This window comes from Dioscorea cayenensis, chromosome 9 (assembly GCF_009730915.1).
Source record: "Dioscorea cayenensis subsp. rotundata cultivar TDr96_F1 chromosome 9, TDr96_F1_v2_PseudoChromosome.rev07_lg8_w22 25.fasta, whole genome shotgun sequence".
Classification (NCBI taxonomy): Eukaryota; Viridiplantae; Streptophyta; class Magnoliopsida; order Dioscoreales; family Dioscoreaceae; genus Dioscorea; species Dioscorea cayenensis.
In genome coordinates, this window is record NC_052479.1 from 2,692,219 (window position 1) to 2,753,166 (window position 60,948).

Here is a 60,948-nt window from a genome sequence, read left to right on the forward strand (position 1 = left end):
TTCAAAATGCTTTGTCTCTCCTACTTTGTCTCCAATCTCCAAACACTCATCTTCTCATCTCTCTCTTTCTCTCTCTCTTTTTTTCTCTCTCTCTCTCCATAATCCCCTGAATGGCGTTGGCACCATCACAATCGCAATATTGGCGCTGCAACACCAGCAACAATAAACCCTAATCCTAACCTTCCCGATCCATCTCCATCCTCAAGAGAGGACTGTTGGAGTGAGAGGGAGACCTCGGTTCTCATTAACTTCTGGGAAGGCCGTTTCCTCAACTTTTCCCATGGCAACCTTAAGCAAAAACACTGACAAGATGTCGCCGATGCCATGAGTTCGCATGACAACTATACCACGACCTCGAGAACTGACGTCCAGTGCAAGAACCGGATCGATACCCTAAAAAAGAAGTACAAAATCGAGATATCCAAAATCTCGAACTCATCTACGTATAGATCTCCATAACCCTTCTTCAATCGCCTCGATATGCTCCTCCATTCTACCCACAAGCCGATCCAGGTGAAGTCATTCCGTAAAAAGACCCCACCATCACCACCACTCCGCAGCCTCCACCGTCTCCCAATAACTTGAGATCTCTATAACCTTTCTCGCTCTCCATCTTCGATCGAACAATTTTTGAAGATATTCAAGAAGAGGGATTAACTAGAAATGCAGAGCCGGGGATCCAGTCATCGCTTGCCGGGGCTTGAACTGCGATCGCCAATCTCCTCTTTATGCTCGCCACCATGGCCTCTGTCTATGTATTGGTTTTTTTTGTTGATTTGGTTTTTTTTTTATTTAGGGTTTTTAGAAATTGATTGATTTGGTGGTGTAGATATGGTACCTGGCTTCGAAGAAGGCAGCGTGCGGGTTTGTGAGAGAAAATGGGATGGATGTGGTGGTGATCAACCTTGAGACTGTGATGGGGCCGATCATCATTCCGTCAGGAATCAATGCTACCATGGCTATGTTCAGTCGATTCCTTCAGTTTAAAAGTTTGATTTATTTATTCTTCTTGTGATTTTGGTGTCATTGTGATGATATGATAATTATTTTAAGCATATGGGCTTTAAATCTCTTCTATTCTTCAAAGTTTGTTTTGTTTTTTGTTTTTCTTTAGAATTGAAGTGTGATGGTGATGAGATGATAATTATTATTATTATTTTTAAAATTCTGGTAAATCTCTTTGTTCTTTTTTTCTTTTTAAGTGTGATGGTGATGAGATGCTATTTTTCCCTTTTTTTAAAGGTTATGCGATGTCTCTTCTGTTCTTGATTTTTTTCCCCTCTGCATTTAAGTGATGATGAGATGATAATATTTTTTAGGTCTATCGACTATGCTTTATATCTTATCAAAGAGCTCGATAGAAGAACCGGGAAGGTATTTAGACTGTTCGTTATATTCATTTTGGTTTCGTTTGTTGGAAAATCTAGGGTTCCAGATCTAAAATTTATTGGAATTGTTTACATTTTTTTATGGAACTATTTTTGAAGTTCAATTCAGAGCTATTCTTTAATGTACGACTGTGTGTGTGTGTGTTGTTGGGGGAATAGGAATACTCGACCTTATTGTATAATTTATGATTTAAGTTTTTAAGCTTGGGTGGTTCATCCAAATATAATTGATTTGGTTAATTCACATTTATTTCATAGGTGTAAGATTATGGAGAAAATACTATAAAGAAGGGTACTATTTTCCTTCTTTATGTACTTTCAAATTCTGAGTCGAAGTTCGAAAAATATCCACTTCAAAACAAATTTTGTATATATATATATATACATATATAATCTTTTTAACAAATCTTTTACCCAGGATTGACACATAGCACCACCATTGGCCTTTGAAATTTAAAATATTATATTATTATATAAAAACAATTCATATAATTAGATTAAATTGATAACGTAAACTATAATAATTAGAAAAATTAATTTGAATTTTTAAATGCTAAGAATGCCCCATGGTAAGAAAAGGAAACTAAATAAATGAATATATATATATATATATATATATATTATTACCCAGATATATTAATAGTTTGTTTAGTCTTTTGTTAATTTTATTTTTCATACAATATTTGTAGATATAGAGAATAATCAATATCTTTACTTTTAAGCTTCCAAAACACATGATAATTAAAAACAATATAATGTGTAGCGCTCTTTCACATCTTTTTAAAATACAACTAAAGTATTGTAATAATAAAGCTAAAAACAAAAAATATTGTAATTAGATTAAATTTATAACATAAATTATAATAATTAGTTAAATTAATTTGAATGTTAAAATGCTAAGAATGTCCAATAGAAAGAAGAGAAAACTAAATAAATTAATATATATATATATATACATACATATTATAAAAATATAATATATAAATGAAACATATAGAGCATGTTAACTATGATATAAATAATTATTTCCATATTGATAATTTAGTTTTTTTTATCATTACATAATTCATGGTTATGAATCTTATTTTATTATTATTTGATTGCCTATTAATAAAGATAGAAGCTTAAGCTTGATACATTTGTCTTCAAATGACATGATATGAAATGTCTCTATGATCCCAATGTGGCCTTTGCATAGACTAGCTTAAATTTTTTTTTTTAGGTTGGTTCTAGAGAATGGTATTTTTTTTCATTAAAAAATAGGGAAGGGCAATGAACATGCCACACAATTTAGAGTTAATTCATGTTAATTGTATATTTGTTTGTCATCACATGCTCTGATTGGTTTTTTCCCCTTTATTTATTGCTCTTTTCCATGTGCACCATGCTCTTTTCTCAATGCAAGTAAGGACTTGCATTGAAATCAATGGCTTTAGACTAGCTTTCATGCATGCGGTATCACAATCACTGATTCACATGCAAATACATTGAACAAAATTTTCCCAAGAATTTCAATGTCAATACATTATACACTGATAAAGTTTAATAAATGTGTTAAGGTGTCATTAATATAGGTTTAAAAAGTCAAACCCTATTTGAATCATTTGACATAAATTTAAACCTGTGATAAAACAATTTTATTTTTTTATTTTAAAAAATCTTTATAGCTGTTGAAATCTTTCTTTATTATATAGAATGAAAGAATCCACATGCAACGAACTTTAACAATAATAGAAAGACAGGTATGTATAGATTCTTAGTTACTTATAAATGTTGCATTTATAATATCTAATGTTATCTTTTGATTTTTTTTAAATATATAGTTCAAACACGAACAACAAACTATTTATATATATATGTGTGTGTGTATATATATATATATAATTTAGTTAGTTTTATTTTTTTTAAAATAAAATCTGAGTTTATATTTGGATATTTTATATGAGTTTATATTTGGAATTTTTTTAAGGAATAAATTGTTAATTTTTTTAAAACAAGTAGTTGGAAAGTAAACATATCATTTTTAATATGTAGAAACCTAAAAAAAATCTTCTATTTTATTATTCTTAGTTTTTTCATTTATATTTGTTTATAATATTATGATAATTGAATTTATTTGCGAGCAAAATTTTTAACAAATGAAAAATCAAGAACATGTCGTTGTTACCGTGTAATTTACAGTAATGTTGAAGGAAATAATTGAAAAATTAAAGTTACCACCATTAAGTTATGAATGTGAGAAAAGTGGCCCAGATCATGGACCAACTTTTGTAGCAAAGGTTAAATTTGAAGATAGACTTGAAAAATATGAGCAATCTGGATTTAAGACGTATTTAAAGAAAGAAGCGGAAAATGAAGCAGCTTTGCGGGTTATAAGGCATCTACAGAATATTTATTATATTTCATTAGATGGACTTAAATATGAAATAGAGTATTTGAAAGATGCTAATGAGAACTGGGACAATGTATTTCCTTTTTCCTATACATGGATTCATCTCTTATAAAACAATATTCAGATATTTGACAATGAACTGTTGAGGCGCACATTAAAAATAACCAAACTGCAATAGCAATAATTGAACAACTTCTAAGTTTTGGTCTAAACATCATCATGGAAAATATCTTCCCTTCTAAGAAAACTCAAGAATAATTTACTCAAATGTATATCTTATAATTCAATCAACATATATATATATATATATATATATATACATTTTTTTTCAAATTTCTCCATGAAACTCTATTTCAATGTGCCATTAAAATAAAAAAATATCGACGACATATCTAGCGGTTAGTACTATATTGCTTGCAATGAATGGCTAAAAACACTTGAAGAATGGGAAAGAAATTTTTATTGTAAAAAACATGGGAAAAAATACCACAAATTACTTAATATCCTCCTTCGAAATGCATATTTTTTATCTTTATTCACTATTTTAATTTATATACATACTCTAACACACTTATTTATAAATCTACAGAATACATCTTCCATTAGTTATTTAGGATGACACTAGACAAATGAAAATAACTGTTTTTTACAGGCAAGCTGAAATTCTTGCTCACATATATTTTTTTCATTACCATTTTCTTAAATAATCTCCAAGTCAAAAGTATGCCAATTAAAAAATGAGATTTATTTTTACTATAGACCTCTCAGAGAAAACAATACAAGAAAAACCCCTTAACTATAGGGTTTATGATTCTAAACAACTAAAAATAGAAGATGATGTTTTAACTTCAACATCACAACATCAAATTCCACTAGACTTTACCCTGGATATCCTTTAAAAAATAATTTAAGAGCAAATGAGTGACTAAAAAGACTAATGAACAAATAATCCCCCAAATTTTTTTAATATTAATGAGAAAATAACATTACATTGTATTTGTTTGCAAGGACAAATAAAAGATGTGTTTTTAGTTATAAATATAAAAATGAGAAAATCAATTTCAAAAATAGTTTTCTATGTGTGTGCATTATATTGTATTATATTATTAACAAACTTTATAATATTTAATCACTACTACTTATGTAAAAACTTTGTGTGTGTTTATTTTAAAATAAAATTTATATTAAATTTTATTATTATTAGACCATGCCTATCTTTAATTTATTTAATTTATAAAAAAATTATTTATATATTTACAAAACCAACTATTTATTTATTTACATATACCCGCAGCGTAAGCGCTGGCCGCCCTACTAGTTATCATTAATTAAATTTAGAATATCTTAGTAGGTATATGTATATATATATATATATATATATATATATTAAAAGATATAGTATTGTTTTGCATCATCATTATATCCAAATTTATACATAAAGTGAATTTAATAACTCTAAAAATTATATAATATAAACAAAAATATTTAGAAATTATATAAATTTATAAAAATTAAATAAAATTAAAATCTATAGCAACTTTGTTACAATTTTGTTGCAACTTTGTAATGTCATAATTCCATTGCAAGTTTCTGTTGCAATGGAATCATTCCGTTGCAAAATTGTAATGCCTTATACGTTGCTAATATGTTGCAAAGTCATCGAAAAATTTCTCCCACGCACTTCACTCCATATTTTTGTAATGGAAATTTATGCCATTGCCAATTTGTTTCAAACCTATCACAAAATAGGTTGTAAATCCATTTCAAAATCAATCCCACTTTTTTTGCAACAGATTTTTTGTCTCCTAGCAAGATTCATTGCAAATTTTCAATGTCGTTGCAAAGCTATTCAAATTATGTTGCAAAAGTGCTACGGAATTCATCAGTTGTAAATATCCGTTGCAAAAATGTAATTTTTTTATACTGTCTTGGTTTATCTTTATCTCTCTAACAGTAGCCCATGTAGGATCTTGCAATCTTTTAATATAATAAACTTGAGTCAGTTGAGATACCTAAACAAATGGTTCATTTGTATGTAATTTTCATGTTGTGTTGACACTAACAATCCCATGACGATATTTTCTATAACCAATACCTTCCCGAGAAGTATCATACCAATCACATCTAAATAATTTAACTTTATTCCCTCCTATATAACGAATATATCCAATATTACTCCATAATATGACAGTTCTCCATCATTTCCTTCTCCTTTAATCATAGCACCACAATTTTGAGTTTTTTTTTATCTCGATCTCTTGTGTGGAATCGAAACCCATTGATATTGTAACCTGGATATTAAATTACTCTTCGTTCAGGATCTCGTGCCAAAGCAAGCATATTTATGTCTGTTTCTTCATCATTTTCATTATATGCGTTCAATTTTAGTAAATTTTCATTCTATGGAAGCAGGGAACAAAATATTACAGTAAAATAATTAACTTACTCGTTTCTAAAACCATGAAGAGAATTCACATTTGTGAATCTCATCAATATTTCTAACTCTTTTTTTTATGGGATGTTCTTATGTTCACTATAAAAATCATAAAAAGATTTCAAAATCAATTTGATTAATAACATATTATAAATATTCATACAAAAATGAAGTTACATTACCTAATAAATGATTGAAAATCTTCACAATTTTTGAGGATGTAAGTAATGGCCACATTTAATAAATCATTACTTAACTTTTGCACATTTGCTTTTCCAAAAGATTGCGTAAGCGCACAAAAAATTTGTACGGATGAGGTATTTCTTAATAATGAATGGTCATCATGATTTCGTTCTAGATGATTAATTTTTTTTCAACACCATGCAAGTATCGAGAACAAAATGTCAAGCATTGCTCTGCTATATATCCTTCAGTAATGGATCCCTCTGGTCATGATTTTTTACGAACATACCCCTTAAGTTGTGCATATGTCTAGCAAAAAACACTAGTTATAAATCTTACAGAATTCGATTATAAAAATTTGAGTGATGAGAATTTATTTGGATATATACCTTTCAACAGAATACATCCATCGATAATTCATAGGGCCACCAACTTTAACCTCCCAAGCTAAGAAAGGATTGTCAGGTGTTCTTGAAGATATTACTTCCATTAGCTGTGCGAGATTTATTACCTGGAGTTGTTTATGATCCTTTAACGGAATTAAGCATATTTTTCAAAGTTTGTGCTCCAAAATTTTAAAAGTAAAAGATTTGGATCAGTTACAAGAAAATATCTGGATAAATTTGCTGAGTAACCATCAGTAAAGTTGATTTGTTGCAACTATTGACATGAACCTCTTTTCTCATCATTCAATAACATTTATCAAGAAGTGGGCAATGCTATCTTGTCGTTAACTTCTTTTGGATGTAATGATTGTCTGTACCCATTTCTTGCAAGTCTAACCATGTCTTTAATTTATCCTTTGTTTTACTGTCAAAATTCATATGTGTACCTATAATGTTATCAAAAATGTTATTTCAATATGCATCACATCCAAATTATGACTCAACTTTTGCTTATGCCAATAGGGTAAAATAAAGAAAATACTGTGTTTTTTTTTTCCCCAATTATGCTCAATTCCTTGCCCAGGAAGTTTTTGCCTCTTCTCTACTTTCCCAAACACTAGACGGAGATGATTTGGAACATCATCACCATTTAACTAGTCTAGTGGAGCTCCCTTTCCTTTTTTTACCATCATTATGATGTTTGTTCACACCATTTATAATTTATAGGTAAAAATCGGCAATGACCCATGTAACAAGTTTTAGAACCATTCCTTAATTGATAATAGCATGTTTTTTTATTGCAACAAGGACATGCTAGCTTTCCTTGAGTACTCCAACTAGAAACATAGCCATATACAAGAAAGTCATTTATAGTGCACATTAGTGACGCTTTCATTTGAAAATTTTCTTTCATTGAAGCATCATATGTAATTGCCCCAAGCTCCCACAAATCGTTCAATTCATTAGTCATTGGTTTCATATAAACATCAATGTCATGTCCAGACCCTTTAGGCCATGGTATTAGTAAAGTTACAAATGAAAATGACTCTTTCATGCACATCCATGGTGAAGATAATAAGGAAACAAAAATAACTGGTCAAATGCTATATGAAATGTTCATGTTTCGACAGGGATTGAATTCATCTACAACTGAACCAAGGTTTGCATTTCGAGGCTCCAAAGCAAATTCATTATAAATGTCATCAAAACTCCTCCAAGACTAAGCGTCTGCTGGATGACGCAGGACCCATCATTTATGCGCTTTTCACTATGTCATCTCATATCTTTAGCCATTTTTGAAGATATAATTTTTTTTTTGTAATCTTGGCGTTATTGGAAAAATACCTTAATACTTTATTGCCAATTCTTTTTTCTTTGGGTGCACCACCTTTTTCTAGTTTCCATCTTGAAAGACCACAAACTTGACACTGGACTGCATATGAATGTTCCTTGTAGTAGATAATACAATCATTCTGGCATGCATCTATTTTCTTATAATGTAGACCAAGATCACTTACCATTTTCATTGCTTCGTAGGTTGAGTTTGGCATTGTTTTACACATGGGAAATGCATTCGTAAGCAAGGTTAGCAACTTATCTAATGAATTATTGCTCCAAGAATTCATGCACTTGATATGCATTAATTTCACCACAAAAGAAAAGATGGAATACTTATCAAAACCAGGAAATAAAGGTTGTTTAGCATCATCTAATAATTTAAAATTTATTTTTTTGCATCTTCGTTTGGCTCTTGGGTTCATTACTTCTTTGTTCTATTCCATCTGCCACATGGGGATAGACTTCATGTATCATATCAATCATATCATCAACTTTTTTCCATTTCTACTTCACAAGGCACTCTATCACTATCTTCATCTCCACTATCATCTTTACCATGTAAATACCAAAAAGTATAACTCTGCATGATTCCTCTCTAAAATAAATAGATGTGCACTTATTTTTTAGTCAATCAATATCTATTGCAACAGTCCACACAAGGACAATTAATTTTCGTGTCTTCATCTTTCACATGATGAAATCAAGGAAATTTTCCACCCCATTATAATATTCTATACATGATATGGTAGAAAGACTCATCCAAGACTCATCAATAAGCATGTTGATTTCTACAAAATTCAAAAACATACACTTTTTAGCATATGATTAACCTATAACATATTTGGGTGGTGTATTTTTAATGCATTGAGAATAGGAATTAAAAGAAATACATGTAAATGTTAATGCTCTATATAAATAACAAATTTGTTATTGTTATAATAGCATCATTCACAAATTAAAATAATATGGAAGTCTAAACAATGAATACATAGCGTTTGTTCAAATTAAAGAAGCCATAAAACAAACTAACCTTAAAAGAGATGAATTTCTACAAGTTCCAATCAAGTGAAGTGCTTAACAATCAATAGCTAACAATTGTGTTGTATCCCTGCACTAGAGAAACAAGTATGGATATTCAAGCCGGCTGAAATGTGAAAGACTATACTAAAAGAAACAAGTATTCTCTATAACTATATTGTTGTAATGGTTGTATTTGAGGTTGTTTTTTTAAGAAAAGAAAAAAAATTGTTGTTATTGATGTTTTATAATGAAATATAATAATTGCTTTCTAATTGAAGTTAAATTTATGTACTTAATTATTTATTTGAAGTTATTATGATTCTTAATATTTTTGTGCTATAAAAATGACAAAAAAAAAATTGGAAAACAAACCTTAGTGATTTAATGGAGTGCTCTAAATTATTTGAACTTTTGTGCTACATCTTTAGATTAATAACATCACTCACAACCACTTACATGTTTGAATTAGTCCTATCTTTAAAAATAACTTCACTATATTATTTATAAACACAATCATCATGATAACTATTAAAGTGTTCTAAATTATCTAAATTTCAATGTTTAGGACACAACTACTAATTTGGAGGTGATTTATTATCCAAATTTATAACTCTGTTTTTATTAATTAAATTTTAAAAATTTAATTAGTCAATTTGAAAGTGATTTATTGCAGTGGACCGTAATGGGCCAATCGTTGAGTACTCCACTGCCAAAAAAGCCCATAGGCCTTAACAACAACTCTTGAGGAATCAAATACTTAAACATATAATAATAATAATAATAATAATAATAATAATAATAATAATAATAATAATAATAATAATAATAATTGTTCACAGTTCTCCCGATAATAATTACGTTCGGCCAGAGCCAAACAAGTATGCTCGTAAATTATTAAATTTACACATTCACGAAACTAGTATGTCGAATGATTCCAGACCAAAAAAACATGCAGAAGGATGACAAAAGCACTAGCAAACAAATCCAACAGTAACCTCCCTATGAGAGCAGTAAGGCCATAAATTCCTCATAACAATGTAATTAGTAGGTTAAACAAAACAAACCCAACAAGTCAACAATTAAATCATCTTTTAACCTAGTTCACAATCCATTCTAACAATAGGAGTTGTGCTCCATATTATGCTCGCAACTAGACCTATTAGAATGTGATAAATGTCAGGAAACTAGAGTATATTTGAATCATTTTACTAGAGGGAAAGACATAACAATAATTGCATGTTTTAGTTTGTTTGTATGGAGGCACTATAAGAAAAAAATACAAGAACCATAACAAAACTGTTTGTGCTTGCTCATTTAAAAAAAAAAAAAATCAAGAATCAAAATAAAATAATGATGAAACTGCTAGTAGCAGTACAACAATTATTCATGGACTAAGTCATAGAAGTAGATGCAAATGCTTCCAAAAATCCTATAACATCTTCCGAAACATTCTTGAATTGTAGTTCTAGTGCAATTTTTAATATTAGAGATAGGAATCACAAATAATAATTCGAGAATGCTTCAGAACCATTTAGAAAATCTTACCTTTATAGACCATATTCATTGATTATAATTAATAGAAAATAGAAGCATATGGTGATCTAAATTCCATATAATGCAAATTGTATATCAAAAATGGTGAAGTAACTGCTACTAAATTCATTATGTTTAGTCAGTGAAGATTCAAAATAGCTTTTGTAGATTAAAGAACATTCTTCAAATGAATAATAAATCAAATCACCACAAGAAACAACAAAATAATTCTATAAAGAAACCATGAAAAGCTTTGAACAATTAAAATAAGCTGATGATAAAGAAATAAATGGAATATAAAGAAACAGTGACTGAAAACAATCATCAAGTAACGAAAAAGCAAATTGAGAAGAAAAACATGATCAGCATGTAAACAAGGTATGCCAGTTAATTGTCAAAAAGGACAAGGACAAGGACATGGATAGAATCAAAGTATAAATAGACTTTAAAGTATTATAAACACATAGTTTAAACACAAACAAACATAACATCACCAACAAAATTATATAGAAGGAATATTTTCCAGTTTACTAGCATCAAAATATGAATTTCCATAATATTGTTCATAGGGAAAATTGTACAATTATGAAAGCAGTATAGTACATAAGATCAATGTGTAATTATGTCCAACTCCCAGTTCACTATGTCTTGAGATCAAATTACTGAAGCAAGTTGACTGGGTTGCTCAAAATAGCTAATGTGACAATAGTATATTGATAATTAGACATAGTTTTCTTCCCTATAAATAAAGGAAACGACTATGAATCTTCCAAATAAACAAAGTACTCAACATTTCAAATTGGTTTAAAGTTAGTAACCAATTTGACATATGAATAGCAATGGTAAGGTTGTCTATCTAATCAAGCATATTTAATGGTTGTGATCCTATTACGCACCTATATTTATGCACATTTCATTACCCATAAACATATGGCCAAGGGACTATCTAGTCCACCATTTTTGAATAATTATTCCACTAATCCATCCATCCCAACACATGCCAAACAGATTGCAGTCTTAAATTGATTCCAATACACAACCTAAAACTCAATTCACAACACAAAATCACCAAATGACATACTTAAAATAACATCTATTTTACATAACAAATCACAACAAGGCAGTTATTTCACAGGACATAAATATTGCTTCATAAATTCCCTTCATTAAGAAGACTCTTTCTCATACTGAAATAATATTTAAGGGTATGCCTTCATTGCAACTTTTTTTTTATCATTAATATCTTTTTTTATGTAATCGCTAAATTGTTATAACCCTTCTCTTCATCAGTTTTCTCTTTGCCAAAATTTTTTATTAGTGGCAAGGTAACATAAAGCAATGACGTAACCACATACAACTAGGGATGGAATATGCATTTTAACCTTAATTAACTAGCCATTTTAGCTAGGTGGTTTCTTAAGTAGCTTTGGTAGCTCAGTGAAACTGTGTATAAATATATGAGTTTGAAGTTTTGTTGAGTCTAATTGCGTATTTTACGCTGCAACTAAAGTTGCTAATGCATGCATAAATGTCGTCATTTGTAAAACTAACTTTAAATCACTAACTCTTAAAAGTTTTACATGATATTTTTGACACTTCTATACATAATTAAATAGTATCATGAAACAAGATATTGGAAATTAGATTCTTCAAAAACACTATTTTCCTCTTTTTAAAGAACAAATACCACTCAAAGGCCCTAGTAAACAAATCATTCTTCATATTAAGATATTTTTCTACTGTATATTGAGATAAACTAGATTCTTCTTCTCTTTTATAATAGACATAAACAATATAGCACTGCACAACTTGAATTAAAAAGAGTACCAATCATCCATCCACTATATTTCGATAAACAGACCAACATAAATGTACATATGTATACATATAAACTAGAATAAAAAATAAAAAAGGATAAATGTTCGTGTCTAGTCTAAAATAGTTATATAGAAAGCCTGCTAAATAAAAGCAACATTAGAAGCATATCAACAATTATTTTTTAAAACTAGTGATTTTCAAAATTTAAACTAAAAAAACAGAGCAATACTCTCAAATTACCAATGATTTTCAAAATTTAAACTAAAAAAACAGAGCAATACCCTCAAATTACCAGTGATTTTCAAATTTTAAACTAAAGAAAAAAGGCAATACCCTCAAATTTTCTGAGGCTTTCAAGCTTAGCAGTAGTCAAGCAATTAGCACCTTCAAGAGCAGCAACAACACTAAAAGACCAGCACTGACGGCGAGGGAAAAAAAGAAATCAGAATTAAAGAAAACCCCAAAATCTAATTCAAGGTTTTCTTCTCCCTCAAAATAGAGATTGAAGTAAAACTTAATAAACATCTCAAAAAGAGAAAATCCAGAAAGCCTACATGGAGTTTCGGATCATGGGATTCATATTGGAAACGAGGCTTGGGACTATGGAGAGAGATTGAGATGAAGAATGAGGACAAAGATGAGTTGGAAATCTATTGCCTAGGGAACTGTAAAGATGAGGATGAGATGACGAGATGCGGTCAGGGCTTTCTTTGCAATAGAGCGAGCTGAAAGTGAGTGTGGTGGCAAGATGTGGTGGTGGTGGTGGTGGTGGTGGTGGCGGTGAGATGTAGACGAGATGGCGAGATGCTTTCTTTGCCCTAGAGAACGAAATTGAAGAGGAGATGAGGAAATGGCTAAAATTGGGAATTAGAAATAATGGCTAAGTGAGTAACTGTTGGAGTTAATTATTTTGTTTCAAAGTTCATCAATTATATTATATATTTAATTCCTTTTTATGCCCATTTGCTTGATGAATGTTAATAGAAGAAAGATTTGTTGTTTTCTCATAAAATGTATAATTATTAATATAACTTCATGGAAATTTTATTTGTTGTATATATTCACAAATGTAAAAATATATGTTTGTTTATATATTTTAACGTTGAAAATTAATTTATAAATCTTATGATTGTTTTTTATTTTTAACTTCAAAATATGATTGAATAGAAAATGATAAAAATATCATTTTATAGGATGTATAAGTAATTTTATTTTGCAAGGTATGCAAAATAAAAATTACAACGGTCTCTACTTTAACATGTTTTTTTATATAATTAACTATTTAATTATATAACAAAAGGTATCATTGCAAATATCATTAAAGGTCATTTTAATAATTATAGTCAAGTTCTTTAAGCTGGTCACTCCCATATATTTTTTCATGGTAACCTCTTAATTTTAATTTATTTTTTATAAATTACGTAAAATAGTATAGTATTTTTAATATATTATAGAAAGTGTTTGTCCTTTAATATTTTCAAAATATATAACATTCTCTAAATAAAATTGAAATTAGTTTTTTTTATTTCTTTAACAATACTGTTGATTTTATCTTGAATTTTTTTTATTGCAATAGTAACATTTATTAATTAAATTAAACTAATTCATAAGTAACTATAATGTTTATTAACATATTCAAATTATAAAAATAAAATTTAATTCTCAATAATTATTAATTAATCTTTTTTTTAAATATTGTCGTTGATAATATTTATAAATAAAAACTAAATCATTTTTCACTCATATGTCCCTAAAGAAAAAAATACCCAAAAACCAATTAATTTATATTTTAATAAAATTTGTGAGTAGATTTTTAAGAATGAAGTATTTGCAACAAAATGCAATTTGAATGAGAATGATTTAGGTGAAGTTAAATAGATATAGTTAGTGTAGTTCACCATTGACATTGTGACAAGTGTCCCCAAAATATATAAAAATATAATCACTTTCCTATAATGCCCTTACTCTTTTCTAAAAATTACTCACTCATGCTATATGTCAAATATCTAATGGTGAACTATACTAACTACATCTATCTAACTTCACCAAAGTCATTGTCATTTGGATGTGAAAGCCTGTAATTTTTCACACAGCTCATAGTTTTTGCGACGACACTTGTTTTGGTAGCAAACACTCACAGTTTGTTAGATAAAAATATATGTTGGCCACAAAAGTTCAGTGTTTACAATAAGTATTTGTATTGGCCGCAAACAATTATAATTATTACGATGTTATTTCAGTTGGTAACAAAAGTTAATAGTTTTTGCGATAGGTGCATTTGGTTGTCTCAAAATCCATAGTTTTAGCAATGGGCATATGTGTTGGTCACAAAAGCTTATAGTTTTTATGACAGATATGTGTTCTGGTAGCAAATAGTAATGGTTTTTGCAAGGGGTGTATGTGTTGATGCAAAAGCTTATAGTTGTTGTGACGGGTATTTGAATTGATTGCAAAAGATTATTGTTTTGAGACAAGGATTTTTTTATGGTCGCAAAAAACTTGTTTTGTGACACCCTTTTAAGCAGTTGCAAAAACATTTGTCGCAAAAGCATGTTTTTCTTGTAGTGCCAGAGGTAAAATAACATATGTTGCCTTTCCCTCATAGCACTATACACACCACTTCAATTTTTGAACTCATACATGTAGATACTTGGGGACCCTATCATACTAAAACTCACCAAGGTTTTAGATTCTTTCTCATAATTGTGGATGATTACAGTAGGGCAACTTGGACTTTTCTTTGGAAGACTAAGAGAGATGCTTCTTTTACTTTAAAAAAAATTTGTTCAAATGATGGAAACATAGTTTCAAGTAAGGATTAAGAAAATTGGATTGGTAGTACTTTTAAACTAGGAGGTTCAAAGGATCTGAAAATTTTCTTTGCGAAAAAAGGTATTCTACATTAGACTTCTTGCAGTTATTCTCCACAACAAAATGGAACTATGGAGAGGAAACACAAGCATCTTTTAGAAATAGCTAGAGCCCTATTATTTCAATCCAATCTTCCAATTAAATACTAGGGAGAGTGTGTGCTCACTGCTACTTCATTAATAGATTTCCTTCTAGGATTTTAAAACACAAAACTCTTTTTAAGATCTTATTTGGAACCTCACTAGATTATTCACACCTTAGAGTTTTCGGTTGTTTATGCTTTGTGTCAAACAATGATAAATTTAGAGATAAATTTTATTCTAGAGAAAAGCCTTGTATTTTCCTTGGTCATCCTTTTTGCAAAAAGAGGTATAAAGTTCTCTTTCTTGACGCTCAAGAATAGTTGTTTCTAGGAATGTAATTTTCTATGAAACAATTTATCCTTTTATTAAATTACTAGCAATGAAGCTTCCTTTCCCTCCTATTCTCCATTTTCATTGTAGTATACTGCTTTCACATAAACTTTTTTCAATTCAGATACTTGTCATACTACTGAACAAAGCTCTAGTTTTTGTTATTCTTTGACAAATCCTGCATCAATTACTCCTATTTAATCATCTTTGCTAAACAATCCACCTGCCAAAAAATCCACCATAAATCACAATGCTCTGTCCTACTTGAGTGATATATATGCAATGCTGCTAGAATCACTACTTCACAAAATTCTTCACCTTGTTCTTTTGAATGTGAACACAAAATTACTAATTGATGCCCCCTTTCTAAGCAGATTTGCTTTTCATCCCTTTTACACCAAAATCCAAATATGCTTGCTTTATTTTTAACTACAACTGAGCCATAATCTTATAAAGAGGCAGCTTCAAATCCTGCATGGAGAAATGCTACATCACAGGAATTTAAGACTCTTGAAATAAACCATATATGAAACTTGGTAACATTGCCCAAAGGTAAAAAAACCATCAGTTGTAAATAGGTTTACAAGATTAAACATAAATCAAATGGCATGGAGAGATTTAAGCTAGATTAGTAGTAAGAGATTTTTACTCAGAATTATGGAGTTGATTATGCATAATTTTTTTCTCCAGTTGTTAAAATGACAACATTGAGGAGTCTAATGGCAGTACTCAGTGAAGAAATAATGACAATTATTCCAATTGGAGGATGTAAATAATGCTTTTTTACATGGTGACCTACATGAAGAGGTTTACATGAAAAGACCACCAGGCCTTGTTACCGAGAAACAGAATCTAGTCTGTAGGTTGAGAAAGTACCTATATGGCCTCAAGCAAGCTTCATGGTAGTAGTATTCAAATCGTCTGAAGCTTTAAAATCCAAAGGATATCAAAATTCCAAGAATGACTATTCTCTTTTCTGTAAGAGGACTCATGGTAAAAATGTATTCCTAGAAGTCTATGTAGATGATATAGATGTAATGTAGGTTTTGAAAGAATATCTTAATCAACAGATGAAGATTAAAGACCTTGGTCTGTTACATTACTTTTTGTGCATTAAGGCAGTCCATCATAAAGAAGGTCTTATTTTGACTCAAAGGAAATTTACTTCATATCTCCTCAGTGAATTTAATTGTGAGTCTTCTTCACTTATTTCCAGTCCTTTAGTGCCAGGATTAAAGCTACAACCTGTTATGGATGAACTTTTGCCTGATCCATCAGTCTATAGAAAGTTGATTGGGAAATTGAATTACCTTACAAATACTAGGCCTAATTTATCTTTTTAAATGCAAACACCTTAGTTAGTTTATGGCTTCTCCTTGTTTAGCCCATCTTAATGCAGCTTTGTATGTTCTTAAATACTTGAAAACCAAACCAAATCAGGGTATATTGATGAGTTCAGCTTCAACATTCTAGTTACAAGTATTTTGTGACTCTGATTGGGCTTCATGCACACAAAAAGGTCAGTCTGTTAGTGGCTTCTACCTAATTCTTGAACAATCTCCTCTATTATGGAAATAAAAAAAAAAGCAAAGCATAGTGGCCTTTTCTTCTGTTGAAGCTGAATACTATTCAATGAGACGTATCTATGCTGAGCTCTCATGGCTAACATGGTTGTTCAATGAACTCGCAGTACCTTATGTTACTCCAATCCCTTTAAAATGTGACAATTAGGCAGCTATTCATACATCTAGAAGCCCTATCTTCCATGAGCGAGCTACACATCAAGTTAGATTGTTACTATGTTTGAGAATAGCTTCAAGCTTGGTTGATTTTATTGCATCATGTTCCTTCATTGGTTCAATTAGTAAATATTCTTACTAAGCCCTTATCCGGGCCTTATCATCAAAGACTCCTTTCTAACTTGGAAGTGTGTTGATCATAAACACTCTCCAATTTCCGTGTCGAGGGAGGCGGGGGAGCTCAAGCTTATGGAAAATATAAAAGAGGAGAAGATTTCAGTTACTCTTCACTGAATTGAAGTTGAGAAAGAGGGAGTTGTTTTCCCCTAGTTTATAATTTCATTACAGGATCACATGTTACTAAATCAGCTACATTGATGTCACGCCGGACAGATTAGTTATAACAAGCTGGACAAAGCCTTTGGATGAGCTGAATTAGCTATGACATGTCAACAAAGTTAGTTACAAGTGTTAGCTGGCATTGTTTTCCCTCCTTTGTACAAACTTAGAGTATATAAATAGCTCACTCTCATTATAATTGTGATCAATTTGAATGAAGATCTCTTTTCTCCTTCTCCAAACCTTCTTATCCTCCTCCTCCTCCTCCTCCTCTTCTTCTTCTTCTTCTTCTTCTTCTTCTTCTTCTTCTTCTTCTTCTTCTTCTTTTCATCTTCATTGGTTTTTGATTGCTGATTGCTTCAAGGTTTGCAACGTGTTTCTTTGAGTTGTAGATCCAGCAGCAAAATAGAGCTTCTTCTCTTCATCCAGCTATAGTTCTGATGAGAGTTTGTGAGTATTTTCATCTTTTCTCTGGTGTTCAACATACGTCCTTTAATTTAAAGGTTAATTTCTAAATTTGACATTATCAATCTGTTTATATGAATTACTTTTCACTAGTATCACTTTAAATGCATAATGTTAGAGGATATAGAGAAATAGATAAAATGAAAAAAAAAAGTTACATATTTATAAAAATTATTAAACTTTTAATTATAATTGCTTTGTTAACAATTTTTTTGGCAAAGATGACAAGTGCCAAATCAAAAGACAGATAGGTACGATAGTGCATAAGTTACGGTGGCTTGAATGACTTTCTAAGGATAAACTCCCCTGCCATGTAACATTGGAAGGGAGGATGAGAGGTATTCTTTACACAAAACTCCCACAAGAGATCTAGTGCAATGCGAGTTGAAAGGCTCAAACTCAAGATCTCTCAATTATACTACAAGATAATAGTCCCGCTAGTCTTTGTTTACAATTCTTGGTTCATGAAACAAGTAAAGCAGAAATTTATATTTATAATAGGATTGAGAAAGTATTTTATTTCTTAATAAAACTAATTCTTTTGAAAAATAAACTCATAAATTCTCGTGCGTGTCACGTGATGTAAGGCAGACTGGTAGTTGCGTCCGCAAAAGAACCACGTGAATTATCAAATCAAAGGGCGGCCTTGTACAACCATATCTTACCCGTCAGGTACAATTTAGTAAACCAATTACCAACCTCAAAACGAAAAATTTTAAAACCCCAACAAATCAAGACCATACATTTCATCCTCATCTACCTCATAAACCTCATCCGCGAAGCACTTTAAATCACCTAAACCGGCTAAATTAAATTATTAGTTTTTAAAAGGATACTATATATTCTCACCCATAATGTTAATAATATACTAACAAAGTCCGAATCTCGAGGCAATATGAGAAACAATGGGACGTACATAAAAGGAAATCGGGGTGAGAATAGAACTCGTTTCTAAACCCAAGCATTCGTCTCCAAAAATAGAATTTTTTCCCCGTTTGCTTTATATTCTGAGATCTCATCGCGTTCTCCGCCGTCGCGTTCGAATCTGAATCAAACCCTTGCTAGGTATCGATCTCTACCCTCTCTCGATCTTGAATCCTTTGTTTCTTCTCAGTTCTTCTAGGGATTTGATCTCGATCCATGTGTTTTTGTTGTGGATATTGGTTGGATTGATGGTTTTATTTGTTGATTGAATGGTGTTTGGTCTGAAATTTGGTTTTGGATTTTTGTGGTGATTTTTAGAGATTTAGATAGAGATGGGTACCTCTGGATTTTCATGGAAGTTGGAAGATCACCCAAAGTTTCCGAAGGGGAAGACGATAGGTTTGGTGGTTTTGGATGGATGGGGTGAGGCTAATCCGGATAAGTACAATTGCATTCATGTTGCTGAGACTCCGACCATGGACTCGCTTAAGACGGTATAAGTTTCTTCTTGCTTATGAACTTGTTTTATTGTTTGTATTTGTTTTGTTGATTTGTAGGATTAATTGGTTTGTTATTACTGTCAAAGATTGATTTTTGTAACTGATTCGATGAACTTAAGCTTTATGTAAGTTGTCTCTTTTTGCTTCATATCAATCAGAAGCTTCTTTGTGCTATATTATGGAAATGTTTTGGGTTTTTTCTTTGATCTTTTTTTTTTTTAAATAAAAACTATGCACTTCTTTTGCCCATGTTTTGTGCAATTCCATAAATGACAGTATTTGGTGTCCATATGACCTGAACAAATATATTTAATGAAAATGTTTTGAGAAATATCAAGAATATTATGCTATATTCAGAATCTATGAGATGCAATTTAATAAACATCTGGCACACTGCAAAATGAGAAAAGAAAAATGTGAGTGCGAATGAGATGCAAACCTGTTGACTCCTGAGTCTTGCTAGCTTTGTTACCACATGGTAACCCTACTGATAATATGTGTTCAGTTACTTGATTCATGTGCTTACTGGTTCTCATACGTTTGGTGATGACCTGCAAACAAGATCTTGGAACATGATATACTTAGCAATTACCCTGTTTCAGAGGGATGGCGATAGGTGACCTTACATCAAGGACCAAACACACTAACAAGTGTAACATAGTGGGCTTGCATGTAGTTGAATGGTTGGAATGCCATGATCAAGGTTATGGTTCTTCTGATTTTGATTGGAATAATCCCACCTTTTGATTTCTTTTATTTGGAAAGGTACTATGTGCTAATCACCTTGTATCTTGAATAAGTAAGTGACTGTACTGATATTTCATACTTTCAGTTTCTTGAGATCAAAGCAATTCACGCTAAGATGAACTGGATTCCATGGAAGTAGCTATTCTTTGCAATTGGTGCATTAAATTTATTTACCTGATTGCTACCAAGTTAATTGTGTTATCCATCATATATATGGCTTATTGGACTTGTATGTATTTTGCCCTGTTGATAATTGATGGCTTCCCACCTATTTATTTATTTCTCGAAACCAATCTGATTTTTTACTATTTGCTTTTACATGGGAAAATTCATTAACGCTTGAATATTGTTTTCCATAGGGTGCTCCAGACAGATGGAGGTTAGTAAGAGCGCATGGAAAAGCAGTAGGATTACCCACTGAAGATGATATGGGTAACAGTGAAGTAGGTCATAATGCACTTGGAGCTGGACGAATCTTTGCTCAGGGGTTGGTTATATCGGTTTTTACATTTTTTTTTAATGATACTTATGAATGCAAGAATATTGGGCTTAACTTTTTCATATTTTAATCTCTTTATGATTTCTAGGTGTTATCCTGATGGTGAAAACTTTTTTCATGCTCTTGCTTTTTTTGAAAGAGGAGGCATTGTTTATGCTATTTATTAATCTTGGTTGTTTCCCAACTATTTCATCGGCGACCTCTAGGGATTTCAGTTGTTTAGTAGATGCTAATTTCTAGTTGAGTTGCATGGTATGTTTTATGGTTTTGAATGAAAAATGAATTGTGTTTCTAGAGGTCAAAGTCTCCGTGCAGTTCTTATTTGGTGACATTATTGTAAGAGGTGATGTCATAACATATGGATAGAGACCTTGGGCTTTTGAAGTTTGCATGCTAGTGTGTCAAACTAGGACATATTATGAGAGAGACATCCTTGGAGCATTTTTCTGTTTTTAGTTAATATGTTGTTTGGCATAATTTATTGGGCACATATTAGTTACTCACTCATTTGGAATGCAAAATTGGTGCCAGCATATAATTTAGTGACATTGATCTGTACCACAATTCTGGTTGGCCTTTGAAAACATGACATCTCAACTTTTAGTTCACAATGATTTTCTTACAGTAGGTATAAGTGCTGCCAATTTGCTTCTGTATTGCACTTGAGGGAAAGCCTTATGACCTACGATATGCACTTGATTTTTTGCATATATAGTTCCTTCCTATACAATCAGCACTCAAACATAAAATTAAGCTTGACATAACAATTGTTTTTAGCATATCAGTTTCTAATCAGATCTGAAAAGGGGAAGAGTAGAATTGTCTTTGATTGTCACATTCAAATTCATTATTTACACTGTCCACTGTCCAGCCTAATCTTTATTTCTTAAAACATGGAAATGGTGATTGTTTGTATCTCACCATAACATGTTTTAGAATGTATACTATTCTATGTTATGGCCTATTAATCCAATATTAAGAATTTTGCAAAATACCAAATTATTGATCCAATTATATTGCATGTGCCATTGTATATCCCATGCTGTCTTATGGGTGACTACTAAATTATTGTAGGGCTAAACTGGTTGATCTTGCACTTGCATCGGGGAAAATATATGAAGGTGAAGGTTTCGAGTACATCAAAGAATGTTTCAATGAAGGTACTTTACATCTCATTGGACTATTAAGTGATGGAGGTGTTCACTCTCGGCTTGATCAGTTGCAGGTATAGGTGACATTTCCAGCAATATTTTGTTACCTTTTCAGTTAAATTTTCCATTATTGACACTCTGTTCTACAGTTGCTACTGAAAGGTGTTAGTGAGCGTGGTGCCAAAAGGATTCGTGTGCATGTTCTTACAGATGGTCGTGATGTTTTGGATGGCTCCAGTGTTGGCTTTGTTGAAACACTTGAAAATGATCTTGCAAATCTACGAGCGAAAGGTGTTGATGCACAGATTGCATCTGGTGGGGGTCGGATGTATGTCACCATGGACAGATACGAGGTACTTGTGAAGTTCTTTAGCTTCTCATGATAATAAGCTTTTCATTGATGGAAATGATTTTATTTCTGCTTGTCTATTATACACTGATATTTCTCTTATTATAGCTTATCATTAATTATTCTATGATCATATATTATAAAAAGTAAGTTGGGTTTGCTTGGTCTGATATGTCAGTTTTTTGGCATTGAATTTCTGTCAAGTATCAATTATCATTAAATGAAACATCCATTTGTATTGTTTGTCATTTAGCCAAATTCTACTATAAGGAATTTCATTAGGAATTTGACTTGGCAACAAGTCTCACTGTATATTTGAATTTTGGTAAACGCTGCAATATATCTCTGCTACTCTCAGGGTTACAAATCCTTCCAGAATCGAAAAAGGCAGTACTTTGTTTGCTTATTTCAATGTATTCATCATTAGGTGCCAATTTGGCATACTTGATTTGACTTGTTTATCGTCTATTATATTTCCTAGTTAGTTATTTTGAATTTTTTTTGGCAAGTAGTTGATACAATATTTTATTCCTAAAAGCAACTGATTTATGTATTTATGCAGAATGACTGGGGTGTTGTGAAACGTGGCTGGGATGCTCAAGTTCTTGGTGAAGCACCATACAAGTTCAGAAATGCAGTTGAAGCTGTGAAGAAGCTGAGGGAGGATCCCAAAAACAATGACCAGTACCTGCCGCCTTTTGTTATAGTCGATGAAGGTGGCAAAGCAGTAGGGCCTATAGTGGACGGTGATGCTGTTGTAACATTCAACTTCAGGGCTGATCGCATGGTTATGATTGCTAAGGCTTTGGAATATGAAGACTTTAACATTTTTGACCGTGTACGGTTTCCTAAAATTCGCTATGCTGGAATGCTTCAATATGATGGTGAATTGAAGCTTCCGAGCAAGTATCTTGTATCACCTCCAGAGATAGATAGAACATCTGGTGAATACTTGGTTCACAATGGTGTTCGGACTTTTGCTTGCAGGTATTTTTATGACTTTATTATCTCTTAGAGGAATATTTTTTTGTTAGGATATGATTTTTTTTCTTCATATTGTTGCATACCTTGTAAACTGCTAAAAATAGGGATCTGGGAAGGAGATCTAGTGTTTTACGTCAATACTAAATACTAAGAATATAACAAGAGACTTTAGCGTATGTCTTCTGGCTGTAAATCTATAGGTGGTCCATCTTGCATTTAAACGTGCTACCAAATTATGGTTGTATCCAAATCGACCATATTAAAATACTGAATGCATCATTATTTTGGTGATGAGATTGTGTGGCGATCTCACGCAAGGATCCTCCATTTGCCTTCTAACGCATTTGAATTGAAGCCTGAACATTTGGAACATCAGGCTAGTACTTGTCCTACTAATCCACATGTTGCTGTTGAAGGCATCATCTTTGAATTGAAATGCATTTTGTTTAACATAAGCAAGGAAATAACATTCATGAAGTCAGCCATTGAAGTCCAATTTTTCTTTTGGTTTGAACAGTGAGACAGTCAAATTTGGGCATGTTACCTTTTTCTGGAATGGCAACCGATCTGGTTATTTTAATTCATCCTTGGAGGAATACGTTGAAATTCCTAGTGACAGTGGAATCACATTCAATGTGGAACCTAAGATGAAAGCTCTAGAGATTGCTGAAAAGGCAAGGGATGCAATTCTTAGTCGCAAGTTTGACCAGGTACATTTCTTTTTCTTGGCTTTTAGGAGTAAGCTTGCATTTTTATGTCTCTTATCTCAGTATTGTATGAATGTAGGTTCGTGTTAACCTTCCTAATGGAGACATGGTGGGACATACAGGTGACATTAATGCCACTGTAGTGGCTTGCAAGGCTGCTGATGAAGCTGTCAAGGTAACATTTGGGATTTGAGGAGCTATCTGGTTGTGGGCTTTTGAGGATAGTCTTCTGAAGTTCTAATGGCTCTTGATTTTTTATATTCTTCTTTTTGAGATATATATATATATATATATATATATAGCATCAATTTATTTGAGTTTTTCTCATGGATTTCCTTTTGCCACTGATATCAGGAAAGCTAGGTTTTGAATATATTAACTCTATGGTGGTTTAGAATGCTGATAAAATCTGGGTGTCACTCGGTCATTTCTTCTTCTTCTTTTTTTTTTTCCTTTCTTTTTTTCTCTTCTTTTATTTTTGAGGTTTAGACCTTCGGAAAGAATTATAATGATCATGTCTAACTTGAAATGTTTCAGTTTGTTGATGGGATTTTCTAAATAATGTTATCTGTACTCTGATAGGTAGGCTTGAATGGGTCTATAAAATATTATTTTACAAAGGCTAAACATGAATTATTCTGTGCTTGTGATCCTCACAGTTCATGAGATGGATATGATTAGTTAAATCCCAATACTTAGGGGTGCAATCGAGCCGAGCCAAGCAGATCTTTGAAGTGTTCAAGCTGGCTTGGTAGAATTGGCTGTAGGCTCGAGCTTGGCTTGAGCTCAATTCAATCTCGAAATTCTAAGCTTTTAGCTTGATTTGAGCTTGGTTCAAAAAATATTTGTTTAAGCCTAGAATATTTATGGGACATATATCTAGATATAATAAAGGAGCTCGAGTAGGCTCGTTTAGCATAGTTGTGAGCAGGCTAATAAACATGCTCGCGAGCCTTAAACAATCTGAATAGTATGATGGGTGAGCTCAGCTCGTCTGCTTAGCAAATGAGCTTTTTTTCAAACTGAGCTCCGAGTAGCTCACAAATGGCTTGGTTCATTTGCAGCCCTACGTGTAACTAGTTTAACATTATGCGATTTGCTTATTTTCCTACATGATTTCCTTTCCTATGCTGATACCTGGTTGGGTTGTTGTGCTCTATGTTGATTTCTTATGTTTGTTTTAACAGATTAATGAATCTAGGAAGAACATTTAGTGATGGACATTTGTTGTGAGATTTTCATTAATTTGCTAGCTCTCATTGTTAGTTATACCTTTTCATGTTAAATCTATTTTTACTCCAAAATTGCCAACAAATATAGTGACGAGGTATTGCTTGTTTACTGCTTTGAGTTTGTTGTATTGGATGAGATGCTTTTCAGGTCATTGCATTCAAAGCATTCCTTATCTTTATGTTTTTGGATGTATAGATAATTCTGGATGCCATAGAGCAAGTTGGTGGAATATACGTTGTAACCGCTGACCATGGAAACGCTGAGGACATGGTGAAAAGGAACAAGTCTGGCCAGCCACTACTTGACAAAAATGGGAATATTCAAGTTCTCACTTCTCATACTCTTCAACCGGTATGTTTCATCAGACTATGGTTGTTGGATTGAGAGTTTTGGCCGTTAATCAGTACTCAGTAGCCATTTATGTTTCATTGAACATTATGATTTTTTCATGATTTATTCATACTGGGATTATGCTATTACATTTTTAGATGAGTAATTTCCGTTAGGACTGGCTATTTATTCATCTTTTGAAAGATAAAGCAAGTTTCTTCGTGTTTTTGATGCTTAGATTGCTAAAATTTCTGTCGGGCACACACTATGGTCATGTTTTACTACTGACATTCTTTTCCTGCATCAATCAGGCATATTAAACAAGTCTGACACTTCATTTTAGTGCATCATATTTTCCTATTGACATGAATCTCTCCTCCCTGATCTGCATTCTTAGCACCAAAATTGCCATTGCTTTTGTTAAGCAAAGTAAAACAAGTGAGTTTTAGTTCTTCGTGATCTCTATTAAACCGTGCTGTGATTGTGATTGGATAAATTGAATGCAGTTTATTACTCTTATTCTTTTTAAGGTCCTTGTGCATTTTCCTCGGACTCTCATATTGTGTGATTATTGTTTCAGTTAGGCAAGTCTTTATTTGTTAATCTTCTTATCCTTTAAATGAATTCTCACAGGTTCCGATTGCAATCGGAGGCCCCGGGCTTGCACCTGGCGTGAGATTCAGGAAGGATGTTCCAGATGGTGGTCTGGCCAATGTTGCTGCAACTGTTATGAACCTCCATGGCTTTGTGGCACCAAGTGATTATGAGGCAACCCTAATTGAAGTTTTCGATAACTGATCATTTCACGATGACTAGTCATACGAAACAAGACTCGTACTCGTTTGTTTGACACTTACGGTAACAATTATAAATGCGCCCTTGATACAATACTCTTTTGGTTTATCAGGGAGGCTGAAATAATTTTGTTTTCGAATTCATGCACTGCAGTGAAAAAGGAAAACAAATAGTTTTGACAGATGAGTGAAGTTTCAGCTGATTTATTATGAATTACTATCCATTTTGTTGGATGGGGTGTCATCCTAACAATGATAAACTTGTTTGTCATGTTTGATGATATCTATTGAGGTTATTCCTTAAATTTTCATGGTTTCAAACTTTATATTGATATTTGAAAACATTATAAATACATTGACGAATTTAGCAAGATGATTGTATGGTTACTAGTCTTGTGCCTTTGTAGTCTTATTGCAAAATTTTCTGAAATCTTTATCTATGCCTAAAGAATATTCCATCTAAGATTATTAGTGTAAGAAATTATAAAATAATATCTATGAATCTTTAGATTGATGAGTCTCAATGCTATCTCAGGTTAATTTTCGGGAACTATTTGAACACCTCTCCGAAACTTTCTTTTCATTGACATTGGCGAGTTTTTCATTTATAATGAAATATTTACATTATTAATCTTTTGTTTTGCATTTTGATGGATTCTTATTTTTAAACAATATTAATAGAAAATGAAAAAAAAAAAATCATGCCTTTTCTTGCTTATATCATAGTATCTATAAGTATTAAAAATTATTCTATACAAGGTAATTCATCATTTATTTTTTGACAAATAGGTAAAAAAAACCAGGGACATGTACCTTCATCTTATGTAGGTTTTGAGATTCGATCTTTGATCCTCTGTCGGGTTTTATTTGAAATAAATACCCTATACAAGAGACTTTGTACCAATAGACCAAAAAGCCTGTTAAAGCAATTCATCATCATCCAAGAATTAGAAATGAAAACTCAAAAGGATTTTTATTTTTTCAAGTTCTATTCCTTTTATTTGCTCCCCAAAATTCAAACTCAATTTAGGTAGAGGTCAATCATCTTCAAAGGTTTTTATAAGATCTCTAAATTGTCAAAAGCCTTGATCTCAAAGCCTTTCCAGGCTTTTATAGTTCGATCCCCTTCTATCAGCTCTCCAATTTGAATTTCCCACTTTTTCTAACTTGATGCTAAACAATTAATTATAAAAATTAAGCAGATGTTAATAGTCATTTAAATTCCATAAATCATAATAGATTTTTCCGATGATAATCTATTTTAAAATTAACTTTTTGTTGGAAAGGATTATATATATAAACAAGCACTAAGGGTTCTGATATAACATTCTCAAATATAACCTGCCCATCAATGGAGAGAAAGTGAGAGATTTGAAGAGATCTCCATCTTCAAATGGAGATCTCAGTCGGTTTGTTTATCCTGTTTAATTTATTATCATTGGAAGTAAGTGACCTTATTTAATTAATGTGACATATTAGATGTTTTATTTTGATTTTATAAAATAACATATTTACATCGATAGATGTCACATGCCATATTCTGATTATTCGTAACATATTCTATTCGGACTTTAGATAAAAAGTTGTGGCATAGATAAATATATGTCATAATTTCTGTGTTGTGTGACTTAAATCGTACCTTATTTGACTTGAATCATGCCCTTTTGGTCCTATTCAATTGGCCATTTGACCCTCAAAACTTTTCAATTGGATTTTTCTTCATCTTTACTATAAGAAATTAAAATAATTGTTTCATTAAACAAATCCATAAATAATAAAAAAAAAGGCAAAAATATAAAGATTAGTTGTTGAAAAGATTAAAATTTTATCCAAATTTTTGTATAAAACACTATAAAATCCATACTCACCAGCATCATGCATTCTAATAAAGTCATTCTCTAAATCTCTTCATTTGGTTTCTAGAGTCTCAACTTGGCTAATTCTTGCTTTGCTTGGTTGATTTATGGTCTTATTAAAGACATTCATTTTAAATAAATTAATTTAGTAAATCATTATTTGAACATTTGGATATAATTTTTATAATCTTAAAAATTTTTCAAAATTTTTAATTAAGATTGGATTGTATTGTGGGTTGAGTTGGGTGACAAATCACTTCGGTGAGGAATCGTGGGTTAGTCCAAAGGTAACTACTTGTGCTTGTGATTGAGAGGTTTTAAAGTTGAACCTCTCAAATTACAATTCACTTTCTGAGTCTTCTATGAGAGTTCTGTGTGATGAATACCTTTCGTTCTTCCCTCCACGATTGCATGGAGGGAGGTTTATCCCTAGGGCTGTAAACGAGCCAATACGTTCGTTAAAAGTTCGAACGCTCGGCTCGTTAAAAGCTAGGCTAGGCTCGTTCGTTAAGTTAAATGAGCGATTCTCAAGCCTGATTATTAAGCCCGTAAAATAAACGAGCCGAGCCTGAACACCATCGAGCTCGGCTCGTTAAGGCTCGTGAGCAGACTCATTTATATGAATCATTAAAAGCTCGTTTATATGAATCGTGAAAAGCTCGTTTATATGCTCATTTATATGAATCATTAAAAGTCTGTTTATATTAATCGTTAAAAACTCGTTTATATGAATTGTTAAAGAACTTGTATAATGCATCAATTAAAGCTTGTTTATAAGAATCGTTAAAGGACTTGTTTATCATCTCTTTAATAGCACATTTATAAAAATCATTAAGGAATTTATTTATGGTATCAATGTATCATATACATTTACATGTTTATTTAAAAAAAATTATAAATAGAATTATTTATAGTATTATTATCGAGCATATATACGATAATAATATTATAAAAACTATAAACTAGTTTTATTTTCCACTAGACTTTTTGAAATGATGCAAGATAGCATAAATAAAAAAAATATTTTTAATTAATTTAATAATTTATGAAGAATTTTTTAAAACTCTACCTGATCTGGTGAAACCATGAATTAATGAATTTTTTCCAAAATTATTGAAAATTTTAAATTTCTCCTTTTTAAGTATAATTATTCATTGAGCAAGGGCTTCTAAGTAAGTTTGGATAGAAAAAAAAAAAGAAGCAATTTTTAATTTTTAAGGGGTTAAAAGGTGAAACCCTAAAAATTAATAAAATGAACCGCATTTCTTCTTTTCCCGTTTTCCCCCATTCTCTCTTCGAACTCCGCCAAGGCCGCTGAAGAGCGCTCTGGCTACGCCGGCGAGGTCGAGTACGGTGATAATCGCCCTAGAAAGGTGATCTCGCTTCTACATTAATGCTCTTTTTTCAAGATTATATTTTTTAATAGTTAAATTGTTTTGGTTGAAAGATCAAATTGTAGTGGTAGTAGTGCTGATTGTGTGAATGGAGTTCACTCCTTTCAAGCAATGTTTTAGAGAATCTCATTGCTTCAGAAGTGCTCTTGTTTGAGTTTGAGTTTGTTCTTTGGAGAATCACAACAAGATTTAAAAGATGAGCAATGGAGCATAGATAGCTTGATAATTGTAACCCTTATTCATTTTGTTATTATTGTTTAATGAGGCTTTTGACAAGTTTAAACTTGAGCCGAGCTTTAAATGATTCCCGAGCTCAAATCAAGTCGAGTCTTAAATGATTCCCGAGCTCAAGCCCAGCCCAGCCGAGACTGCATTAAACAAGCCTCAATGATATTTTATTTAATATAAAATTTAAAATTAAAAAAATTATCGAGCTTAAATGATCTAACGAGTCGAGCCCGAGCCTTTAATTTTCTTAACGAGCCGAGCCCGAGCCTCATTAATGAAACTCGAAATAAGCACAGCTCGAGCTCGAACTTGATCAAAATAGTAACGGGCCGAGCTTGAACATAGCCAAGCTCGGCTTGGCTCGTTTACAACCCTATTTATCCCTAAAAACTCAATCAAATCATCGTAATTAATGCACCTCCATACCCATTTGTCTTTTACTTTGTCTCTTGTTAACTTTGTACCCAAAAAAAAAAAAAAAAAAACTCACTTCGGTGTGATTGTATGTAAAAAACATAAGAGTTATACGTTTGTATTTTTATGAGCCAAAGTTAAATTTTTGTTTGATTTCCAATGTCATCAATTGTTTGTGAATGGATCATATAATTCAAGTGGTTGCATCTGATTTTTCACATGAGAGTCCTTATGAGTTATTATTTGTTATAAGACACAAACTAAAGATTTCAGAGAGCGAATATTTGGGTGTTTAAACCTTTATTATTTATATTTTTATTTAAGAAATCAGAGAAAATTGAATTATAATTAAAAAAAATTTATATAAAGTTTTCATCTCATGGTTCAATAGGCCATCTTCTTTCCTTCTTAACTGAAAAAAATTATGTTTTTTATTGCATTAAAAATAAAAAAAATACAAACACTTTTCAAACGTTCCAAGTGTGTCGTGAGATTCAAATAGCATTTTAGAATCATTTATTAAGAGATAGAGAAGAGGCATAATTAAATGATTTATTTGTTTTCAATTATTTTTACTATTTACTAACTAATTTGAGGTATCGGAGGAAATTGATCAATATCTTGATATGTGGTGTTTGACAGTGGGTGTTTTGTATCGAGTTTGTTAGGTTGTTTGTAGTATGAAGGTTTGTTGCTATGAATGAAAAGCGTGAATGAAGTTTTTACTGAAGCTGGTGGAGGGAGTTCGTTAGTTTTTGAAAGGCAGTTAAGACATTGCTTGGGTGGAGGTTTCTAGAAGTTTTGTAAGTTAAAGTTATGGACAAGCCCATGTTTGGATCTAATGTAAAATGAAAGGTATGGTATTTGGGGGGTTAAATGGAGAGTTGAAAAAACCTTCATTTAACCCCTCTTTTCGTCCCTCCAAATCATGGGGTTTGGAGAGTAGAATATTTTTCAAAACAAAAATATCCTTACTAAATTTAGATAATTACATACATGCTTTATATAAAAATTTAGATTTTGGTTGTTCCGGGCATTGGAATAAAATAATAAAATATTGTAAATTGTCAAATAAAAATATTTAATTACAAAAATAATATTATATGTATAAAATGAGTCTAAAATACAATTTATAGCTTCAAGGGCATTTTAGTAATATTAATATAAAACTTTAGGGAAAATTGCTTGCATACCCTTACAAAACCATGAAATTGCTTAAATACCCCCATAAAAATACTATTTACATGCATACCCCCCATAAAACTAACTTTTTTATTTATATATCCCTACCGTTAGTTACCGTTAGCCACCGTTAGGGTTTATGTAATTAATAATACTTTCCACTTAACCCAACTTAATAAAATTACCAAATTACCCTTAACATCATCCAAGGTTATAAACTTATAATTTTTAGTATAAGATTATTTATTATTTTTTAGTATGAAACTACCCAATTACCCTTAACATCATCCAAAATTACCCAATTACCCTTAACCATAGTATGAAATTATTTGTTATATATTGTTACATGTCGTAATTTTTACTTATTTTTAGGTTGTGTTTGTAAAAAACATGTGATAATGTAAAATGTTTTAGAGATGTTTGTAAAAACCTTAAAAATATGAATTTACTCAAAAATTCATGATTTTTAATAAATTTTAAAAATAATTAAGGTTTATATAAAAAAACTACATTGGTTATCTATAATTTAAATAATTTAAAGTCTATAAAATATAAAAATAAAATTTGATGGGCATATTAGTAAACCCATAATGGTCATTTGTTGAATGAAACGAGTAATGTCTACAAAATAAGAAAAAAAAAATTTAGAGAGGTATATAAGAGTCAACTTAACCATAGGGCATATAAGTAAATATAATTGATTTGTAGAGGTATACAAGTAAATATCATTTTTATGAGGGTATTTAAGCAAATTCATGATTTTACAGGGTATGCAAGTAAAAATCCCAAAACTTTATCTTCTATTACCTTTAATCCAAACATAATAAGGTTTTTTGCATAATAAATTATCTTACCTTCGATCCAAACAAGGTATAACTTAAAACCTTCTTTTATCTTACTTTATCATATTTTATCTCACTTTATAAAACTTTTCTTCTCCTGGTCCAAGCAAAGTCTAAAGAGAAGATGCTCGCAATTCGCGGAGCTGACTTGTGGATTAGTTGGGCTTTCCCTGGATGACATATGGATAAGTTGGGTTTAAATGTTGAATTTGAACCCTTTATTTTTCTTTATGAAGCTTGTAATGAGTCATTGGAAGGCATGTAATTTTTGAACAAAGAGTGAATGAGAGTTCTTTTTCTTGGTTTCTTGGTGTGAGATTGTTCCATTTAGATTTTATTTGCCAAAACAAGAATATAATATGAAGGGAAAAATTATAAATGGTCATGGAAACGAGTAGTTCTTTTGATTGATAGCTAAGTTTATTATTTTTTATGGGAAATGGAAAAGTTGTATTAAAATTTGTATATTTTGTCTAAAATGGAAAATTAGCTTTACACTGATGAAATTTTCCATTCTTTCTTTTTCATTGATTTGTTTTCAATCATGTTAGCTATTGATCTCATGTTATTGTTTATTAGGTAAATTCCATCGCCCCACATCAAGGTTTTTATAATTTTGGGGTTTTGAGATAATAGTGTAAAGATATCCAATTAAAATTTTAACCCTATAATTAAATAACTCATGGCAATAAAAATTGGTATACTTTTGAAAGATCTTTTAAATATTTATTATGCAAATAAATAAATATAAATAAAATATAAATATAACAAAAATATATATTTGAATTTTTTCCCTCAAATATTATGGGAGCATATTATATATCTACTTTAATAGTATGAGTAGATTTAAATAAGGGAAAATTACTGTTCACCCATCGTAATTTTCAAAACTTCCCAAAAACCCCCTCCTACTTTTACACACCACGGACGACCCTTCCAGTTAGTGTTTAACTTCCCTTTACCCCCACCGCTCACTTCAAATGGGTCCATGTTGTGAAATCCCATTTTTGGCCCCGAAAATGGTGGGAAAGGAAAGCGCCAAAATCACATCATGTTCAACCTTTTTGAAGGGCTTTCTCGCTTGGTTTTCGATAGACAATGCCAAGGAGTTGCATTACATCTTGTTGTTCTCCTCATTATCATACCCGAAATATATAAATCGGTTTCTCGAGCAGTAAAAATGAAATTGATTTCCATCGGATTGGTCAGTGCGACTTCATCTTCAAATGAGTCGTAGTCGATTTTTATTGTCGAGGCGGAGCATGTGCCATTGTCGCCTTCTCGTTTATGGTTGTAAAGTTGTATTACGACGAGAAGAACGATGAATTACGACGAGTTCATTTCGTTGTAAAGTTCTTCTCGTTTATGGTTATCTATTTGTATATTTTAAATAATGTTTAACTATTTGCTATTATCCATTTAACTATTTTACTAATATGTTTAATAATTGTCATATCCGTTTAATACTTCCCATCTCCGTTTAACATTATCTTTACATGTATAACTATTCATAAAGCGTGTAAATTCTCAAAGTCTCTGCAGTAAAATGGTGATCTTTTTGTTTGATCCGAATTGTTGGCATGTGGCACGTGGCAGGTGGCAAGGTTATGGTATCCCGTGCGTAAGAATTAATGACGGCATTAATTCTTATGCACGGTAACATAAATTTCCGAACACACGTTCGTTCTCATCAGTCAATGTCGGCCACTGTGCGTTTAACTTTTTTCTCGGATACTGAAGAGTCGACCGCTTGTGGACTTCACACCATAAATAACTAGGAAGAACCCTCCCCACTGGACGAGCCCACTCCTCGTCGTCCCTCATCATCCTCCTCCTCCTCCTCCTCCTCTTCCTCCTCTTCCTATGGACAACCACTCTATCCGAAAGGATGTTTTCGTGAGCCTTCTTCCTTATCTTGAGAATCAATTAGCCGTAATCACCGAACTAGTTAAACTATCTTTTCCTGCCCAAGCCGAAATCCTCTCATAATCGCATCGAATCGCAGAGGATTCTCCAGTGATGGATGACGGGAAAACAATTAAGAGAGCATTTCGACTTGGGTAAGAAAAGAAAGTTTTTCACGTATCAGCGTGATTGCGGAGGATTCTCTAGAGGAGGGAGATCGTGAAAACATCCTTTAAAGACGGGGTTGACATTTACCACTTGAGACTTTTACGTTAACGCTTTAAGAAAATGACGTCGATGTACAAATCATTACGCTTACGTGTTTAACTATCGGGATCGTCGTTTAAGTCCTACCATGACACATTGATTAATAGTCGTTTTTCATGAATGTGTGTTGTTTAACCTTTTTTTAATGTTAGTACGTTTTTGCGAGTTCAAGTTGATGCGCTTGTTATGCAAAGCCGTGAGCATTCGAATGTCATGGGGACACTTGTTTCGATTATACGAGGGTCGAGTCGTGAGTGTCCAAAGTCCGAGCGGACGTTGTAAATGTTGTAAATGTTGTAAATCTTTGTAAATGTTGTAAATGTTGTAAATCTTTTATAAATAAAAGCGAAAGCGATCGTATTTGATCGTGAACTTCGAAATTTAAAGCAGAGACCTAGTAAAAAAACAATGTGGGAAACAAAAAAGCGTCATTGTAAACAATAGAAAAAGTTAAACAATACTCAAGTTACTCTTTAAACAATGACAACGGTGTTTAAGAAAAATACGTAAATATGTTTAAACAGATGACTCGGGAGGTACCCATCTAGCAACGCGATGTCGATGAAAAGCATTCAATTTAAACAATAACATATTATTTACATGATATAGACTTTTAGTTAAAGCAGCTTAACCGTTATTTTTAAACACTATATGTATCCGTTTAAACATAAAAAAAGCTTGAGCGTTTACGAGAGACTCATGTTGAGTTGAGAACTTTCATTCGAACGATGACAATATGTCTTCCTCGCGACAATGACATATATTTCCCTTTTTGCCCCTTGGGATGGAGGGAAAAAAATACCGCCCTAATCACATCACGTCTAGTCTAACCTCTATGCATACAACTGTGCATTTTTTTGGTTGCCTTTCATTCACTGTTTGTTCTTTACATCTTCTACTTCTTCTTCGTCGTCTTCGCTTTTGTTCTTCATTTCATTTGGTTTTGTACGATTTGGTTTTCGATCGATATATTATGGAGAGTTTTTTTGTGGTATTGCTAGATTCAACGGGGAGGGAAGAGTGCTAATGTTCACGGCTCAGACTTCTTGGGAATTGGTGTTAGCTGAGATATGTGAGCGATGGGGTCTCGAAGTTTCTCTTGTCGAGGGTTAAGTTCATCACACCGGATGGATATAAAAGCGGTTTGCCCTAATAGAAAAGCGATGTTGACTTCCAGCTGGATGTGTCACGTCCACTCCATCTTCAAATGTGTCATGAGTTGATCTTGTCGTCGAGACGGAAAAATGTGCCATTGCCGAATCCTAATGAAAACGAGGTTTACTCGTTGTAAGTTCCTTTTCTTTTAATTATTTCAGTTGTCTGGGGTCATTATTGTTTAAATATGTCCGTCACTGGTTAACATATTGTACTAGTCCTTTACGTTATTAGTTAATTGTTTAAGTATTTAATTTAACGTTTAACTATTGTCATTATCGCTTAAACATTATATTCTCCGCTTAACATATTGATCTTTTCATTTGACTGAAGTGTTGGCAGGAATTCAGATTCTGCGAGTGCTCCCATTCATCCCCATGGTGACCCTGACGGTGTGGGATGTCTTCCTTCCTCGTCAGATCATTCTGAAGTGTTGTCGTTGGATATTGGTCAACGTTTTGACGGTGTCGAACATTTCAGGGATGTACTTCGAAATCATGCAATCAAAAGGAATTTTGACTTCAAATTCATAAAGAACGAAAAACATCGGGTGACTGTGGAATGCGCTGCCGATGGTTGTCGTTGGCGCCTTCATGCATCAAAAGAGTATAACAAAAATACTTTCAGAATCAAGACAATCAACCCGTCACACACTTGCGGTGGTGGCATAGGTTCGGCGTCACATCCGAAAGCGTCCAAAAAATGGGTTAGCGCACGAGTGATTCAGAAGCTCAAGGACCGTCCCCTTGTACAAGGCCATCGACATTCAGAAGGACATGTTGCGGGAACATGGTGTCCACATACCATACAAGCAGGCTTGGTTGGGAAAAGAGCATGCCCGGGTGGTCCTCGGCAGCGGTGACATCTCCAGCTATGACTGTTTGCTTTGGTATGTGGATAAGGTGGCTGAGACAAATCCCGGCAGCGTTGCGATCGTGGAGAGAGACGGTGATCGTTTTAAACGTGCATTCTTTTCTTTCAGCGCGTGTATTGTGGGATTCAAGAGGGCTTGCAGGCCGCTGCTGTTTCTCGATGGTACCCACCTCCTTGGAAAATATCGGGGTACACTCATCGGGTGCCAGGGGAAAGATGGTAACAATGGTTTTTTCCACGTCGCCTTCGGTATAGTCGACAACGAGACCGATGCCAATTGGACTTGGTTCATATCTAAGTTGGGCGATGCCTTATACGAGGGTGGAGATTATCATGAGATAATTACCTTCGTGTCGGACAGGTCCAAGGGCCTTGTGAGCGCAATTGCGAGAGTCTTCCCTTCTTCGCCACATGCGTACTGTCTTCGACATTTGGAGGCCAATTTTATGAAAGCCAATGTCAGACTTGGGAAGACATTGAGGGAGGAGTGCTGGTCTATATGCTTCCGCATTGCGTGGGCATCCACGGCTAAAGATTTCGATGATACCGTGAATGAACTGCAGGCCATATCACCCGAAGCTCATCACTGGTTGATTAATAAATCGGATATGGCACATTGGTCGAATTATCTGTTCGGAGATGATCGTTGGGGTGAGATGTATTCGAACGTCGCGGAGTCGTTCAATGCTTGGATCAAGGAAGCTCGTCATTTACCGGTGACGAAAATGGTCGACTCCATAAGGTCTGCGAATGTTGATTTACACTTAACATTTAGTATTACCCTTTAAACATTCTCAATCTTTGTTTAATTACACTTTTCTGACTTTAAATATTAATCATTTCGTTTATTTAATTACAATAATGTTTAAACATGTTGACGAATTATTTAACCATCACTGTCTTTGTTTAACCTTATTTGCCGGGGTTCAAGTTGATGCGCATGTTATGTAACCCGGCGTGAGCAAGCGACCAAATGGGAGACCCTACTTATGCCCGGACATACATTCGAAGTTAGAGATCATTGTTGAGGACGACCGAAATCTTCGTGTTAGTCGTTGTGTCGATGATCGTTACGGGCTGATCGACCAATGCAAAGCAACTCTCGTGGATCTCGCCATCGAACTTGTTCATGTCGAAGGTGGCAAGTTTATGGTATCCCTTGCGAAAACATGCTTGCGCAGCAATAATGCGCATGCGACACCAACGTACATCGATTTATTAGCGGGTACTTCACCGTCGACAATTACAAACGGCATACAAGGAAGCTATATTCCCCATACCCGACGATGACGAGGCCTTGAGGGCGAAATCGTGAGCTTCGTTTGCGACGCTCGTGACTAGAAGGCGACCGGGCGGCCTGAGACGAAAAGAGGATCGAGTCGCAGGCGTTTGATGTCCGCGAGTTACATTGCGAGCTGCCGCCAGGATCCGGTCACAATCGACGATCTTGCAATGAAAGCGTCGCCGACTAGGCATTGTTAATAAACCGACGATGACGTGGAAACATTGTGTATTTACAACGAATTGAATGTATTTACACGGAGACATTGTTATTTTTAAACGGATACACTCGTAATTTGAAATATTTCAAATCGATGTTTTAAACGATATATGGTATATTTAAACAATGAAACGGAAATGTACACAACTACAACGTAAATTAAACAATGAAATGAAAGCTGAATGAAATTTAACCTCGCCTTTACAATTGAAACAAAACAAAATTTACATTGAGATATACAAGTCATGTTCTTCGAAAAACAAAAAAACAATGAATTGAATTGTGTATTGATGGGCAACTTTCCATATTTAGTTAAACAATGAGTGCATTTATTTAAACAGAGAAAGTGTTGTTTTTAAACGAGTACACCGTAATTTGAAATATTTAAAACTGATGTTTAAACGATATATACTATATTTAAACAATGAAAGTGAAATGTACACAATTACAACGTAAATTAAACAATGAAATAAAACCGAATGGAATTTAACCCGCTTTACAATTCAAAACAAACAAAATTTACATTAAGATATACAAGTCATGTTCTTCGAACACGAAAACAATGAATTGAATTTGTCCAGATTTACATTTGAAAACAAAATTGACGATCGGATATACAAGACATGTTATTCAAAAATGCAATTTAACCCGCCTGTGACGACCCCCCTTTGTCATGGACGCCGGCTACCCTCCCCTCCTTAAGTATGCGGGTAACATACCGTAACTCGAGGTAAGGAACGCCTGCTCTGCGGTAGCCGTAACTTCTCACCCCTACGATGATTGCTCGATAAACCGCATGACGATGAGCGGCGCAATCGACGCTTCCTTGTTTTTTGGCGTGGGGTTTTCGTGTCGTGCACGAGCGGGTACTTTGCGTCGCCGACTCGCTTAACTCCATATCGACACAAAGGTCGAATAGATTCCACTGTCGAGATATGCAAGTCGAGATTAGAATACCGATTTAAATACCAAACGGATATTAATCGGACATAATTAAAGAACTTACCATGTCCAACGCTGTCCCTTATCGCACTCGGACATGAAGAATAATGCTCAGTATTCTTGTTTATCATTGTCCGGGGACGACGACATGGAAGTGGCCATTCATGATTATCGGGAGGATGACAATTTGAACTTCATGCGAGTTGCGACGACGATCCCCGATCATAGCCATAATTGTGTCATGTGCGTCGTCCCCGCTTTGACATAAACAGCATGAAGCGGTCCGATGATGGAGGCGCTTCTTGTAAGGATATGGCTCTTTGCTCAGCGACTTTTGTATTATGCATCTGAAAGCGTCCCATCACATCATCGATGACCATCTCCTTCCCTTCAAGCGTGTATAACCTCGTCGGCGTGTAGGTCGATGACGTCATTCTTCCACACGACGGTCTTTGAGGTTAAACGATAACGAGATATTAGAAGACCATATTGTAAATATTTAAATGATATTATCAATTGTTACATGATATTATATATAATTAAAGCGGTAAGGTGAAAACTTAAATGATAACATAATGGTATTAAACACTATTAGGTAATAGTTAAACACTATAAGAAACCCTTTAAACAATATCATAAAAAAACATTACACTTACCGTCCATAGAGCGGTTGAGGAAGATCCTCATCAACTCCTCGCTCGTATTTGTTAAAGACGACTCGAGGCCAACCCATTTCTTCTTCTTCGAATAAAAAGCTTTCCGAGCAGTCCGGTCCAATTTTTTTGATTGGCCTTGATCATCTCTCTCGTTGCTCGGTCGGGGTCTTCATCAGCATCTTTCTTCGATGCGGGGACGACGGCGACAGCATCAACCGCAGACACTTCCTTACATGGTTCTTGTTGTGGTGGGATTGTGTCCTGCTTGGCTGCGGTACTGTCGGCCACGGCCACGGCAACGGATTCGACGATCTTCTCAACCGTGGCCATGACAACAGCATCATTGGGAGCCGGTTCCACCGGGTCGACGATTTCATCGAAAAAGAGTCAACGACCTTCTCAACCGCGGCAACGGCCACATCATCTACGATGTCCTCCACCGTCGTGGCCATGTCATCAGCGGCGACAGACTCGATGAATGACATCGGACCGATGGTGTTGCTATTGTTTCATCGTCAGCCGGCGGTGGAGACAGAGGCAGTATTGTTCTCCTCTTTTTCGCAAGTCTCTTCGAATGTGGCCGCCTTGGAATGACCTTCCCGATGATGTCGTCGTCGTCAAATTCCGACGCCTCGTTCGTCCCGGGGTTACCCTACGGAAAACCCCCCACTTCCTCTCAAATCGCCGAGATGGCTGCAGCCACGACTCCCCATGCAAGGGCATTTTCGTCCAAAAAATTTGAAACTCACTCCGTTCACATCCGTCACAGGGTTTGGGGGTTTGAAAAACATAGACTTTAAAAGGAGGGGGTTTTTGGGGATTGCAAAACTAACGGGGTGTTTTTGGCAATTTTACAAACTTAAAGGGTTTTTTTGGCAATTTCCACTTTAAATAATTTAGTTGTTGAAATATCATTATGATCATTAAAATGTTTGACATAATTCATATTTTATTTTTTTTAAATAAGGTGGATAAACCACTAATTTATTAAGAAGAGTAATTCATATTTCATTTTAATTTATGATTATCATTATTATTAATTAATTAGACCAAACACCTTGGGAAATGCTTTCACTATGAATCATAGGGCACAATTTATCGGTTGTGAATGACAAACCTACCAATAACCTGATATGATTATCTATAGTGATGTGTGAATGATCTTTCTATATATTGATGCCTTTTCGAACACATGTAGTACTCGAGAAAATGAAATTATCAATTTTTTTTTTGTCTTTAACCAATCTGCTTCAGTGATTAAATCTTACCGATGATTATTTAAGATATTGAATGACGTTGAAAATTTTATTAAAATAATATTATAATGTTTTTATATTTAATTTTAATTTTTAATAGAATATTAAAGGGCCTAATAAAACATTTTTCATACCATTCAAAATAACTTATTATTATTTAAGTAGATAAATTACTAATTTTTTTAAAAAAAGTAAGTATACCTAAGGTTGGCAAAACGGGTTGGTGTGTCGTGTTTGTGCCATGTTGACCTGAGATTCTGACATGTTTATCCATGACACGAACAATTAAATGGGTTATTTTTCATAACACGAACACGACACGGTTTTTAGCCGGGTTGACACGACACGACACATTTAATCTTTGAGAGTACATTTAATTATCTATTGACGTCTAAAAGAAATATTTAATTATTCACATATTGTACACACAACTGATATATTAATATAGAATTATCAAAAACACCTAAATATATCTTAACAACCTAACCAGAGTTGCTGCAAGTTTTTAAAAAAATTATTTCAAAATTCAAAGCTTCCACTTTGTCACTTTGTTGATTATTTGGGGATTATCATCAAGATAACATGTCTATAGGCTGGCAACTAGGGAACCTTGTGAATGCAGCAGCTTGATGCTTTAATAAAGCTGAGAAGTGAGAACCATGTGAAGAGTTATCACTTTGCCACTTTGTTGATTGTTCCTGTTTCAAAAAAAGAGTATGTACTTCATTTAAAAAAAAGAATAGGTAAAAATATAAAAAAGAATAAGAAAAATAGAGTGAAAACAAACACACTAGTTGAGCATAATATACCAACCTCCCAATCTCCCATCATTCAAAATCACCCAACACAAATAGTTTGGCGGCCACATTGTCTTCTGCAACCTATTTCAACATTATCTTCAAACAAGGAACAAGTTACAAAAGATAAACATGAGCAAGGAACAAGTTACAAAAGATAAACAGGAGCAATGACAAGGATATGCAGATTTTCAAAAAAGTTGATGCCCATGAGCATAAACATCAATAAAAGTATTAGTAAAAGAGAATATATTTGATCTATTATTATTGTAAAAGAGAATAAATAGATGGAAAAAAAATCCCCCAACGCGGTTAATCGGAGATGGGGATGGGAAAAAAAAAAATTCCCCCTGCACAGGTTCAGAGACAAGGTCTGAAATGGGTTTGGCAAGTCAGTGTTGGGGTCGGGAAATTCATCTCTGGTGAATCCCTCCCCTGTTGACATTCCTGCATCGATTTGATTTTTTGTTTTTGATCTTTCTCTCTTTACTTTTCGATATAGATCACACATTTATATTGCATTGAATGTTACTATATCACAAGATTTTTTTCATTTTAGACTTACATTATTATATTATTTTTGTTATTATATATTTTTTAATTGCATATAGTTAGCATCCTATAATTCTCATATGTTAGGGTTTTTGTTTTGCTTATTAATGCGCTGAATTTCTTATAGAAAATATATGAAATTGTAGATTTAATGAGTTTATGCTACACCCATTGCAAAACCTCATTATTATTATTATTATTATTATTATTATTATTATTATTATTATTATTTATTTGTTTATATGCTAGTTTGTGTTTTTTCAAATATAATTTTATGTTATGTTTTTTGTTTTTCAATTCATCCTTTGAAGTATTTATAACAGTAATTCAGTATAAAAATGGAAAGGAAAATAATAATAAAAGTAATAATTTCAATATTTATAAAAAAACTACTTAAATTATGAATTTATTTAAAAAATTGATAATGCATATGTTTAAAATAAAGGTATAATTGATAAATATCATTATTATATATTCTTTAATTTTTATTTCCCTCCTTAACCAAATAAAATTTATTAAATAACACTGTTTTCTTTCATTCTAAAACATTTGAGATTTGACTATCTAAACAAACAAAGGTTCAACTTTTTCTTTCCTTTCTCTTACTTTCCTTTTTATTTATTTATTTTAATCTTTAAGTTTCTTTATTTTTTTTCCTAGTTTTGCATCCTAATACTATGTAAAAGACAAAAAATTATGTGATTATCATGCTTATGGGTGAAGGGTAATTGGGTAAATTTCACCGACATCTAATTACTTAAATGCTACTCATTAAACATAAAGTAGGTAAAGTAATATATAATTCTACTTCTCATTTCTCATGTCTATTCTGAAGCCATAATTATATAATATTTTTTACCTACTTATGAAGATATTACATTGTTGGGTCAATATCAAATTAATCAACATCAAACTCATTATATATATATATATATATAACTTAAATATAATCTGTCTTGGTGCAGTTAAATATAGTTTTGAAAATCTCCCTTAAAATCAGTCTTTATGTTAAATAAATTAATTATTGAAATATTATTATGGTCATTAAAATATTTGACATGATTCATATCTCATATTATTATTATTTTTAATTAATTAAACCAAACGCCACTGGAAATGCTTTAAGTATGACAAATAGACCAAAATTTATCGGTTGTGCATGACAATCATGGGTTTATTTTTTCAATATTATTTCAAATTGATGGAATTATTTGAGATATAGGTTGTTTTTTTTTTATTTTTCACGTACTAGCTCAAAAGATTCAAATTTCTATGGCATAGACAATTCCCATCGGTAATTATTTAAGATATTGAAAGACATTGAAAGTTTTTGTTAAAATAATATTATAGTGTTTTTGTCTTTAATTTTAATTTTTAATGTAATGTTTAAGGGTCCAATAATACAAATTTTTATTCAACTCAAAATAATTTTTTTTATAAAATAGATAAATCATAAAAAACCTAGTTTAATAGAAAATGATAAGAAGAGAGCGTAAAAATACATACAGAAGAAATCTATTAGAAATGGAAAAAAAATATGATAGTAGAAATAGTGATAAACAAGTAAGTTGATTCTCAAAAAAATGAAAATTTTTAATAAAAATGATATGTGAATTGATTCTTAAATTGATTCTAATTTTTTTCTCACTTAAAAAGAACATTAACAATAAAATGTTCCTATTTTTACTTTTGGTCAAGAGCTTGAATTTTAAAACAGTGAGATATTTGAAACATAATATTTGGTATTATAAAATTGTTAGATTTTTATTAACCTTTATAACTATTATATGTTTAAATTCAAAATTTATATGAGGTAAATTTTTATTCAATTACTAAACAAATCTTATCATTTATTTTATAACATAGTTTTTTTCTTAAAAATAAAAAATAATACAGTACATAATAATATAGTTTTTATAAGCACCATTTTTTATTCGATTTGATTTTATCCTCTCATATGTGATTTAACTAAACAATTGAGCATATAAAAGGAGTTTGTTAAAGTATATTTTATAATAAAAAAAAATATATTCAACAGTACATAAGTATCTAATGGTGTGTACCAGAAAATATCATCCATATCAATTAAAACTATTTGTTACTTGCAAAACATTAATTTGAATATTCTTCTATATATAATGTTAAGTCTGATAAGGTGGATTGACATTATATGACAAGCCAAGGTGTGACATGGTAAGAGGATGGTGATGTGGCATGTGATGACTCATCAAAGAAAAATGTGACTATGATAATGATGATGTGGCGAAATATTAATGAAGCTTCAAGGATTATGAAGATCGAGGTGGAGAATTTATTTAGTACATATTTCTCTCAATAGAAACATGTGATGATCAAATATTTTAGAAAAATGCATTAAGACTAAAGGATCTCTTTAAGTTTTATTTTAGGTATAATTGTCTATCATTGGTAAGATCCGGGACGACAATTCATATATTTTATAGAACTTCTTTTTAGAAAAATCTATTTGAAGAGAGAGAAATATTCTATCATTGGCAAGTATTTAAGATCATGAAGATTGCATGAAGCTGTTAGACACAAGTTAAACTTGGTATGAAGCTATTAGAAGACATAAGATCTAGTTTGGTGTGAAGCTATTTGAAGACACAAACTAAATAAGGTAAGAAGACATGCCAAGGAGATTATCAAGACCATATTTAGCAAACTCAATTTCAAAGAAGATCCAAGAGCTATCTATGGCCGGAACTATTCATGGAGACTAGTCATGTGAGGAGATTGATTGAAAATTGCATGAGATATGATTAGAGATTTGGAGATCCAAGCATAGATGATTGAAGATCATGCTTGAAGATATTGAAGACTAAACTTGGATGAAGATGAGATCAAGTTTAGTAACAATATTTCCATGAGTCAAACGAAGATCATTTGGGAAGACCAAACTTGGGCCAAGTTTGGAAAGAAGATCGGGAGATCTTCGGTGGCTATCTTTGGTGAGATAGTCGTGTGTGCCTTTGTGGGCACGCCCCTCGAGAGAGGGAGTCCTTCTTAAGTGACATGAGGAAGAAGTAGCTGCAGGCAGGAGGAGCTTGAGTCGAGTCAACTGCTATGAGGCCGACTGAAGGAGCCGGGAGGTTGAAGGTTGCAGATTCGGGTGCATCTGGCTAGAACTCAGTCATGTTCAAAAAGGTGGGTCATGTTGCAACTTGGTGTTGTAACATCTAACTTTGGAAGGTGTCCAAGTTAGGAAGTCGCGGAGAATTCTAAAAGAGGTAACTGTATTAGACGTCGGTGCGTCTATATAAGAGATCCAGCTTGAAGATTTAGGATGAGCCAACCAGTGAGAGACTCTTCGGTGAGAGTTGAGTGTGTGGCCGTCGGGAAATCTTGAGAGGATATTTTTTGTATTGAGAGAATGAGTGAGTGTTGTACTCCTTGTTCTTATACCTCTTTTAGTGGATTGTTTCTCCGGGCCTGGCCCCCACATGTAGGCAAGATTGTGCCGAACTGAGTTACCAATTTGCTTGTCTCCTTTCTCTTGTTTTGATTGTGTGTATGTTTAATCTTTGAGTGAGTTTTTGAGTGAATTTAGCACATCACACCTCCACCGGAACCATCATATAAATTAATGTATAAGTAAATATTTATGATTTAATTATTAACTTTGTTTTATAAAATAATTGAAACACAACCATTTCTTTAAATAAAATTCTTTTCCATTCAATTTTTTTATGATTATTTCTTCATAAATAAATAAAAAATGAATATATAAAATGTACAAACTATATAAATAGTTAAAATTTTCTTCTTCTTTTTTTCAATTATTTATTTTTTTCAAGTCTCATATAAAACTCTAAAAGTAAATGAAGTTTAAATGGATTTTAATTAGATGGAATAAGTTGATTTACAAGGGGACAAGTTTTTTTAATTTTGAATTTAAATTGGAAAAACTTCAAAAATAAACCAACAGTCACATCCTAATAAAACACGATTTTATTTGATTTATGAAATTTTAAAAAAAAATTAGTAAAATTTTGGGAGAGTTTAATAAACTTAATATATAAGTAAATTTTAATTTAATTAATGCTAATTAAAATAAATATTTATGACTAAAGTTATATATTTTTCTAGCTAGTGAAAGATGTTTATTATTATTATTATTATTATTATTATTATTATTATTTATTTATTTATTTATTTATTTATTTATTTAGTTTGCAATCGAAAAATGCATTTATTATGAACCATACAGTATAATAATTTATTGATTGGCATACCAAGCAACTCATGTGATTATTATTTATGTTATAGTAATATGTGAATGATCTTTCTATATATTAATTCCTTTTCAAATACAAGCAATATCATATAAAAAAAACTTGATAATCATGGGTTTGGTTTTTCAATATTATTTTAATTTCATTGAATTATTTGAGATATTGGAGGACATTGAAAACTTTGTTAGGAAAATAGCATCTCTTTAATTTGGTGGGTTTAATTCTTTTCTTCAATTGAAAATGAAAACTTCTATTAAAAAACAATGATTCTGAGTAAAATCATATTTGAAATATAGGTTAGTATTTATTATTTTAAAATTATTAGATTTTTAAACCTCAGTTCATATAATAGGTTTATATTCAAAATTTACGTGTTAATTATTAAACTATTCTTATTAGTTATTTTTGGTTAGAATTAAAGAAAAAGCTACAATAAAAATTAAAATTATATAGAGAATTTGTTTAAATAAATTTGAAAAGAAATGCACACAATGCATATGCAAAACGAGAAAATATAAACAGTAGTAACTAAATTATTTATCATTAAATCAATTTGAATATTCAACTACATGTATATAATTAAAAATTCATGATTTTATTATTATAATAATATATAAAAATTCTAGGTTGGCAGTGGGTTTCTGACATATTCATTTATTTTTATTTTTAAGAATTTTTCCAAAATAATTAGAACAAAAGATTTTTTTTAAAAAAAATTTCTTTTCAATTGAAGTTGTTCACTAATAAAATTTTTATGAAAATTACTCCATAAATTAAAAAAAGGTTTTTATAAATTTAAAACAATATAAACATTTAAACTTTTTTATTCTCTCTTTTGTTGAATATTTTTTTAATTTTTTAATATATTTATATATTTTTACCAGGTGGATAAACTACCATTAGAACAGTGGCACCTCACGTAGGACGTGATTCGAACCCAGGTTTAGCTCATGAGCATGAACATGATGCCAATAGCCTAAGAATGCTATTGCTTTCAATCCCATATTAAATAACTCTTTTCGATGAAAACTATTAACATATCTAGTTTTCAAAAGTCATATGGATATTTATTACAAAAACATATAAATCTAATTAAAAATATTCAATTATTAATACCATATCTAATTTAAACAAACATTGATTAACAATTTGTTTTTTCCTTCAAATTATTTAACTAAGGTAATGAATATTATATATTATATGGTACATATAGTATAATTAAAAAATACATAATAATCCTAAAATAATATTTAAAAATACTTTCATTAATCTATATTTACCCGAATGACTAATAGCTATACTTCAAACAATATACAAACTGTTGGTATATTTTTCCCTCACAAAATAAAAGTATTCTTTTCATAATTATAATTGTTATGAAATATCTAATAGAACATTTAATGCAAACAAATAAATGGAATTAAGGTTTTCTCATTGCTAATATCACATTTAATACAAATACTTAAATGCAATAGGAAAAATTTTTAAAAATTTTTTTTTAAGAATCTTTCTTAAAACTCTCATGAATCAAATTATACATTTACTTTAATAGTATGTATAAATATAGATGATATATCATATAATAACAAGCAAAATAATATTAGAAGAAAAAGTTGAAAAAGTATATAAGCAACATAATAATACATCATAAAAATTTTAAAACCAAACTAAATTTCAACTATAGAAAAAATAATGAAATCACAGGATTGAGCCAATTGTAAAAGGTGTTAATGTAGGGTATTCAAAAAGTCATGAGTTCAAGTCCTTGCTTGATGTGGTAGTGATAATGGTTGTGGGTTCAAGTTTGTAACTTGAACAAGTGTTGCCAGGGGGTGCACAGGCTCGATGTTTAATTTTCGGCCATTGCTCATACACACATGTGGAATTTGTAAATTAAAAAAAAACATGTATTTAATATTGCTTTCTCAAAATTCCTATATTGAAATATTTTCGCAATGTGTTGGAAATGCTCGAAAGCATTTGTTAAGTCTGATGACGTGGATTGGCATTATATGACAAGCCAAAAGGTGACATGGCATGAGAATGATGACGTGGCTAGAAATGACTCATCAAAAGAAAAGGTGATTAAGATGATGATGTGGCAAAAGATAAGTTCATGACATGTGATGAAGATCAAGGTGGAGATTTTATTTAATAGATATTCCTCTCAATACAATCATGTGATGATAAACAATTTTTGGAAAGTGCATTAAGACAATAGGATCTTTTCAAGAAAGGTAAGTTTTATTTTAGGTATGATTGTCTATCCTTGGTAAGATCCGGGATGACAATTCATATCTTTAATAGAACTTCTTTTTAGAAAGATCTATTTAAAGAGAGAGGAATATTCTATCATTGGCAAGAATTCAAGATCATGAAGATTGTTTGAAGCTATTAGAAGACACAAGTTAAACTTGGTATGAAGCTATTAGAAGACACAAGGTTTAGTTTGGTGTGAAGCTAATTGAAGACACAAACTAAATAAGATAAAGACATGCCAAGGAGATTATCAAGACGATATTTAGCATCATTAATTGAAGAAAGATCTAAGAGCTATCTATGGGCGGAACTATTCATTGAGACTAATCATGTGTGGAGATTGATTGAAGATTGCATAAGATATGATTAGAGATTTAGAGATTCAAGCATGGATGATTGGAGATCATGCTTGAAGATATTGAATGCTAAACTTGGATGAAGATGAGATCAAGTTTAGTAACAATATTTCATGAGTCAAACGAAGATCATTTGGGAATACCAAACTTGGGCCAAGTTTGGAAAGAAGATCGGGAGATCTTTGGTGACCATCTTTGGTGAGATGGTCGCGTGTGTCTTGGTGGGCACGTCCCTCGAGAGAGGGAGATCTACTGAAGTGACTTGAGGAAGGAAACAACTGCAGGCAGGAGAAGCTCAGGTCAAGTCAACTGCTACGAGGCGGACTGAAGGAACCGAGAGGTTGAAGGTCGCAGATTCGGGTGCATCTAGCTAGAACTCAGTCATATTCTGTAAGGTGGGCCATGTTGCAACTAGGTGTTGCAATAGCTAACTTTGGAAGGTGTCCAAGTTAGGAAGCCGCGGAGAATTCTAAAAGAGGTAACTTTGTGGACGTCGGTGCGTCTATATAAGAGATCCAGCTCGAACATTTAGGATGAGCCAAATAGTGAGACTCTTCGGTGAGAGTTGAGAGTGTGGCCGTCAGGCAATCTTGAGAGGATATTCATTTTTATTTTTTATATTATAAATAATTATTAATAGGGTGGAGAAATTATACTGAATTTCTATTAAATATTAATAAATATGTGCTTAATCGCAATAAATAAAACATGAGTTACATTAATAACAAAAAATATTTAAAAATTAATGCCGAATTTAAATTGGATTTAAGGAAAAAAAACCTCAAAGGAGAATCCTCTTATTTATACATTATTTATTTTCTAATGACTATCATTTCATTAATATTAAGAAAGAATATATATATATATATATATAGTGTTTTTCTCATCGTTATAAAGGAAGAATTTTTGGGTTTTTAGTATTTGATATTAATATTAGTATTTTTTTAATAATAAAATCAAAAGAATATATATATAAATTATGCAACCTACATGCCTAAGGAGTAAAGGGCAATTTGGTAAATTTCACCCACACCAAATGACCTACACGCTATAAAAGTATGATTTCCATAAAGTAGGTAAAGTAATATATAATAGAATTTTACTTCTCAAATCTCATGTTTATTTTGACAAGTGATAATAATCATATAATTTTTTTACCGACTTGGGAAACTATTTAACTGTTATGTCAAAATCAAATTAGTCAATATCATGATCATTTATTTATTATATATATATAACCTAAATATAATCTGTCTTGGTGCAGTTAAATATAGTTTTGAAAATCTCCCTTAAAATAATTTTTATTAAACACTGTTTCATGTTACGCAAGTTATTGAAAGAAGATTTTAAAAAATAGCATGAAAAAACCTCTAGGTATGAGACAAAGAAAGACAAGGACTTAAAGTGAATATTCAATAATAATTTCTCATAAAAAGAGGATGAATGTGTAATTTTAATTTTTGTTTTTAATAAAATTATTGAAAAAATTCCCTTTCAACAGTGAAGTCAAAATAATTAAGAATGAGAAGAGGTAGTAAGTCAATCTCATTGGATATTGTTTAAATGCTTGGAGATAGAGTGTGGACTAATTGTATCATTGCTTCCCAATTATATGAAAAAGACTTATATTATTTCTAATTAATCATATTTAATTATAAAAGAAATGTTTTTTATTTTACATATATGTATAGATTTTTTATTCAAAGTTCATAACTTTTTTTTTTTGTTGCGAAACTTATTTTTAAATTTTTTTTCAATTAAAAAAGATCCAAAAATTAATGTAATTTGCCTTTTATATCATTAAACATATGCTATTCATCATACTAAAAGGAAAGCATTAAAGTACATTTAAAAAAAAAATATAATTTTAATTTGTTAAAAAAGTCAAAAATTATGTTTTTTTAATAAAATCTTATTTGACATTGGGTTTTTTTTTTTAAGAGAAAATTTTTTATATCATCCCTCAAAATTTCTCACTTGATCAAAAAATCCTTTCTTTTTATGACAGTTTACTTTTAAGTCCTTTTGTCAGCAAAATACCTAGTATTGACCGAAATCCCACTCAGCTTCTTTAAACAAGAACTAAAATATTAAATATAAAAAACAAATGTTAAACGAAAAGGAAAAGGTAATATATTAAGTGAAAACTTATGTGGTTACACGTAAACATGTAATATTAAACAAAAAATATACTTAACAAGCATAAGTATATTTTGTAAGCTAGGCAAAATTAGATTTTTAGATAAAATAAACTGACTGAAAAAAAATAAACTTAATAAAAAAAAAATTGCAGAGGATTTTGAAATGTCAAAGGGATTATAAAAAATATTTGAAAAGTTACAAAAACTAATAAATAATTTTTTTTAAGTAGACGGTACTTTGATAAGATGACTGCTATGATTACTGTGTTAATAATAATAATAATAATAATAATAATAATAATAATAAGTTAGAGGTAGTTTTTATTTTGACTTTTCATTATTTTTTTTTTCAAGCCCTTTATAAAACTTTATATTAAATGATATTGGTAGAATCACGTAAAGAGTGAGCACTTGGTTGATTCTTCAACAGTTGCGTAAATATAGGGACAAAAATTGTGCTCTTTAAAACTCCTCAAAATGTAAAGCTTGTTGTATGACTTAATTAAAAAGTCTCTTGAATACATTAACTCAAGCCAACCACCAAAATTGCCGCCTTTTGATGTACTTTGGTGCATTGCATGCATATGCATGCTTGCATTGTTTGAAATACCCCTCCTTTAATTACACTCACATCCAACAACATCTAACCATCTAAGTCCCTCCTCCTCCACTCATCCCTCTTTTCTCTTAACTCCAAAAATCAAAATCAATTATTATTATTATATAATAATTATTTTCTTCTTTGTATCATTCACATATATATATATATATATACACACCTACTATTCATTGTAGACTTGTAGTATGGAGATGGTTCATGATAACAATTTATATTCACTTGCCATCTAAATTTCACATCTGTCTGGGTTGGGAAAAGTTGGAACAAAGATGCCAATAGATACAAGTCCAAATGACAGAGACTCTGGTCATTTCTAATTGTTTCCACTTTCCACATTCAAGTATGTATCAACCCTCTTATAAGACATTGTGTTTCTATAAAATTAGTAGGTCAAAGACTTTAAATGAAAATAACTTATTTCAACAAATACTATTTAATACATTAAATTGTTACTTGAAAGGTGAACGGGGAGATCCAAAATCAAAATTTTAAATTAACAGTGTAAATAATGTAAAAATAGTGTAGTGTAGTATTGATGTTTCTTCATTGTTCATTGAGTCATTTGTGGGATGATATCGTTTTTTTTGTCCTCAAGGATTGCATGGTAGAGAAATTTATTTACTTAATTTAATTTTTGAAAACTTTCTTGATATGCACTTGGTACGACTCTAATCATCCCTATAACTCCAGGTCAAATTAATAAATCTAGTAATCAAATCACCTTAGTTGGTGCATCACCTTCCATAGAGTCCTTCCACAATCCCTGGTGAGCCTGACTTTTAACTTACTTGAGTAAAATTTAATTAATTAAATTAATTAATAAATTAATTAAAAAAAAACTTAGAAAGAAACTTTTTTATTTCATTATTTTTTTTTATTTGCAATTATTATATTTCCATTAATTTGTATATATATATAATTAATAATTTTCATCGCCACAAGTTAGAGTTCGTTGGGCGCTAAGCATCATTTAAAGCAAAGACCAATCCACAAATCCCCCTCGTCTCGTCAACCACTCTCTCTCCCTCTCAATTCCTCAAACCCTAGTCCATGACGACGGCCTCCGGCGACTCCCACCATCGGCCATCCCTCCTCCGCCGCCACCGCTGCCTCCTCATCTCCCTCGTCGTCATCGTCCTCCTGATCGTCCTAATCCTCATCCTCTACTTCACCCTCTTCCGATTCCACGATCCAACCACCGAACTCATCTCCGCCCGCGTCGACGGCGTCTCTCCGAGCATCAGCATCCCGGCGATCCGGATCAGTCTCAATCTCTCCCTCTTCCTCCAGATCCGCGTCCACAACCCCAACCCCGCCTCCTTCACCCACTCCGCCGGCACCGCCCTCTTATTCTACAACGGCGTCCAGGTCGGCGATGCCCTGGTGGAACCCGGCCGGATCCCGTCCAAGGGATCGGAGATTCTCAGCTGCGAACTGACCGTGCAAGCCGACAAGATCGCCGGCGACTTGACGAAGCTTCTGAGTGATGTGGTGGCCGGCGAGGTAGGGTTCGATTCGAGCACTAGGGTTCCGGGGAGGGTGAAATTTCTAGGGCTTTTTAAGCACCACGCTGTCGCGTTATCAGAGTGCCACGTGATCATTGGGTTCCCTAATATCAAGGTCAAGAGCCAGGCATGCACTCAGCACACCAAGCTCTGATCTTTTTAATTATTTCACATAAATATTTTTATATATTTTTATTTTTTTATTTTTAGTTTGGGTGGGATGGTGGGGGTTTGAGGAGGGAATATATGGATTTTTGTATTTATGTGATATTTGGGTATTACATGCACGTAGTTGTATATATGTATCTATATATCATATAAAATTCATGTCTAATGTATTGTTTGTTGATCCGTTAAATTATTCTTTTGTTGATTCTTGGTTGGTTTGTAGATATATATTTTATACATATATAAATTAATATATAAATCAGTCCATAAATAAAAAATCTATAGATATTAATTATCAGCTATTAAATTTTAATTAAACAACTAACATTGATGACCAATAATTACTACAACAATATATACAGTAATTACTGTTTGGAATAGTTTAATAAAAAAACAATAATATTATTTATCAATATCTCTATTGACTGATAATTAGACGTCTATAGATAAAAAAATCTATGGACGTGCATAAAAGTAATTAGTGATTGTATTTTTTTAAAGATGGTGTATGACTCAAGCATATGCCCCAATTGTGATTTTACATCATCATTTTAATTTGGAAACATGCATTGTTCACTATGGTAATCTAATCAATTTAAAGTTGATAATCTTATCTAAGTATAAATTATTTTAGTGACGATCACTAGATTATATATGTATATATTTTTATAATTTGTGTGTTTGGATAGATCGTTTACAACAAACCTAAACACCTTTAATTATTTCTCTGAATATTATAATATAATTACACTATATGTGAGGATTATGACAGTGGACTCAGGGTCATAAACATGGTTGTTAAAAGTCTTTTTTTTGAGCTTGGTGGATGTCCCACGTTACATTGAAGTCATCATCATTGTTTACTAATCAAGTATACAAGTCTTGGCTTAATAAAGTTTTAGTGGATTGACTCTCTAATTCATACTGCCTGATTTCATAATCAAGGTATTCTTTGGTTCTGATTTATCATAGCTTAATATGTATCATTAATTTTTTCCTAAGGATATATATCAGGCTATGATAGATCAGAAACAGGGAATACCTTGATTTTTTTTTTTAAATGTTCATTTGTTCGGAAAGTGACACATTTTTTATTTTAGTATTTTTTTTAATTTTGAATTAAGCTTATTTTACTTCAGCATATTTTTCACCAAATTGAGAGAAGTAAAATTTTATATAAAGCCACTTCTTTTAACATTCTCTAACTACAGTATATTTTTTTATTTTTTTAAAAAATAAACACATGTTAGAAGTGATATTAAGGGTAAATTTTTTAGTAAGTCGATTAAAACTTTGAGCTCATTTTTCAGCTTTTGATCATCTTTGAGCTTTAATTTATGATTAATTTGGTCACTGATCTTTTAATTTCATTTCGACGATAAGTAAATCAGAGATTTCAACCTCCATATAGAATGTTGTGGCTCTTTTTCGATGGGGTGGACGTCCTAATAGACTTTAATAATGTGTCGATGGGAGAGTAAAACTAGATTTTTTAGGCAGTAGTATAATTAATTGGGGGTTGAAATCCTTAGTTTATTACCAGTTGAAATCAAATTAAAAGTGAATGACTAAATTGATACAAATTAAAGTTCAGTGATCAAAATGAAAATAAACCAAAGTTTAGTGTAATACTAAAAAATTTACCCGTGGTATTAACTTTTATCCATTTCGGATGAATGTCACTCTCCATCACTTTTTGTTAAGCGAACAACACCCTCAGAACACCCTAATTATTCACAAATGTCCTTGAGTAGAGATGCCATGAAAAGTTATCCAGTTAAATTGAATTTTGCCACACCCTTTCCCTCCTCATACACGCTTGCAAAAAAACCTATGGATAATGCACTGAGTTTTTAGGCAAATTAAAAAATAAATAAATAAAAAAAACACACACACACACACACACACACAAAATGATGAACAAAGAATCAATAGTATGGCAGAGGCAAACAAGAGAAAGCATAACAAAATAAAGAAGATTGCTCGTTGACTCATGAGGAACTTGACATATAGATTCATATATAAAATCATACAAGGACTGTTTATGGCACCTAAGAAGTTTCCCCAAAAGTGTGGGCTAATTGTTATGTTTGTTGGAAAATAACTCTCAATTATAGCATGCAATTAATTTAATTAAATAGTAAGTTTTATAAATAAGATGTTCAAAACTTGGGATTAGGTGTGTTAAATATTGCACCCTTTGTGCAAAGCTTGTGGTTGTTAGGGTATGGTATGTAAAACACATCTCAATATAAATTTAAAAGACTTATTTTAGAGGCCGCGGCATATTAATTAAGTGATTTTTTTTTTGGCCTATTTTCTGATGTGAGACTATTTAAAAAAAAAAAGATCTTTTTAATTAGGTTTGATTATAAAAACAAAATTGGTTCTGCCTAGTTTCAACAATATTTAGTTGAAAAAGCAACTGATTAGTGACATGAAAAAACTAAAATGGTAATTAAAAAATTAATTAATTAATTAGTCAGAAAAAAAAAACTCAATAATCTAAAATCAATTGAAATACATGCGCATTGACGTCTCAATCTTTAATGAAAGAAGAAACTGTTATACTAACTCATAATTTTTGATACAATGAATTATTATTATTATTATTATTATTATTATTATTATTATTATTATTATTATTATTATTATTTATGAGCTAAACAAAACTAGAGTAAAGTAGTCCAAATAAAATCAACTATGACTAAACATCAATATTTTAAAGAATCGTACTAGACTCGCCGGTCATACTTAATAAAATTAGAAATCACGCCACAGTCCAATCCGATTTTATACAATTTGTTGATCGAAAGTCAACCCGATCAAACTCTGTGAAGTAGTCGATTTGACCAGATATAGATAAAAGATGATTCTTAATTTTTATTTTTTATTTTTTAAACATTAGAGTAGAAAATTGACATCTGTATTAATATATATAAAGTGTGCCTCTTTGATATCTAAATTGATTTCTGAATCAATATACAATATATATATATATATAATTATTATATCATCCGGTTTGACCAAACCAGATCATCCAGTCAAACAGATTGCCCCATGACCAAATTCCTTGATTGGTTTACTTTCCGGTGTGGCTCTATTCACTGGATCTAAAATTATTGTTAATTAAACACATAGAATAAAACTAATTTTGAGCTTTATATCAAATTAGCAGCATTCGAACCCGAGCTGGCATTCATTTATTGGTGACCAGGAGTTTGTGGCCATTCAATTTAGTGAATTGCTATTATTCATGCTCATTTAATGTGGTTACTTATGATGATTCAATGTTGTTTTTTAAGATTAATAAGATATAAGTAATTTCATTATAATTTCTGTTTTCTGTTTTGTTATGATGCTTCGATGTGGTGGATTATGATTAATTTCACACACTTGTACTCTCATCTATGTGAATATTTTACATAAGGATTTAGAGCTAAAAGACCAAGATGTCGTTGGCTATTTATGATAATTCAATATGGTTAATTAAGTTAATTTTTTTATTGTCATTTATAGGTACAAAAACTAAATTTATTAATTGGTGCTGTGAAGAGATTAAAGGGGGTATAATAAAACTTTTTTTTTTAATTTACTGTTTTTTAATATGCAAGACATTTCCATTCCAAAAGATGTAATTCTCAAAATTAATTAAAACATAATTTCATAATATTTAACATCACTGTAAATAAATAAAAAAATAATAGAAAAAATAAAAATACTAACTAACCAAGTCCTTCAAAGTAGACTATTTAATATTATCAGGTGCTGATATTTGAAATGTTTTTCAATAGTTTTTTTTCTTAATATTTATTTTAAACATAAATTATAAGTTATATGGGAATATATAATATTTTTAATAAATATATAATTAGATTTAATGGTGTGTCCACATTTATGAAAATCACCCATACAATAGAGGTAGTTTATTCCCCTCCCAAATAAAAATTCGAGGATTAGACTCTTTTGTGATTTGTCTATATTTATAAAAACAAAAAATATAGGTGTTTATGAGAACTGTTATTTATATTAACATCCGTTAATCTAAAATATAAATCCTATTTTAAAAAAAATCAACTGAAATCCTGAAACCGAAAACAAGGGAAGAAATTAATCCTATGTAGCATGTGAATATTTTGAACAAAACCCCTGTTGATATGGTAGGGATTTCAACCAAGAAAAATTAAAAAGACTAACAAATAGTGGGAGCTCTTGGCCAAACTAAAGATATCCTTCCCATTCCCAGCTAATCAACAATTACAAAATATATATTCCAATACAGCAATGTTGGAAATCTAATGAGTTGGGACTTGTATTTAGTAATCCTATTCTGTGAAAATGCAATTCACAGTCTAATTGTAATGCAATCTATTGATTAGTCTCTTCAATCTTTATGTTGTTGAAAATTAATCATACATTCAAAGAAGAAAGTGACTTTTAATACTTAAAGCACAACGGTTACCAAAAGAATGTTTGATTATGTAACATGCTCAGCTTTCCAGAATCAGTATCAAATTTGTAGAAGGAATAAAAGAATGTTGGCTATTCTGTCTGGTAAAATAATACTCACAGCTGGTGCAGCAGTTTTAACATTGCATTGAAGCAAACAATCTGTCAAGTAATTCACAGCAGCTATCTTCAGAAAGGAATGTTTAAACATTTATTTCATAATGAGGATTTTTCGCACCCGGTGCAACGGTGAAATAAACACTACTCGACAACTCAACAATACGACAATATAAAATCTGTCCAACTTCATTGGTTGTAATCACTTGAATAAACACCAATACATACAAACAGTTTGTCATTATTCACACATAAAACAATTTCAATTCATTGTAATCATTTGAATAAAACACCACACAACAAGAAAAAATATATACAGACAAGACATACAAACAATTTATCATTACTCACGCATGGAGCAATTTCACTGCCCAGTTGACATCATAAACACCATACTACAAAAAATTGCATACAAACAATTCATCATCATTTGCTTGTAGGTAAATTTCCAGGAAACCTGGAATATATCTAATATCATAAACACCACACAACAAGCAAAATACAGAAAAGAATACATCTTTACTAGTTTGTGGAGCAATTTCATTACCTGGTCGAATATATCCAAAATCTTTGAGTAGGATAAGATTTTCCAACAAGAAGCATCCAATCAAAAAGAAAGGTTATCATAAATAAATAGCACAATGGTTTGGCAAATGTTGCAAAATGTTTTCTAACATTAAATATGAAGAGACATACATGATATGGTATCATCTCTTCAGATTACATATGTTTATAAACTTAAAGACTGGTACAAAGTTAGCAAGATCAATACTAGGTTCAGAACCTTTATGTCAGGATTAGCCATACAACAAATGCCAAGGATCCCAAATGCATCAGCAGCACTAACTCTGTTTCCTCAACAGCAAAACTAACTCTGTTTCCTTTTCCACATCTAGCAACCCTAAATCTCCAAGACCTTTAAAACAAGCATAAAAGATGGAATCCACAACTAGGATGATATGTACAGAGAGCACTTCACTCGAATTCTTGTCTTTAAAATTCGAGCTTCTTGCAGATATCAAGACTAATCTTCCTTGTCTTCAAGACGGGCCTCACAGGTGCAGGGGGGCATGTCTCAGCGATGCCAGTTAACAGAGGCAAGGATGTCGGAGTTTGAAAACCTTCCCCCTGGTGACCTTCCAAGTGAGGCTCCACAATCAAGTCCTCCCCATATATATCCTTCACTTGATTTGCAACAATCACTTCAAGGAAGGATCTATAAATAGAATCCAACAAAAGCTCTTCCTCTGCAGCATCATCAGAATCAACGCATGAGTCGAAGTTCAGCTGGCGACGAAGAGGAGCCCTAACTTCTTTCAGCAACTTCTTCTTTGGGGCACAACACATGACCTCTTCCGGGCCCGGAGCAAATGGATCAAAGATATTTCCAGTCGGTGTCTGACAGCCAGAAATCAAATCATCCTCCGTTTGATCCAAAGATGAAATCTCCAAATTTTCTTGATCAGGTGACATTGGCACATTAGCAACAGCAACCGAATTCTCCACCTTATTGTCATCATCACTCAAATTCAAAGCCTGAATTTTCTCCAAGCAGGAGGCTTTCTGAGAGGCTGACTCTACTGCAGTGCTCATCTTCGCTGAAACAAATCCTTGATCCACTCTACCGATCTCCACACTGCTAGCATCTGCTACAATGATCTCATCTAAACCCATAGTCCTATATGGAATGCCAAATTCCTGTCCTGCTTCCAAACTCCAATATCAGTCATTGCTTAAAAAAGCCCAAACCCTAATTTCACAGATTGCAACAAGATATCAGATCTATCACCAAGAGAAAGACCAGATCCACTCAAGCAGTAAAATAACACACAAATCAAAATGATCATCGAGATTAAACAAAAAGCTCCCAAATTTCATGCTCAACACGAACAATGAGAACACCAAACCCATTCCACAGATCAAGAAAACACCTTAATCACAAGAACCAGCCACCTCCACCTACAACTCACGAATCTCAAAAAACCAAACTAAAAAACCCTAAATCACAAAACCCCCCAACAAACACACAAGAAAAACCATAAAAATATCACCTTTTACCAGTAATCCGACGAGAAAAACAAAAATCCATTAACAAACACAACAAAACATTCCAAACAAAAACCCTAACCCTAACAATCCTAGATCTCAAAAAACCCCGCAAGAATCCAAACCAAGAGAACCAATTACACATCAAAGAAAGCATAAAGCAACAAAACCAAGGGATTCACAAGGACAAAGAATACCTTTGAAGGCGAATCCCAGAGGAAACTAACGCGAAGAACATCCGAAATGGGAAGGAGCTCGAGAAAGAGGGGCGCCGAAAAGGGAGAATCGGGGAAGCCGCCATTTATAGCAGACGAGGCGGGAACATGGACGGCCAACATTGCTTAAGATCCAACGGTTGAGATCGCTTGTCAGAGCATCTAATGAGTCAAATCCTGTGTGGCTTTGACTTGAGAACCTCATCATAGTACAGTGCTTCCCCACCGTTGGATCTCTTCATCACCTGTTTTATATGGCTGTGATTATTGGGTTCTTGTTTATGGAATTTAGAAAAGAAAATAGTTTTTGAAGTAACAAAAGTGATGTTAGTTCTGTAATTTACTTTTTCTTAGATTTTCTTCTGCTCTATTTTATTTTGATAAAAAAAAATATGGTAAACTTGGCTTGGCTCTCCAATGATGATCTTGAACTTTAATAACTAGTGATGCGGTGATTATAGTA

The 60,948-nt window shown here is 32.0% G+C and overlaps 3 protein-coding genes across 4 annotated transcripts; 2 read left to right on the top strand and 1 right to left on the bottom strand.

The window, feature by feature from the left end:
* The first annotated feature begins 19,234 nt into the window (after positions 1-19,234).
* LOC120268953 (2,3-bisphosphoglycerate-independent phosphoglycerate mutase) lies at positions 19,235-26,890 on the top strand. The gene is made up of 10 exons (XM_039276228.1): positions 19,235-19,384; positions 19,562-19,737; positions 20,850-20,977; positions 22,064-22,214; positions 22,290-22,493; positions 23,052-23,476; positions 23,991-24,183; positions 24,260-24,355; positions 25,609-25,764; positions 26,377-26,890. Exons 2-10 carry the CDS (start codon positions 19,576-19,578, stop codon positions 26,539-26,541), a joined length of 1,680 nt encoding a protein of 559 aa, XP_039132162.1. The 5' UTR covers positions 19,235-19,384; positions 19,562-19,575; the 3' UTR covers positions 26,542-26,890.
* Positions 26,891-52,935: 26,045 nt separating this feature from the next.
* Positions 52,936-53,706, top strand: LOC120269182. Its single transcript, XM_039276512.1, has one exon. It carries the CDS (start codon positions 53,036-53,038, stop codon positions 53,642-53,644), a length of 609 nt encoding a protein of 202 aa, XP_039132446.1. The 5' UTR covers positions 52,936-53,035; the 3' UTR covers positions 53,645-53,706.
* A 5,144-nt stretch (positions 53,707-58,850) lies between these two features.
* Positions 58,851-60,588, bottom strand: LOC120268271 (unknown protein 1-like). 2 transcript variants are annotated; one of them, XM_039275709.1, is made up of 2 exons: positions 60,468-60,588; positions 58,851-59,927 (listed from the first exon to the last, which is right to left on the bottom strand). In XM_039275709.1, the coding sequence occupies exon 2, from the start codon at positions 59,896-59,898 to the stop codon at positions 59,218-59,220; it is 681 nt and encodes a 226-aa protein (XP_039131643.1). In that variant the 5' UTR covers positions 59,899-59,927; positions 60,468-60,588; the 3' UTR covers positions 58,851-59,217. The 2 variants fall into 2 exon arrangements, with proteins under 2 accessions (XP_039131643.1, XP_039131644.1); XM_039275710.1 differs by having other exon boundaries at positions 58,851-59,974; positions 60,468-60,560.
* Between the last annotated feature and the right edge of the window lie 360 nt (positions 60,589-60,948).

Bases quoted from the DNA above. Each gene is read 5' to 3' on its own strand.
- LOC120268953 (XM_039276228.1), top strand. From the start codon at position 19,576: ATGGGTACCTCTGGATTTTCATGGAAGTTGGAAGATCACCCAAAGTTT. The intron at 20,978-22,063 runs GTTGGTTATATC...AAATTATTGTAG, and splicing joins GGACGAATCTTTGCTCAGGG to GGCTAAACTGGTTGATCTTG. The intron at 24,356-25,608 runs GTAACATTTGGG...TTGGATGTATAG, and splicing joins CTGCTGATGAAGCTGTCAAG to ATAATTCTGGATGCCATAGA.
- LOC120269182 (XM_039276512.1), top strand. From the start codon at position 53,036: ATGACGACGGCCTCCGGCGACTCCCACCATCGGCCATCCCTCCTCCGC.
- LOC120268271 (XM_039275709.1), bottom strand. From the start codon at position 59,898: ATGGGTTTAGATGAGATCATTGTAGCAGATGCTAGCAGTGTGGAGATC.